The sequence below is a fragment of the Symphalangus syndactylus genome, chromosome 2 (genome assembly GCF_028878055.3).
Source record: "Symphalangus syndactylus isolate Jambi chromosome 2, NHGRI_mSymSyn1-v2.1_pri, whole genome shotgun sequence".
NCBI lineage: Eukaryota > Metazoa > Chordata > Mammalia > Primates > Hylobatidae > Symphalangus > Symphalangus syndactylus.
Window position 1 is genome coordinate 131,122,373 of NC_072424.2, and position 72,089 is coordinate 131,194,461.

The window sequence follows — 72,089 nt, forward strand, 5'->3', positions numbered from 1 at the left end:
TTCTGCTGTTGCTGGCTGGACTGTTCTGTAAATCTCAGCATATTAGTCAGGGTTCTCCAGAGAAACAGAACCAATAGGAGATATTTATATACATAGTTGGATCACATAATTGTGGGGCTGACATGTCTGAAATTCACAGGGCAGGCTGCAGGCTGGAAGTTCTGGCAAAAGCTGATATTGTAGTTTGGGAAGCACAATTCCTACCAGTTCCAGGGGCTTTCAACTAATTGGATAGGGCCCATCTACATTACGGAAGATAATTTGCTTTACCCAAAGTCTACTGGTTTAAATGTTAATCAATCTAAGATCTACCTTCATAGCAATATCTACACTGGTATTTGACCAACATCTGGGTATCGTCACCTAGCCGAATAGACACATAAAATTAACCATCACTGTTAGCGGTGGAAGAGATCCAAGTTATCCAAAGTTACCTGTGGTGCATCTGTGTGAGTTGGAAGCAACTCCAGTCCTTGCCTCCTCAGAAGAAAGAATTTGACTGAGGGGCATAAAGCAGAAGAAGAGACTGCCGCAAGTTTCACGGCAGGAATGAAAATGTATTAAACGGCTTTAGAAAAGTAAGGAAAGAAAAGAAGGAAAGTACAACTTGAAAGTACAAGAGGTCAAGCTGTGCACTTGGTTTCTCAAGGGCCAGGCAGGCAACTTGAGAAGTCAAGTGCATAGCCTGACCTCTTGACTTGGGGTTCTATAGGTTTGCAGAACTCCGGGATCTTATTGGGAAGCTGCTGATCAGTTTCGGGTGTTTTCTATCTATTAGGAGACTGCCTTTCTCTGGTGCCAGCCATGACCAATGATTACTTTAGAGAAACGGTTAACAACCGCCTGACCATCACCTGATGATCGCCCAACACTCCTGGTGTGTGTGTTGTGGGGAGCCCTCTCCTGCCTTGCTCCAGACTACCTACTGTAACATTGCAGTCAGGTCCAATTGGCCTATGATGTTCGTGACTGCTAAATGCTTGCTAATTTTGTCTTTTTGTCCTACCAATTACTGATAGAGAAGAGTCTCCAAATGTAATTGTGCTTTGAATATTTCTTCTTCAGCTTTATTAATTAATTTTACCTCATTTTTTTGAACTTCTGTTTTAGGGACGTACACTGAGGACATTTATGGTTTTTGGTGAACTTATTCTTTCATCATTTTATAATGCTCCTCCCTCGTAATTTTCCTTATTCTGAAATTTACTTTGATCTTAAAATTACGGTAACAGTTTTCTTATAATTTGTGTTTGTATCATGTATCTTTTTACATCCTTTTATTTTTAACCTATTTAAATCATTGTATTTAAAGTGATTGTATTGGAGATAGCATATAATTGATTTTTGCTCCAATCTGATAATTCCTGTATTTTAATAAGTGTTATTTTTGATGTAGTTAGATTTATGCCTACCATTTTATTGTTGGTTTTATGTTTGTCTGCTCTTTTTTTGTTTTGTTTTGACTTTCTGTTGAATTATTGAATATATTCATTATGACATTATAATTTATATATTGTTTTTGCCTCTTTCTCTTCATACTATTTTTAATGGTGTCTTTGTGATGATCATCCCCTTTCACAGTAGAATAAAAGCTAATATTTTACCTCTTTTAAGAAAAGCCGTAGGACCTCCCAATTGGAGTCTCCAGCTACCCCTGCTGGTATTCTCCCTGATGGAGGCTTCAAACCTCCCTGGGACAGAGCTCCCACAGGGAGGGGCAGACCACTGTCTTTGTTGTTCCAGAAACTTAGCCATTCTGTTTGGAGTGTTCAAGGTGACCTATGGGCTGAAGGGGACACTCAGCACAGGCAGTTGTTCTATAAAAACATGGCCAGACTGCTTTTTAAAATGGGTCCCTGATCCCATTCCTCCTCACTGGGTGGGACCTCCCAACCAGAGTCTCTAGGTACCTCCTACAGGTGCATTTAGGCTGGCAACATGTCCGTACTTCCCTGGGACAGAGCTTCCAGAGGGAGGGGCAGGCTGCCATCTTTGTTGTTTCACAGTCTTCACCATTGATACTTTCAGGTACTAGAAAAATTGAGGTGATTAGGAACTGGAGTGGGGCCCCAGCATACCACAGCAGCCCTACAGAAAAGTGAACTGACTGTTAAACGGATGTCCACTCCTCTATCATCTCCTTACTGGGCAGGTTCTGCAGCCCTGGGCCTGTAGTCACCCCCCTCCCAGAGCTATTGAGCCAGCAGCAGCTTGGCAACTCTCTAGACAGAGCCCCCAGGGTCAGCTGAAAGCTTGTCTATCATTGCCTCTGTAGTGGCATTGCCCTTGCCACCCTCGGACTAATGAAGAAGCAAAGACCCTAAGGGTCTTATCCACACTGCCAACAAGCTGCAGTCTACCCAAGGAGAGGCCAGTCCGTCTCCCACGGGACCCCCACATAACTCACTGCTTGTCATTAGACAGGAAACCCTTGGTTTGGGCCCATAGTAAAGGCCCTCTATTCTGGGCTGATTGCACTGAGCAATTGTGGACCTGCATCTCTCTGGGGTGGAGCCCCCAGGAGGCAGACGAAAGACCCTTGGCCACAACTACTAATAAGGTACCTTCCTCTGTGCCTGCTTCTGTTCCTTGGGGGAGAAATATAAACACTGAGATTGCTCCAGAGCTGCAGTGGGCAGCCCAGGAGTGCCAAGCCACGATCTAAAGCCAGCACTCAAGGGGGAGAGGAACCCACATTTTCAGAACATTGAGAGGGAACATGGCTGCAACTGTGAGGAAACAGGGGAGCCACATGATTAAGCAAGAGTCTACCAACTAACCAATACACGTAAGTATCACCAGTGGATCACACCCTAAAGCTCAACACCAAAAATACCTGGCTAAGATGCCCCCTCTGAAACCAAAGACAAAAAGCTCCAAATAAAGACCCTGCACAAAGCCTGGGCCCTGTAAAAATATCAAGAAAAGAAGTCTATTAACTGTAATCAATCTACATAGCAGTTAAAGGAACACCCACATGCAGAAATGAGAAAGAACCAACACAAAAACTCCAGCAACTCAAATGGCCAGAGTGCCACATGTCTTCCAAACAACTGCACTAGTTCTCCAACAAGTGTTCTTAACCAGCCTGACTGGGCTGAAATGAAAGAAATAGAATTCAGAATTTGGATAGGAAGGATCATCGAGATTCAGGAGAATAACAAAACCCAATGCAAGGAAACTACAATCACAGTAACACAATACAGGAGCTGAAGGATGAAATAGCCAGTATAAAAAAGAACCCAACAGATCTGACAGAACTAAATAACACAAGAGTTTTACAATGCAATAACAAGCATTAACAGCAGAATAAACCAAGCTGAGGAAAGAATCTCAGAACTTGAAGACTGGCTCTCTCTAATAAGACGGAAAAAAATAGAATAAAAAGGAATGAACAAAATCTCCAAGAAGTATGGGATTATGAAAAGAGGCCAAATCTTTCCATTATTGGTATCCCTGCAAGGGATGGGAAGAAAGCAAAGAATTTGGAAAACATATTTCAGGATATCTTCGTGAAAACTTTCCCAACCTTTCTAGAGAGGCCCACAGTCAAATTCAGGGAGTACAGAGAACCCCTGCAAATTATCCCCAGGACAAATAATCATCAGATTTTCCAAGGTCAAAATGAAAGAAAGAATGTTAAAGGCAGCTAGAGAGAAAGGGTAGGTCACCTGTAAAGGGAACCCAATCAGGCTAACAGAGGACCTCTCAGCTGAAACCCTACAAGCCAGAAGATATTAGGGGCCTATATTCAACATTCCTAAAGAAAAATATCTTCAACCAAAAATTTCTTATCTAGTGGGCCAGGCATGGTGGCTCACACCTGTAATCCCAGCGCTTGGGAATTGTAGTGGACCACTTGAGATCAGGAGTTTGAGACCAGCCTGGCCAACCTAGTGAAACCTTGTCTCTACTAAAACTACAAAAAATAGCCAGGCGTGGTGGGTGCCTGTAATCTCAACAACTCAAGAGGCTGAGGCAGGATAATCCCTTGAACCCAGGAGACAGAGGTTGAAGTGAGCTGAGATCATGCCACTGCACTCCAGGCTGGGTTACAGAGGGACACTCCCTCTCAAAAAGAAAAAAAATCATATCCAGCCAAACTAAGCTTTCTAAGTGAAGGAGAAGTAAGATTCATTTCAGATAAGCATTTGTTGAAGGAGTTTATTACCACCAGACCTACCTTACAAGAGATCTTGAAAGGAGCACTAAATATAGAAAGGAAAGATTGCTACCAGCTAATACAAAAACACACTTAAACACACAGTGCCACTATAAAGCAACCACACAAACAAGCTAATATAATAACCAGCTAACAACAAAATGACAGGATCAAATCTGCACATATCAATACTAACCTTGAATATAAATGGCGTAAATGTCCCACTTAAAAGTCACAGAGTAGCAAGCTGGATAAAAAAAAACAAGACCCAGGCCGGGCAGTGGCTCACGCCTGTAATCCCGGCACTTTGGGAGGCCGAGGTGAGTGGATCACCTGAGGTCAGGAGTTCAAGACCAGCCTGGCCAACAAGGCAAAACCCCGTCTCTACTAAAAACACAAAAATTAGCTGGGTGTGGTGGCGGACACCTGTAATCCCAATTACTTGGGAGGCTGATGCAAGAGAATTGCTTGAACTGGGGAGGCAGAGGTTGCAGTGAGCTGAGGTTGCACCACTGCACTCCAGCCTGGGCAACAGAGTGAGACTCTGTCTCAAAAAAGAAGAGAAAGAAAAGAAAAGAAAAGAATTATCTAGAAGCATCAATTGTAAGAAGAAACTAGAGGTCAGTGGAGCAACAAGACTCCTGTAATAGTGAAAATGGAAATTATGACAATTAAAGAGTAGTTAAAGCATCACTGCAAACAGGAGGGAAAGACCCACTTGATAATTTAGGAGGAATTTAGGAGGAATCACAGACACCTGCAAAATAGTGAATCTGGGTGACTTACAGAATGAAGAAGCCATTAATCGCTTTGAAAGATGAGGGAGACATGAGAGGTTCACTTTGAATATATTGCTTGACAGTTGGCAGGTTATGTCACTCCATGTGTTCCACAGACATTAGAGAAAGCATACCTTATCTGGAGATGAGATTTGACTGGATAAATATGAAGGGTCCATCTGTGTAATAGAACTATTTTAGAATGTAGGAATAGACAAAGTATCAAAGGAATATATGGAGATAAAAAAATGGCTCCTGGAATCAGTAATGTGCTGGTTTTCAGGAGTTAAAAAATTATTGACTGGGGTAAAGTGACAAAGATATATTGTTTTAAATATATAAAAGCTATTAAGAAACTATATTCTTAATGCCAAAAGCAGTAATGCAGATACTAATTAGCATTGTATTAGGAAAACCACTCATGCATATGAGACTAAAATTCTAATCTGTTACATCAACATACATGACTTTCTAAAGCTCTCCTGGTTTTTTTTCTCCCCAGGAGAATCTTTCTGCCTAGGCCATATTCAATCCTCGGTTGTATCCAAGATTCCTGTGTCAGAAAAAAACAACAGCTCACCATCTTCAGCTCACTTAGGAAGGGTCTGCCCTTCTCAGCTATGTTATTTTCTCTAGTTATTGATTCCAAAATTTCCTGATTTCTTAAATATATGTTTTATATATATATATATATATATACACACACACTATATGTATATATGTTTTATATATATATATATACACACACTATATGTATATATGTGTGTATATATATATACTATGTGTATATATATATACTATATGTACGTGTGTATATATATACTATATGTACATATGTGTGTATATATATATGTACATATGTGTGTGTATACGTATACTATATGTATATATGTGTGTGTGTGTATATATATATATATATATATATATACACATCCCACCCAGTTGTCTTAAAAGGAACTAGATCATCTATACTCCACCTGGAAGGTGCCTTTAATTTTGAAAACTATATTCCATAGATCCAGGTGACTGATGAAATGCTTTTCAGCCACAGGTTAGGCTTCAATTTATATCATACACAAAAATAAAGCAAAAAAAATAAATGAAGTAACAGTTTTGAGGCACATTGTGACCTTTCAGATAAGGGAAACACACAGCCAGCTGCATAATCACCCCAGGTCTTGACTGGGAACCTTTTTCAGAGAACAGCATAGGAAGAAAGTCACTGAACTGGACAAAACAATTTCATTGAGCCAATGAAGGAAAGATCAGAATTCCTGGCTGCTTACTTGACTGGAATTTTCCAGAAACAAGGCCCTGTACAGACGTGGCATCCAGAAGTCTGCATATGGATCCCTCATGATTCATCTGCCGCAGGTTCTGAGACTGCACACGTGCAGTGTGTGACTCTGTGAGGCCTACGATAGAGTGCTGTGGAGATGAAAGTTCTGCAGAGGCAGCAGAGGTCTTCAGAGCCAGGGAACAAGGAGGTTCTGGCTTACCCCAAGCGAAGAGACCTCATTGATTACCTTGGACATGCCACTAAGATGGCAGAATACTCCCATATTAGGAGTCAAGACCATGACCTAGAGTAAAAGACAGACCTTAGGACAAAAGACTAAACTTAAGTAAACCAGACCTAAAAGAAGTAACTCCAAACCTGATAGAATTGAGTAGATCAATACATAATTTAAATTCCAGGAAAAAAAATTAACAAATCTTTTCAAAGAAGTAAACATCATCCAGAACTGATACAACATATCATTCACAGTATCTAGAAAGCAATCATACAACTGCCAGACTTGTGAGAAAGAGTGAAAATATGACTCATCATCAAGAAATACAGTAGTCAATAGCAGCCACAAGATAACTTACATAGTAAAATTGTCAGTGACAGAATTTACATATATACGTAAATTCTCTATCTATATATATTCTCTCTATATATAAATTCTATATGTATATATTCTATATATGTAAATCCTATTCTGTATATGTAAATATATACATATTTTATATATGTATATCTGAAATGAAAAGTTCATAATAGACTTAAGCAGAATTTGAAGGCTGCTTAATAAAGGGTGAATTATTTCTATGATAGGTAAACATAAATCAATCAATCTGAAGAAAGAAAAATGTTGAAAAAACACACATTTCTACATTAGCTTTTGGAACAGTGTCAAGCATTCCATACACAAGTAATTGGAGTCCTTATAGGAGAGTAGAGAAAAAGTACTGAAGCATGAGCCACCGTGCCCAGCCTATTATTTTTAATTAGCAAACTATCATTTGCTATTTAAAATAGATAAAACAAAACACTAATTGTCTGCCCTAAACTAAACCACACATGTAAAACACTACTTTGTCTGTGATTTATCATAGACTCCCACTCATACTTCATAAATGGTAAATTTTTCCTATTTATCTAAATCACTTGGAGTGGTGGCTTGGCCTTCACCAAAGGAAACAGAAGGCAGAGAAAGAACAAACTTGTAGGACACAACGATTTTCACAAAAGTCACCACAAAAAGGTAATGATTTCTACTACAACCTGTCCTTAGTATGTTCCCATGCGTTGATGCCCACCCTGGGAAAATGTGGATTCAGAAGAATGTTTAGGTTATCACACCAGCTACAATCATCTAAGAGAGAGTTTGTAGCACTCATGAAATTTCAAGTTCATAGACTTAATAAAATCTCTATTCTTTACAATCCAGTTCCATTCCCTTTGGATCTCATCCCTGACCCACTATTAAAATCTATTCCAAATCTCTCTCTAGAAATTTGTCCAAGGAGGAGAAAGAGATCTTTTGCTTCCCTTCTAATTATAGATTATCTTTTGTAAATCATTGATTTTCTATTATCATTAGCATAAGGAGGAGGCCTAATAGAGGCAATTGGCAATGTGGCTTTTATGCAGTTCAGTCTCAGACCCTCTACGCTGACTCTTCAGTGCATGAAAGGCAAGCCCACTGCAGTCTCCCCACCTTATTTGCTTGTCCTAGTGTTGCCCTTGACTTGATGGGTGCAGCATACTTTATTAACTTAATCTAATATCTTTCCCTTCTTCACTATATAGAGTTTCCTTCTCATCAATACCACCAAAGAGGAACCATATTTTGTAAGTCTTTGCATCCCACACAGAGACCTAGCACATAGTAGATGGTCTTTCATAAAATCACTTTTGAACATTTACTATACTGGGTTTTTGAACAGAAATTTTCACCAAAGCTCAGAATACCTGCATACATATAAAATAAGATGACTGATGCAAACACAAAAATCCTCCACAAACAAAATCAGGAAGTCTAGCATATTTTCCAGAATCCTAAAATTGTAAAACTGTAGAATGATTTAGATGCTTAAACCATATAAAGAATGATGACTATATTTAATTGCATATTTGTTTCTTCTATGCTTTCCTTTCTGAAATCACTAAGTTCTAAAAACTGTAGAAAAGTGATTTCAGCTTTATATTTACATTGGTAACTCAAGGTTAAAAATGCATTTCCACATTTGTAATATCTACAGAACCTGACTATACAGAGCTACTGCCTCCTCTAATAATAAATAAAACAGTCATATATTGAGTAGTATCTGTCAGATTGCAATTGTAAGACAGCCTCCTTGAAATTGACTTATTCTCATGGACATCCGATTAATTTATTTACTCCTATTTCTTCTACAATACTATTCAATACTATCTTTAGTGTTTAATAATTCATTACCAGCTGCTCAGAAGCTATTGATTAAAAACTGGATTTGGGGGGGTTACACCATGAAAAGTAAAGGTATGTTCAGATATCTTAATATGTAAAATAATATATGTTCATAAATTCTAGACTCTTTAAATTGGCTATTCTGTTTCTTGAAGCAAAAGTATACTGATATAATGTTAATTATGATTATAATTATGACTAAATGTGAGAAAAAGATGAGCTAAATTGTTGTTATATCTATACAACAGACCCAAGAAAATCAATTAATGAACACATTTCAAAATAAATTGGGGAAATTATTATAACTTGTAGAAGCACATTGCAAAGTTTTACACATTCACATGTAATGTTACTCACTACATGTGTATGTGTAATTATGAGGACAGAAATCGTATGTTTTTTGTTCATCATTAAAAACCCAGCCACCCTGGACAACAAAGCTGGAAAACACTTAGAAGTATTTGTTGGATGAATGAATGAATGAGTGGCAAAGCTTTAGAGTTGTTTGAATGCTCAGCCAGGGAAGGTCTGGACACTGAGACCCTGTACCTTTATGCTTGCAGAGGGGCCCACATTTCCCTAGAAAGTGATGACACTTCAGCTGTGCTGAGAGACTGCAAAGCTCCCCAATCCTGCACCAGGCAACAGATGCTCCCATAAGAGCTGTCTCTACCTCTGCTTCTCACAGCCAGGCCAATAACAAGAGTTCAATCCCAGCATAACTGAGGAAGGTTCTGAGCCGGATAAAAAGGGTGGAGATTATACATCTCAAGGGCTGAAAGATTATCCAGCATGCACTGGCAGGAGCCAAACTCCTCTGATTGGAATTTGAGTGCGCCTGATCAGAGGTCAGACTATAAGACAGATAAGCAATAATACATTGACACAGAGATACTGTTTTCAGAGCACATGATTTAATATACTGGTAAGAAGCCCAGGAAATGAAGCACACACACTGTTAGAGTTACCTATACAAGTCTGGAATAAATGGCGGCCAATTCTCAGTGAAGTACAAATGCTTGCATTGCCCCAGCAGACAGTAGAGGATGAGTAAAGAGGCAGAGGGAAATGTACATGCCGGAATGGATATATATACAGTACACAAGGCCAGAAGGTCCACCAGAGGTTTAGGTTCTAAGGAATGGTCCAAAAGACAACCATTCACCAAGGCCATAGGGAAGGCACTGGAAACAGGGGAATCAAGTGCATTAAATTAAGAGGGAGCTCACCTGTGCAAGCTGAAGATAAGACAGATGAGGCAATCACAGAGCTGGGCTCATTAATATCCAGAGGCAGGTGAGGTCTCAAAGAAATAGAAGCCAGATGGTGATGGTATTTACCTACCGGAAGCTAAGAGTTTTCATTACCACAGTGACTGGCAAGTTCTGCAGGTGCAGCCAAAGGGCTTGGCCCACAAAGAGCTGTGGTAGTTCATAGAGAATGGTGTTCCTTGGGGAAGAATAGATCAGCAGCTAACAAGGAAGAACAGAGCAGCAAAAGGCTGAGGGTGGTCACTACATCAACTCTGCTTCTAAGACCCCTAGACGCTTCATGGATGGGCTTCAGTACCTCTCTAACCTACTCTTTAATTTTATTCAAGCATTATATGTCAGCATACACTTAGAAGGGTTAAGGCACAACGGCCCTTTATGAGGTTGTATCAAAGACATACCTAACCATAAAAATGAGCAGTAGTTGATGAATATTTCACTAACCTAATACTGAAAATAATGCTAATGCTAATAAGCTAATACTGAAAAACTGGAATTTTTCTAATTTTGTCCCTTACACCAAAAAATAACACAAGGTTATGTTTGGCTATTAATATTGATTAATGCTTTTCTGGAGGTGCTAGTCAAGAAATTGAAAATACAACTTAAAAGAGGAATAACTATGTTTTATAAATAAGAGACAAATGTAATACAGGTGACAGAAGAAGTATAATTATTATTTGAAGATGATGTAATTATCTATCTGAAATATTCAAGAGAATTAGCTGGTAGAAACAATGAGAAGGTTTAGTAAGTTAGCCAGAAAATATACACTTGCTCTTTATAGACTTTATATTTTTAACATGGCTATTTTTCTAATTCAGATCACCTCAACTCAAATAAACACATTTGTTAGAATTATTATAAGTCTTTCACCTGTTAGGACTTTCTAACTTGCTATGTTTGTTTGTTTTTTTTTTTTTTTTTTTTTTTTTGCGATGGAGATTCGCTCTTATTGCCCAGGCTGGAGTGCAATGGCACAATCTCAGCTCACTACAACCTCCACCTCCTGGGTTCAAGCGATTCTCCTGCCTCAGCCTCCCTAGCAGCTGGGAATACAGGCACCTGCCACCACGCCCAGCTAATTTTTTGTATTTTTAGTAGAGACAGGGTTTCACCATGTTGGCCAGGCTGATCTTGAACTTCTGACCTCAGATGATCTGCCCACCTCGGCCTCCCAAAGTGCTGGGATTACAGAAGTGAGCCACCATGCCCAGCCTATTTAACTTTTTATTCTGGGTAAATATTAAACATTAATAAATACCACTTTGGTATGTATTAAGTTAATCAAATGTGATAGTATATTCATTCTCCTTTGAATTTTTATTATTATAAATACCATATGATGATCAATTTGTGAATTCCTAGAATAAATTAATTGGATTAATTTGGAATAAAATTATTCAATTTATTGCTGGTTCTACTTATTTTAAGTAAGGGTGAGTTGAAATATTCTTCATCTTATTTTTCAGATTTCAGTATCATTATTACAGTGACTATATAAAACAATTTGCTATTTTTAATTTTTTCTTTTGGCCTTTTTTTTTTTTTTTTGAGATGGAGGCTTGCTCTCTCACTCAGGCTGGAGTGTAGGGGTGCGATCTCGGCTTACTGCAACCTCTGCCCCCACCGGGCTCAAGCAATTCTCTTGCCTTAGCCTCCCAAGTAGCTGGGATGATATAGGCGCCCACCACCACAACCAGCTAATTTTTGTATTTGTAGTAGAGACAGGGTTTTGTCATGTTGGCCAGGCTGGTTTCGAACTCCTGACCTCAAGTGAACTGCCCACCTTAGCCTCCCAAAGTGCTGGGATTACAGGTGTGAGCCACCATGCCCCGCCCTCTTGGCTAAATTTTAATGTGCATCAGATTCACAAAGAATGCTTGTCAAGAATGTAGATTTCAATACCCAGAAACTTTATGTTAGTAGGTCTTACCTGAGCAATAGGAATCTACACTTTTAGTCAACAAACTAGCAAATTTGATGTAGGTAAGTCAGAGACCACATTTAGGGAGACAGCAAATGGCGTGATACAGTTTAAGGAATGTTTTAAATTTAAGTTCGAGAGTTTTCTTTGAGCCTGTTTAGGTATGAGTTCTCTAAAAGGTGTCGGAACAATAACTCCATATCTCTCTTATTCATATGTGTGTCTTCACAAGGCAATTTTGGTATTTTTTTACTAATAATTCTTTAATTCATTCTGGCATTCAATTATACTAACATAGAGGTACACAGTATTCTCTCATGCTTCTACTTATGTCTATGACTAGCTTTCCCCTGATGGTCCTAAGTTTGTGCATATGTACTTTTTCTCTCTTTTACCATAGGCTAGTTAGTGGTTTAAGAATGTCAATGGTTCTTTTTATTTTTTTAAAAAAACTACTACATATATTTATCCTTTCTTCAGTTACTTCAGATAATGCTAGGATCCGATTAAAAATCATGCTATATTTTTCCTTTACCTGATGTATAATAAGAAAAGCTAAAAGAGGAACATTTTGAATTAAATTTATTGTATATCCCTATTCATCTCTAACATATGTGACTTATAACAATAAAGCATATTAAAATATTGACAAAACATTTCAATGTTAGAGTCTAAACAAATAGCTGAAAAAAAATCCAGAAACAACAATTTCTCTAATACTGGACTCCAGTTTAAACAAACAGGGTTATATTTAATTTTTCCTCCATGACAATAGAAGCATAATCTCTAAGGTGCTAAATTCTATTACCTTTATTTATATATTTCAGACTATTATTCAAAATCTCATTTTGAAATTATAAAAATGGATTTATTTTTAGCAAACTATTTTTCATCTTTGACAGTAAACAATAGTTCACATTTTTGAAATTTGCCATAATTGTGTGTAACTTCTTAGGATTTGGACTTATATGAAATGTAGTCTAATTTGATGTAGGTATTTGACAAAGAAAACTTTCTACAGAACATTAAGGTTGAAAAGTTCTCACGGGAGACAGTGATCCAGAACGTAACTGTTTACAACCTGCAGTAGAAATCACAACCTCACATTAAGTAATCAGGAGTCAGTGAACAGCTTTCAACATTTAGAGAGTGCCCGAACTGATTATCACATGTTAGGAAGAGAGGTGAATAAACAAGGAGCCTGAGGACAGAGGTTCAAGTTTCCTTCTCTTCTGTGAACTAAGCTGCAATAAGGCACTTGTATTACATTATCAATGAATTTTATAAAATTGTGCTTACTTCAATTACTGTGAAGAATTTTTAAAGGATGCATAAGAAAATAATTTAGCATATGGGTTAAACACCCCTAATTCAAATACTACATACTGGGGACCTATTATGAACAAGACACTTCTGAAATGTGAGAGGAATACACCAGTAAACAAAGCAGAAAGAAAACAAACAAACAAAAAAAACAAGGGCCGGGCACAGTGGCTCACGCCTGTAATCCCAGCACTTTGGGAGGCCAAGGCGGGCAGATCACAAGGTCAGGAGATTGAGACCATCCTGGCCAACATGGTGAAACCCCGCCTCTACTAAAAATACAAAAATTAGCTGGACGTGGTGGCGCACGCCTGTAATCCCAGCTACTTGGGAGGCCGAGGCAGGAGAATCATTTGAACTCGGGAGACGGAGGTTGCAGTGAGCTGAGATCAGGCCACTGCACTCCAGCCTGGTGACAGAGCATGACTCCATCTCAAAAAAAAAAAAAAAAAAAAAAAAAAAAATCCATCTACACTTGTGGAGAGTGTATTCTAATGGAACTGAACATTTATTATGCACACTAATATATTTGGATTTTATTTCTGCGTCATATATTGTGCTATCTATTTACTGTGGGTTTTCTTTGCTTCTTTTGGCCTTTTTTCATTCTTTCTGCTGGATTATCAGGTTTTCTTTTCTTCCTTTATCTTCTCTCTATGGATGGAAAGTTTCCTGTTCTTTTAGTGGTTCTCTGCACCTGATTAGAACACTCAGTGTGCTGTATCACTTCACTTCCTCTTTACTACAGTGATTTTGTTTTTGTTTCTTGTCATGTCATGGACAATTTCTTTTTCTTGTTTTTGAGCAAAGGTGTAGTGTGTGTGTATGTGTGTGTGTGTGTGTGTGTGTGTGAAATACTCATATTTCCACATGTATTCAATCATGCGTCTTCACCCAGAAGTCCGATAATGAGTCAGCATAAAATGGTCTTATTAAATACTGCTTAAATAATGTAACTCTCCTACTTAGAATATTTCAGTTGCTCTCTTTCTTGCATAAAATTACTTCTAAATTCCATAGTTTGGTCCCGGAGGCACTTCATATCATGACCTCTCTTTTAAACCTATCTCCCCTTTTTTCAGTCTATGATTACTTTACCTAAGCTACACAGCATCATTCTTCATCCTCCAATAACCTTCCAGCTTTTTCCCTCTACTCTTCTGCTTATGCCATTTCCTTTACTGACTATGCTCCTATACTGAAATTATTTCTTGGACTTGCTTAAATGCCATTTCTTTTCCATTTTCATGATTGCTCTGTATAGTTAAAGGAGAAGTGAGATTCTCCTCTTTCTGAAATGCTAATAGTTTTCAGATATTTTCTGGAATTAATCAATCCTTGGGCTAGTGTTGCAATTATTTGTATGTGTTGTTTATTAGGTTGTATGTACATAAGACAACTGTATGAGCTTGTTCTCGTACGTACAGCTGCATGCTCCTTCCTCATTTCTATGAAGTTTTCTTGTTTCCCCAGTTCGTTTATGTAAAGATGTTCAGTATAGTTAGAATGTAGAGTGTAAGTACCATAGTACTAGGGGAGGTCAAACAGATAAGCAGTGAAATGGTTGGCAAGAAATTTATAATTTTTGTTAAGAAAATTGCAAACTCTTTGAAAGTTTGTTAGTGCAGGGAGTCATTCTCATATTTAAAAAAAATTGCCGTGTCAAGAATTTGAGTAATGCAATATTAGAGCAGCAGAAACTAGTTAAGTTGCAGTAATTTCTTGCCCACTGGAGTTATGCAAGACTGATGTGGGAGGATCACTTGAGATTGGGAGGTTGAGGCAGCAGTAAGCCATGATCACACCACTGTACTCCCACCTGGGCAACAGAGTGAGACCCTGTCTCAAAAAAGAAAGAAAAAAGAAAAGAGAAGACAGAAAAGAAAAAAAAAGAAAAGAAAGAAAAAAGAAAGGAAAGAAAAAGAAAAAAGAAAAAAACATACAGAGAGACACCAGGACTAGTGTGCACAAAGGGACAAGCATGTGAAGAGGCAGCAGCAACAGGGCAGCCATCTGCAAGTCAAAGAGAGAGGCCTCAGGAGAAACCCACCCAGCTGGCACCTTGATCTCCGGCTTCCAGCCTCCAGAACTGTGAGAAAATAAATTTCTGTTGTTTAAGCTACCCAGTCTGTGGTATTTTATAATGGAAGCCGCCAAAACAGGAAAGAGGAATCATCCATTCCTCTGTAAACAGAAGTCAGGGAGTTTCCTTCTGATGCCTTCTTTGTTTCCAGTGAAGCAGAGTAAAACTTCTGTAATTATTTACTGGTTAAACTTTTTACATTCTGTATTCCCTACCTCCTGTAATTAATGAGGGTGGAATCTCATCTATGTTTATTTCATTTTTTTTCTCCACAGCATCTCTAGTGCTAGGAATTCTATCTGGCATATAGCAGAAACCAAATAAATCTTTTTTTTTTGAATGAATATTTGTGAGTAAATTGGGAAGTGGTGAGTCAGAAGTCTGAGAAGAGTAGAGGTGTAGTTTCTGATAAATAGAAGAATAAAGCTACCCAGAACATACAGAGCATTTCTGACTGTAGTTGAAGATTGGAGAAACATGAATTTATAGTGGGACCAGATTACAGAGTTCTGTGATTTTTTCTATACACTTTAAATTGCCTTAAGTGTAAATAATACCTTAATAGAAAAACTGATTGCTCTTCAAGGATTTCTGCTCCCATTACAATTTCCAAAATTAAAGGATACAATTACAATAAAAATTTTGGATTCAACATTATAATAAAATACTTCATTAGGTTTTGATTTATGCAGGTAAAGTTCAACACTCCTTAAAAAAACTTTTTATATAATACAATTTTATAAGACTCTCCTTGCAAAACATGAATAATGAAGATTTAAAGTAATTTTTATAGTTATTATTCATGGAGCAACCATGAATTTTCTAGTAGTGTCTATAATTCACAAGGGTTAGAATATTTAAGCTGAAATGCCTTTTAAACATGACAGAAGTGATAAAAGTTTTCCTTAACAGATATTGGGTCCTATATAAGAGCTACATTAAAAAAACTGAAGACACTGATTTGATATGTATACAACACTAATGCACTAATAGTATCACTATTTTATAGATGAGACAGGTAAGACATAAAGACGAAAGAATTTGCACAGGTTCACACTGTTAATAATATGACTGAACCCAAATGTGAATGTAGCAATCTAGCTACAGAATCTGTTCTTTAAATTACTTTGCTCTTCCATGGGCTCTGATTTTGGGTTCTATAACGTGGGTACAATCTTTAAAATTAAAGGCAATATTCTCTGGGTTCTTAAATTACTATCTCCATAGGAAAAATAAGGGAAAGTTGCTTACATTTTGAGAAAGTTAAGGTGGTAATAAAATATATCAATAATTACATTAGAATAAATACATAATTATATATCACATATATTTTCCCTATTAGGTTAATTCATGAAGAGGCAACTTCTCTTTTTTTTTTTTTGAGACACAGTCTGGCTTTGTCCCCCAGGCTGAAGTGCAGTGGTGCAAACATGGCTCACGGTAGCCTCGACCTCCCAGGTTCAAGCAATCCTCCTGCTTCTGTCTCCCAAGTGGGTGGAACTACAGGCACACACTACCACACCTGGCTAATTTTTGTACTTTTTGTAGATATGGGGTTTTGCCATGTTGCCCAGGCTTGATGGAACTCCTAAGCTCAGGTGATCTGCCCACTCTGGCCTCCCAAAGTGCTGGCAGTACAGGCTTGAGCCACTGCACCCAGCATCATATTGAAATATACTGATTCAGCTTGCAGCAAGATGGCAGAGGCAGTAGCATAGTTCGAAATCAACCTAAATATATGTTTTTAAAAACGGAGTAATTAAAACAGCAAACAAACAAATAAATACAAGCTCCACACGTATAACACAACGAAGTGATAATATGTCCTTAAAAACTCAGAAAATTAAAACATCATAACAAAAAAGAAAACATGAAGATTGTAGCTTTTAATCCAACTTTATAATCATTTTAAATGTGAATGATGCAGACACACCAATTAAAAGACAGAAATTATCAAGTCATTTATAAAAGCAAAATCCAACTTTATGCTCCTATAAGAAACTTATTTTTTCAGCAACGTGGGTGTGGCTGAAGGTAATTATCCTAAAAAAATTAACACAGGAACAGAAAACCAAATACTGCATGTTCTCATTTACAAGTGGGCACTGAGCATTGGGTACACATGGAATTGAAGATGGGAACAATCAACACTGGGGACTACTGGGACTGGAGAGAGAGGAGGCAAGGGCTGAAAAACTACGTATTGGATACTATGCTCATTACTTGGGTGATGTGATCATTCATATCCCAAACCTCAGTATCAAGCAATACACTCATGTAACAAACCTGCACATGTACTCCCAGAATCTAAAATAAAAGTCATAATTATAAAAAAGAAACCCATTTTAAAATACAGATTTAGATACATTTGAAGTAAAGAGATGGAGAAATATACACCATGTAAACATTTAGCCAAAAGAAAAATGAAGTGGATGTATTAATTTCAATAAGGTAGACTTTAAAACATTCTTGTCTCAGATACATAAGCTTCTTCCCTATATCATAATCATTCTGCCTAAAGAATTTTCTTAACCTAATAGAGGATATCTGAAAAATCTACAGCTAACCTCATACTTAATGGTGAGAGGCTTAATACTGTCCTAAGATATGAACAAAGCAAAGGTGTTATTTCTCATCTCTTCAATTTAATAATGCATTAGAAATCCTAACTGTGCAATAAGACCAAGAGAAACAAAAAGTATACAGTTTGAAAAGAATAAATTTAAACTATTTTTATTCGCAGACAATTTATTTGTGTGTGTAGAAAATCTAAAAGAATCCATTAAAAGTGAAAAATCCTAAATTAACAAGTGAGTTCCAGCATACAAAATCAATATAAAAAAGCCAATTATTTGTATTCCTATATATTAGCAATGAGCAATCAGCATCTAAAATTTAAAAATCAATGCCATCTATAATAACACAAAATGAAGTAGCTAACTATAAACTGTGCAGGATTTGTATACATAAAACTACTAAGCATTGGGGAAAGACATCAAAGAAAATATAAACAAAAGGGGCAAAATACCAGGTTATAGGTCAGAAGACTACATATTATTAAGACAATTTTTCACAAATTTTATCCATAAATTCAAAGCAATCTCCAAATCTAAGGAATCTTTATTGTAGATATTGATAAGGTGATTCTAAAATACATTGGAAAGGCAAAAGAAACAGAATAGCCCAAACAATTATAAACACAATAATTGATTTTAGAACTCATACAGAGCTCACATTACCAATTTAAACACTTATAAAGCTGCACAAATCAAAACAGTGTGGTACTGAGGAAATTGGAGTTAATAAATACCTAATCAGTAGATCAGAATAGAGACATCAGGAATAGACTCACACAAAAATAGTCAAATGAAATTAACAAATATGCAAAGGCAATTCAATGGAGACAGGATAGTTTTTTTAGCAAGTAATCATGTAACAATTAGACAGCCTTAAGCAAAAGAAATCAAAACCCTGACACATAACTAATACCATATACAAAACTTAAAACAATATAGATTATAGACCTAAATGTAAAATGTAAAACTATAAAGGTCTAAAGGAAAATACAGAAGAAAATCTTTGTGATCTTTGGGTTTCGTGTTTAGTTTCTGATACAATATGAAATGCATGATTCATTTTAAATTAGAAACAAGCTGCAAATTATAAGAAATTAAGAGAAGAGTAACGAATATGGTTGTAATTTAAATCAAGATAGAAGAATCTTTTGCCTGAGGAAGTAACACCTTCAATAGCAAGACCTGGCCATTCCCAGTGTGATATTGAAGAAACAGAGAAAAACAACCACCACTAATAATAACAGCAAAACTCCAACAACGAATAGAAAACAAGATTTTTTTTTTCTATATACTCTGTTCAAACAAGTGAAGTAGCTCAATTCGGTATGATTTTCAATAAAATATGGTTAAGATAAGGAAATCAGCACGAAAAGCCTTTAGCCTGCTAGAAATAATTACTAGTAATTAATCTTCAGCTCTATAGACAATTTTGTATAATAATGCAAGTTTCTCATTCCCTAGTAATATGCAGATCACAAAATTATACTGACAGTGGGAATTAGAATACTTTCTGAAAGCTACTTAGAGTTGACTTCCTGTTCAATTTACTCAATCTAATGCCTCCTATAGGACTTTAACTTAATAGAAAAGCAGAAGTCATTTGATGAATTTCATCTTATTGCTCAGAGAGTTTACTGTTGTCATCATGGCAAATTGAAAACTTCCTCAAAGACCCATCTGCTGTGTTTCTAAACAATACTTTTATCTCCATCTAATTCCTCATTACAATATACCTGATCTTTGGAATTTTGAGTGTAAAATGGACATGTAACTTGCATAAATATCAATAAGAGTAAAAGATGTTCATTCTTGTGACCATGAACCAAAAATAAACAGAAGAATGTTTTCTTTTTTTATTCCTAGTTATTGCCATTGATATAGTTTAGTATTCTTTTATGTTGCTGCCACTATAGCAGAATGTTTATTTTTCTTACTTTTGAGTTTAATTCAATTGATTCTAAAGTCATTGTCAGGAATTGCCTTTGATTCAGAAGGTGGGAGTATTTCTGCTTTGATTCCTATATAGTACACTGAAAAAAAATATTTTTAGAAGTTATCAAATTCAAGAAAAATGAGAAAGATCAATGATTAGTTCTGGAGAACAGCTGAAAATATATGCAAAATAGATCAGAAGGACATATTATCTGCCCAGGTTAATCCAAATTTGTGGAGAAAACCATGCTAGATCTTGGAAATAAGACTTTCAGGACATTCATAAATTTCATAAATAAGGTAGAACAATCACTTGCTTATTTAGCTCTATGCTAAAATCAAAGAAATGGATGAAAATCTAAGAATTATATGACTCAGTGATGCTTAAAAATGGGTGAAAGTGGAATTTTATGTCAAATCATTTGTATTTGAGTAGCAAAGTCTCTTTCTAGATATGTGATTTGAGGAAGTATTTAAGCTTACCAAGGTTAGTTTTATTATCTGTAAAACAGCGATAATAATTTATGGTTCATAACACTTAGTGGAGTTTTAAAAAGATAAATTATCTAAAATTTTTACAAGTAAGATAGTCATGCAAATTACTGTCCAAGCACTATGGAAAGTGAAAGGGGGTCCTATTAATTATTTCTCTAGGGAGCTGGACATAAGCCAGAAGTAACATAATTACTTTAAAGCACTGGTGTCATTTCTAGGTCTGGTTCTACATACTAGATTTGTATCTTGATAATGGATTATTTCCTTATTCTTTTTCTTGTGTGTCTCATATATTTGGATTAAGGTTAGGTCTTGTGTGTAAAAGAACAGTAGACACTGAAGTTATTAATATTCATGCCTAAAAACAGACACGCCTCTTCTGCAAGATCTTTCATGGGTGGGCTTGAGCCAATCTGGTTGGGAATTGATCCAGGTTTGGGTTTTTTTTTTTCTTTGGTGGTAACTGTTTCCAGTGCACTGTGGACTACCAACCCCTTCAGCATTGGATTGCTGTTGCCTTATGCTTGGTTTGAGACCTGATATGGTTTGGCTGTGTCCCCACCCAAATCTTATCTTGAATTGTAGCTCCAATAATTCCCATGTGTTATCAGAGGGACCTAGCGAGAAGTAATTAAATCATGCGGGTAATTTCCCCCATACTGTTCTCGTGATAGTGAATAAGTCTCATGAGATCTGATGGTTTTATTAGGTTTTATTATTTATCCCTTTCTACTTGGCTTTCATTCTCTCTTGCCTCCCTCCATGTAAGAGGTTCCTTTCACCTTCAGCCATGATTGTGAGGCCTCCCCAGCCACGTGGAACTGTGAGTCCATTAAACTTCTTTTTCTTTATAAATTACCCAGTCTCAGGTATGTCTTTTTCAGCAGTCTGAGAACATAATAATACAGGGCCTGTAATAATTTTTTTTCTTTTTCTTATTTTAGAAGCAGTTTTGCTCTTTGTCACCAAGGCTGGAATGCAATGGCACAATCTTGGCTGTCTGCAACCTCCACCTCTCGGGTTCAAGTGATTCTCCTGCCTCCCGGGTAGCTAGTATTACAGGTGCGCACCACCATGCCCAGCTAATATTTGTATTTTTTAGTAGATATGGGGTTTCACCATGTTGGCCAGGCTGGTCTTGAACTCCTGACCTCAGGTGATCTGCCCACCTCAGCATCCCATAGTGTTGGGAACACAGGCATGAGCCACCGCGCCTGGTCATATTTTTTTTTCAATGTTCCTGCTCTACTCTCAACTTTCAGCAGCCCTTACATGCCTGCCCCCACTGAGGAGATTTCTGTCCATGTCCCTTCCTCTCGACCACTCAACAGACTGCTGTCGTTACTTAGTTCAACAGTTGCAGTGGGGACAAGGGGTCCCTTCTACTCCAGTTTCTGTCTTAGGCAGTCCCTATGCATATGGACATCTGCAGTGGGGTTTTCTCAGCATCCTTCTTTCTTCTGCCAATAAAACTGAGCTTTGTATCAATGAGGGGGTCTCAGGTAGGAATATGTTTCCTGGCACCCCTCCTGTGATAGTAGATCCCTGTGTGGTATCAATGCCAGGTCATAAGCTCAAACTGTTTTCATTCTTCCTGCCTTACCTACTACCATCTGAATATTTGTGTCCCCCCAAAATTCATAGGTTGAAACATAATCACCAATATGATGATGTTAGGAGGTGGGGCCTTAGAGAGATATTAGATCATGAGGGTGGAGCCCTTTTGAATGGGATTAGTGCCTTTATAAAAGAGGCCCTAGAGAGCTGCCTTGCCCCTTCCACCACATGAGGACACAGTGAGAAGGCACCATATATGAACCAGAAAGTAGCACTCACTAGAATTTGCTAGTGGCTTCCAAGCCTCTAGAACCATGAGAAATAAATTTCTGTTTATCATAAGCCGCCCAGTTTATGGTATTTTGTTATAGCAGCCAAAATGAACTAAGACACCACCAATGGCAGATGGATTTTGGTTTTAAACCTTTTTCAGAACCACTGAATATCTGCTTTGTGCCAGTTAGTCAGGAGTGTTTTTTGCCTTTCATTAGTGGCTTACAGCTCTGTTTCAAACGAAAAACAAAGGAAGCATATGGGAACCAAGCAAGGTTTCTTCCCTGTGTGTCGCTGAGTGGGGTTTCTCAGCTCTCCTATTGCACCCCCGATTTTCCCTGTAATCACTCATGAGAGGCACATGGGAAAGAGCTGGTGAGTGAGTTTGGGTTATCTTTGAGTCACAGAACTTCAGCGACACTAACCCTTGCTAGCTCATATTTGACCTTTAAGTGTTCATTTAAGTTTCAGCTGTTTTCTTCCTGCTGACTTTGACAGTGACTCATTTTTCTTCTGTTCTCTGACAAAAGTGAAACAGTCTGTGTGCCCCATTTCTCTCCTGGATGCCTAGAATCCTTTAGAATTGAGTACACCTGTTTGTCTAATCTCAGTTTTCTAACAGGATCAAGAATATTTATGATTGGAGGTTATCCAGTTTTTCTAAGCAGCAGCAGAACCTGTCACTGGCTTATTAGCTATAGAAGTTTTGCATTATTTTTGTGTTTTCTCTAGGAATTACAATATAATTACTGATCTTTTCACAGTCTAGAGTTAACATATTTGCAGCCACAACATTTTAATGTTATTTTTATCATGTAGAGTTCAACTACATATATTGAAAACTCCAAAGACCGTGGTATAATATTCTTATTTAAACATTTATGTATTTTAAACACATTTAAACAGCAAAGTAGACATATTTTCCCAGATTCTTATCATTCCCAATGGTCTTTATTAATTCACCAAGATACCAAGTTTTTATCTGGCATCATTTCTCTCAGCCTGAAGACCATCCTTTAGAATTTCTTGCCATGTGCATTTACTGATGATGAATTCCTTTGCATTTCTTTGAAATCTGAAAATGTGTTTATTTGTGATTCTGGAAGAACATTTTTCCTGACTATAGAATTCTGTGTAATTTTTTTCTTCAGTACTACAAAGACGTTGTTCTACTATCTTCTCATTTTCATAGTTTCTGAGAAGACATCCATAATCATTTGAACCACTGTTCCCTTTATGTAATATATGATTTTTTTCCGTGCATTTCTTCAAGATTTTCTCTTCATCTGTATGAGCAATATACGGTTAAATTCGAACTTTGCTCGTTGAGACTGTAAATTTATACTTTTCTACAAATTTAAGAATGTTTCTGTCATTATTTCTTCAAATGGTTTTTCTGCCTCCTTCTCTGTTATCTCTCCAAGTCTAGAATGGCCCAAAGTTAAATTTTTTCATCTTACTCACAAGCTCTGTTCATTTGTTTTCAAACTTTTAATTTTTTCTTCTTTATATTGAATTTCTACTGATCTACTTTATATTAATTTACTCTTTCCTTTGTTATTTCTATTCCATGAATAAGCTTAGGTAAGTTTTTTTTATTTCAATGGATTTTTTTAATTCTAAAATTTACATTTGTTGTGCTTATATTTTCACTCATTATAAGAAATTTTTCCTTATCTCTTTGAACATAATTAGAACAGCTTCTTTTAAAGTCCTTGAGTGGTAAATCCAATGTCTGCCCCATATTGGGCTTGCCATTTGATGATCGTCTTTTCCTTGAGAATTGATCACATATTCTTTCTTCTGGTTATATCAAATAATTTTGGAATATAATCCTGATATTGTGAATGCCATGGTTTGGAAATTTTGAGCTCTACTATATTGACACAAAAGTGCTGATGACTTTGTTTTAATAGACAGTTAACTTAGTTAGACCCACACTGAAAGCATTTTTGTCTCTGCTTTATGGCAAGCCCGATTTTGATTCAGGAATCTTTCACTCAGCCTCGTGCATCATGATTGGGGAATTAGCCAGATAATTGGTAAGAATTTATATACAGAATTTGGAAACAGGCAAGGAAGAGAAAGGCCAGCTTTTATCAATCATCTTTAAGACTTGGTTATGTATTAAAATGAAAATTCCATGCACTGCACATAAGTCTCACATACCACTGGACAAAACTACGTCTGAACCTGGATGTAAAAGTGGAAGGATACCAAATCCATTTGGGCTAATTTGGGGAACGGAACACAATGTGCTTTCATAGTTTCTTATTTTAAAGAAAGTCACGAATTTTAGGAGCCAAGATGGCCGAATAGGAACAGCTCCGGTCTCCAGCTCCCATCCCGAGCAACAAAGAAGACGGGTGATTTCTGCATTTCTGCTTGAGGTACCGGTTTCATCTCACTAGGGAGTGCGAAACAGTGGGTGCAGGACAGTTGGTGCGGCGCACTGTGCGCGAGCCGAAGCAGGGCGAGGCATTGCCTCACTCGGTAAGCCCACGGGATCAGGGAGTTCCCTTTCCTGGTCAGAGAAAGGGGTAACAGACGGCACCTGGAATATCGGGTCAGTCCCACCCTAACACTGCGCTTTTCCAGCGGGCCTGGAAAACGGCACACTAGGAGACTGTGTCCCGCACCTGGCTTGGAGGGTCCTATGCCCACAAAGTCTCCCTGATTGCTAGCACAGCAGTCTGAGATCAAGCTGCAAGGCGGCAGCGAGGCTGGGGGAGGGACGCCCGCCATTGCCCAGGCTTGCTTAGGTAAACAAAGCAGCCTAGAAGCTCGAACTGGGTGGAGCCCACCACAGCTCAAGGAGGCCTGCCTGCCTCTGTAGGCTCCACCTCTGGGGGCAGGGCACAGACAAACAAAAACTCAGCAGGAACCTCCACAGACTTAAATGTCCCTGTCTGACTGAAAGCTTTGAAGAGAGTAGTGGTTCTCCCAGCACACAGCTGGAGATCTGAGAACGGACAGACTGCCTCCTAAAGTGGGTCCCTCACCCCTGAGCAGCCTAACTGGGAGGCACCCCCCCAGTAGGGACAGACTGACACCTCATTCAACCAGGTACTCCTCTGAGACAAAACTTCCAGAGGAACTATCAGACAGCTGAATTTGTGGTCTCACGAAAATCCGCTGTTCTGCAGCCACCTCTCCTGACACCCAGCCAAACAGGGTCTGGAGTGGACCTCTAGCAAACTCCAACAGACCTGTAGCTGAGGGTCCTGTCTGGTAGAAGGAAAACTAACAAACAGAAAGGACATCCACACCAAAAACCCATCTGTACATCACCATCATCAAAGACCAAAAGTAGATAAAACCACAAAGATGGGGAAAAAACAGAGCAGAAAAACTGGAAACTCTAAAAAGCAGAGCACCTCTCCTCCTCCAAAGGAGCGCAGTTCCTCACCAGCAACCGGAACAAAGCTGGATGGAGGATGACTTTGACGAGTTGAGAGAAGAAGACTTCAGACGATCAAACTACTCCAAGCTATGGGAGGAAATTCAAAACAATAGCAAAGAAGTTAAAAACTTTGAAAAAAAATTAGAAGAATGGATAACTAGAATAACCAATGGAGAGAAGGGCTTAAAGGAGCTGATGGAGCTGAAAGCCAAGTTTTGAGAACTACGCGAAGATTGCAGAAGCCTCCGTAGCAGACGCGATCAACTGGAAGAAAGGGTATCAGTGATGGAAGATGAAATGAATGAAATGAAGCAAGAAGGGAAGTTTAGAGAAAAAAGAATAAAAAGAAATGAACAAAGCCTCCAAGAAATTTGGGACTATGTGAAAAGACCAAACCTACGTCTGATTGGTATACCTGAAAATGACGGGGAGAATGGAACCAAGTTGGAAAACACTCTGCAAGATATTATCCAGGAGAACTTCCCCAATCTAGCAAGGCAGGCCAACATTCAGATTCAGGAAATACAGAGAATGCCACAAAGATACTCCTCGAGAAGAGCAACCCCAAGACACATAACTGTCAGATTCACCAAAGTTGAAATGAAGGAAAAAATGTTAAGGGCAGCCAGAGAGAAAGGTCGGGTTACCCACAAAGGGAAGCCCATCAGACTAACAGCTGATCTCTCAGCAGAAACTCTACAAGCCAGAAGAGAGTGGGGGCCGATATTCAACATTCTTAAAGAAAAGAATTTTCAACCCAGAATTTCATATCCAGCCAAACTAAGCTTCATAAGTGAAGGAGAAATAAAATACTTTACAGACAAGCAAACGCTGAGTGATTTTGTCACCACCAGGCCTGCCCTAAAGGAACTCCTGAAGGAAGCACTAAACATGGAAAGGAACAACCGGTACCAGCCACTGCAAAAACACACCAAATTGTAAAGACCATCGAGGCTAGGAAGAAATTACAGCAACTAACGAGCAAAATAACCAACTAACATCATAATGACAGGATCAGATTCACACATAACAATATTAACTTTAAATGTAAATGGGCTAAATGCTCCAATTAAAAGACACAGACTGGCAAACTGGATAAGGAGTCAGGACCCATCAGTGTGGTGTGGTGTATTCGGGAAACCCATCTCACGTGCAGAGACACACATAGACTCAAAATAAAGGGATGGAGGAAGATCTATCAAGCAAATGGAAAACAAAAAAAGGCAGGGGTTGCAATCCTAGTCTCTGATAAAATAGACTTTAAATCAACAAAGATCAAAAGAGACAAAGAAGGCCATTACATAATGGTAAAGGGATCAATTCAACAAGAAGAGCTAACTATCCTAAATATATATGCACCCAACACAGGAGCACCCAGATTCATAAAGCAAGTCCTGAGTGACCTACAAAGGGACTTAAACTCCCACACAATCATAATGGGAGATTTTAACACCCCAGTGTCAACATTAGACAGATCAACAAGACAGAAAGTTAACAAGGATATCCAGGAATTGAACTCAGCTCTACACAAAGTGGACCTAATAGACGTCTACAGAACTCTCCACCCCAAATCAACAGAATATACATTTTTTTCAGCACCACACCACACCTATTCCAAAATTGACCACACAGTTGGAAGTAAAGCTCTCCTCAGCAAATGTAAAAGAACAGAAATTACAACAAACTGTCTCTCAGACCACAGTGCAATCAAACTAGAACTCAGGATTAAGAAACTCACTGAAAACCCCTCAACTACATGGAAACTGAACAACCTGCTCCTGAATGACTATTGGGTACATAATGAAATGAAGGCAGAAATAAAGATGTTCTTTGAAACCAATGAGAACAAAGACACAACATACCAGAATCTCTGGGACACATTCAAAGCAGTGTGTAGAGGGAAATTTATAGCACTAAATGCCCACAAGAGAAAGCAGGAAAGATCCAAAATTGACACCCTAACATCACAATTAAAAGAACTAGAAAAGCAAGAGCAAACACATTCAAAAGCTAGCAGAAGGCTAGAAACAACTAAAATCAGAGCAGAACTGAAGGAAATAGAGACACAGAAAACCCTTCAAAAAATTAATGAATCCAGGAGCTGGTTTTTTGAAAAGATCAACAAAATTGATAGACCGCTAGCAAGACTAATAAAGAAGAAAAGAGAGAAGAATCAGATAGATGCAATAAAAAATGAAAAAGGGGATATCACCACCGATCCCACAGAAATACAATCTACCATCAGAGAATACTACAAACACCTCTATGCAAATAAACTAGAAAATCTAGAAGAAATGGATAAATTCCTCGACAAATACACCCTCCCAAGACTAAATCAGGAAGAAGTTGAATCTCTGAATAGACCAATAACAGGTTCTGAAATTGTGGCAATAATCAATAGCTTACCAACCAAAGAGAGTCCAGGACCTGATGGATTCACAGCTGAATTTTACCAGACGTACAAGGAGGAACTGGTACCATTCCTTCTGAAACTATTCCAATCAATAGAAAAAGAGGGAATCCTTCCTAACACATTTTATGAAGCCAGCATCGTCCTGATACCAAAGCCTGGCAGAGACATAACCAAAAAAGAGAATTTCAGACCAATATCCTTGATGAACATTGATGCAAAAATCCTCAATAAAATACTGGCAAACTGAATCCAGCAGCACATCAAAAAGCTTATCCACCATGATCAAGTGGGCTTCATCCCTGGGATGCAAGGCTGGTTCAACATACGCAAATCAATAAATGTAATCCAGCATATAAACAGAACCAAAGACAAAAACCACATGATTATCTCAATAGATGCAGAAAAGGCCTTTGACAAAATTCAACAACCATTCATGCTGAAAACTCTCAATAAATTAGGTATTGATGGGACGTATCTCAAAATAATAAGAGCTATCTATGACAAACCCACAGCCAATATCATACTGAATGGGCAAAAACTGGAAGCATTCCCTCTAAAAACTGGCACAAGACAGGGATGCCTTCTCTCACCACTCCTATTCAACATAGTGCTGGAAGTTCTGGCCAGAGCAATCAGGCAGGAGAAGGAAATAAAGGGTATTCAATTAGGAAAAGAGGAAGTCAAATTGTCCCTGTTTGCAGATGACATGATTGTATATCTAGAAAACCCCATTGTGTAAGCCCAAAATCTCCTTAAGATGATTAGCAACTTCAGCAAAGTCTCAGGATACAAAATCAATGTATAAAAATCACAAGCATTCTTGTACACCAATCACAGACAAACAGAGAGCCAAATCATGAGTGAACTCCCATTCACAATTGCTTCAAACAGAATAAAATACCTAGGAATCCAACTTACAAGGGATGTGAAGGACCTCTTCAAGGAGAACTACAAACCACTGCTCAATGAAATAAAAGAGGATACAAACAAATGGAAGAACATTCCATGCTCATGGGTTGGAAGAATCAATATTGTGAAAATGGCCATACTGCCCAAGGTAATTTATAGATTCAATGCCATCCCCATCAAGCTACCAATGACTTTCTTCACAGAATTGGAAAAAACTACTTTAAAGTTCATATAGAACCAAAAAAGAGCCTGCATTGCCAAGTCAATCCTAAGCCAGAAGAACAAAGCTGGAGGCATCACGATACCTGACTTCAAACTATACTACAAGGCTACAGTAACCAAAACAGCATGGTACTGGTACCAAAACAGAGACATAGATCAGTGGAACAGAACAGAGCCCTCAGAAATGATGCCGCATATCTACACTATCTGATCTTTGACAAACCTGACAAAAACAAGAAATCGGGAAAGGATTCCCTATTTAATAAATGGTGCTGGGAAAACTGGCTAGCCATATGTAGAAAGCTGAAACTGGATCCCTTCCTTACACCTTATACAAAAATTAATTCAAGATGGATTAAAGACTTAAATGTTAGACTTAAACCATTAAAATCCTACAAGAAAAGCTAGGCAATACCATTCAGGACATAGGTGTGGGCAAGGACTTCATGTCTAAAACACCAAAAGCAATGGCAACAAAAGCCAAAATTGACAAATGGGATCTAATTAAACTAAAGAGCTTCTGCACAGCAAAAGAAACTACCATCAGCATGAACAGGCAACCTACAGAATGGGAGAAAATTTTTGCAACCTACTCATCTGACAAAGGGCTAATATCGAGAATCTACAATGAACTCAAACAAATTTACAAGAAAAAAACAAACAACCCCATCAAAAAGTGGGCAAAGGACATGAACAGACACTTCTCAAAAGAAGACATTTATGCAGCCAAAAAACACATGAAGAAATGTTCATCATCCCTGGCCATCAGAGAAATGCAAATCAAAACCACAGTGAGATACCATCTCACACCAGTTAGAATGGCCATCATTAAAAAATCAGGAAACAACAGGTGCTGGAGAGGATGTGGAGAAATAGGGACACTTTTACACTGTTGGTGGGACTGTAAACTAGTTCAACCATTGTGGAAGTCAGTGTGGCGATTCCTCAGGGATCTAGAACTAGAAATAGCATTTGACCCGGCCATCCCATTACTGGGTATATACCCAAAGGACTATAAATCATGCTGCTATAAAGACACATGCACACGTATGTTTATTGCGGCACTATTCACAATAGCAAAGAGTTGGAACCAACCCAAATGTCCAACAACGATAGACTGGATTAAGAAAATGTGGCACGTATACACCATGGAATACTATGCAGCCATAAAAAATGATGAGTTTGTGTCCTTTGTAGGGACATGGATGAAACTGGAAAACATCATTCTCAGTAAACTATCGCAAGGACAAAAAACCAAACACCGCATGTTCTCACTCATAGGTGTGAACTGAACAATAAGAACTCATGGACACAGGAAGGGGAACATCACACTCCGGGGACTGTTGTGGGGTGGGGGGAGGGGGGAGGGACAGCATTAGGAGATATACCTAATGCTAAATGACAAGTTAATGGGTACAGGAAATCAACATGGCACATGGATACATATGTAACAAACCTGCACATTGTGCACATGTACCCTAAAACCTAAGTTAAAAAAAAAAAAAACAAGAAAGTCACACAACTGTCACAATAAAAACCCCTATACCTTTTACCTATATTCTATCATAGTTAATATTTTTAATTTTATCCTCTTTCCCTAAATAATATCATCAATATCATCAATAATAAATATCATCAATAATAAACATCATCAATATTCATCAATTTTGCTGAAATATTTGAGAATAAGCTGCTGACATCATAATTTAAATACTTCAACACATATCTTCTAAAAAGAAAATATTCTTTTGCATAGCTATCATGCAAATATAAAATTTGGTAAATTTTATATAAATATTGCATTTTAATTTGCAGTCTATATTCAGAGCTTATCAGTCCTCACAATTGTATCATTTATGGCTGTCTCCTGTGTCTTGATTCCCTGCTTACTTGAGTGCAACCGTCAATAATAGTACTTTGCTAAGAAATAAAAATAAATTCTGGACAAATACGAAACTAGATTCAACCCCAAGAACCAGGATTATGCTCTAATAAAATCAAAATAGCTCTTTTCTTGATTCATTCACCCCTCAGTTATTCTGCCATCCCCCACTGCATCCTGCTTACTTCAAGTAATTTGCTTTATTTAATCTTCAGACCTTGATTTAACAATTCATTTCATGGTCACTGCTTATGCTCTTCTTCCTAGATCACCGAGATTAGACTTTCAAATCAGTACTTCACTCTACTGGTTTAGATCCCCAAGTCTTCTAAGAAGGTTTGGCTCTGAATTTTAGTTTCTCAGGAAGTTCAGAGATCTATTTCTTAGTAAGAATTATTTCACTGTTACGAAATGCTCTTTTATTTCTTCAAAGGGACACATCCATCAATATCTTATTTAATTTCATGTTTTAATTTTTATTTTAATTGACAATTACTTGTCAACTTCATGTTTTAAATTTTATTTAAAAAAACTTAAAATTAAAACAAAATTAAATAAAATTAAAATTAAAATACTTCTACGTATTCATGGGCACATAGTGATGTTTCAGTACATATAATGGATGGGGATCTAATCTGGAGAGTTTTGTATCCTCTTAAGAGGTTGTTGATCATAAACAGGAGTTAGTTTCTCACACAGTAAATTTATAATGTAGTATTCATTAACATCTTTTTCTCATTTCCAAGTTTGTAGTCCAAGGATGAGTTCTTCATTGTAACAAATGTAACTTGTGTTAAAAATTATTATCTATTCTACCTATGTATAGATATTATATCCTCACACAGTCTAGCAAACCAAAGCTACCAGAATGCTATGGACCCGAAAAGTATTCTCTAATGTTATTTAGGAAAGTTGATTTAACCTATGTCTTTATTCAGGCAAATCAATTTTTCAAGAGGCAAAATTAGTTCTTCTGAAACCTCACTAAACATGGGGGCCTTCAGGTGATCAAGGTATAATTTTACATAAAAGAATTTTCAGGAAAATCCTCCAACGTTCCTTGGTATTATCTATTATGCTACTATACATTCTTATGATGTTAGTATGTATTACATTGTTACTAATATTTCTTACATGATGTGCCTTAGTTTAGCATTTAAGAACATAAGCAGTTCTACCGTACATTACCTGAAATATGAATAAGGCCCATATTTAATGATATATCTAGGGGACATAGTTTTTCTGTTGGGATCACAAATATTAGAATCCAGATTCCCTGATTTCCAGTCTGTTTTAATCTCCTATCAGCTTAAACATCACAAGGGTGACTGTATAGTATCTCTGACTGAAAATGATGAAGATGTTTCATTTCATTATTTCATTTGTTGGGTTTTTTCCATGACTTTTTCTGACACTTGTCTCTTGCAGAACTCCCTCCCTTCCTTCCTTCCCTCCCTCCTTCCCTGTCTCTTTCTCTCTCCCTTTCTTTTTCTCTGTCCCTCTGTCTTTCCTTCTTTCTTTTTCTACTTTTCTTTTTCCATCGGCCTGTCTTGCTTTGATGTAATTACCAGAAACAAAGTTCTTTTAAAAGAATTATTCCAGATGAGGAGCAAGAGTACAATGTGTATCTTCCAGGATACTTGCCCATTGGTTTATATATGTTCTTATGTTTGTGGAGAATATCTTTCTTGTGAGTTCTTTATAAGATGATCAATAGGTAGAATAAACTGTGACTAAGAAATTTGTTTTGGCCAGGAGTGGTGGCTCAAGCCTGTAATCGTAATCCCAGCACTTTGGGAGGCCACAGCAAGTGGATCGCTTGAGTTTAGAAGTTCGAGACTGGCCTGGGCAACATGATGGAACCCCATCTCTACAAAAAATTAGCTGATTGTGGTGGTTTGCATTTGTAGTCCTGGCTACTTTGAAGGCTGAGGTGGGAGGATGGTTTGAGCCTGGGAGGTGGAGGTTGCAGTGAGCTGAGATCATGCCACTGCATTCCAGCCTGCGCAACACAGCCAGACTCTATCTCAAAATAAATAAATAAATAATAAAATGAAATTATTCTAATAACATAAATTAGGATCTATATCTATAAAATTGGGATCACAGCGTTATGCTGTTACAGAGTCCACACAATGCAGATCCCCCAAATAAAAAACAAAAGGCTTTAGCAACGTTTCTTAGCCTCATCCATACATCCTTTATCCCAGAAATTTGCCTCATGCTCATTTCCATTTTAGCCCAGTGTCTTCATTCGTTCCCTCATTCATTTAGTGAGTTAATCAGCCAAGAGTCAAACACTGAAATAAAATAACATTACAGATGCTGATAGATCTTCTACTGTACGTCAGAATCCATGTTAGATACTAGGGATAGGAAGAGAAATCAAACAGGATCCCATCCCCAGAAAGGAGACAGACAAAGAAACTGATGGTTGAAACAGCAAATGTGGAGAGTTGTTCAGGGTGCCATAGGAGCACATACAGGTAAACTTAACCTAGGGATATTGCAGGCAGGATTGGAAGTGAGATGTAACACTTGAGTGGTCTTGATAGATGAGTAAGAAATTAGTTTGGTGAGGAAAACTAGATCTCTCATGGGAAAACAGCTTGTTTTTCAGGAAGATGAAAACCCCAGAGAACAGGGTGTACTTCAGGAATACAAAGTAGTCCCATGGAGGGGTGTGGGTGTTGCCAAAAAATATAATGAATGTAATGAACCAGGTCAAACATGAATGATATTCAAAGAAACTGGACTTCATCTTAAGCAACAGAATGTCAAAATAATCTATAAGTAGATTATTCTTTATGATCAGCCAGTCATTAAGTTTTAGGTAGAAAAGAGCCAGCACTGACTCACAGGTTTCTGATGTAGACAACAGATATGGTTTGGAAGTCAAGATGTTGGATTCAAGGTTGTTTATATTAACCTGAGGTGAAAAGTTGTTTGTTCTGAGCCTTTTTCTGGATGGAACATAAAGTTTTCTTAAATATTTTTTATTTTGTTGTAGTGGTGACCTCATGATTGTCTTCTCATATCTTCCCCAACTCATTGGAGTTTTAGGTTGTGCTGTATCATTCTTTAATAGAATAAAGGTTGTTTGAAGGATTTGAGTCAAAACACGAACTACGTGAATTTTCAATGGAGGGGGAATGAAAACCAAGTGAAAGATTTTCAGGATGGGAAGCACTGTTTTGATAGTGATATCTAGGACTGTTTTATTAATGAAAATATGTATCAAGTTTTGTGTGTGTGTGTGTGTGTTTGTGTGTGTGTGTCTATGTGTGTCATTCAGGTGCTGGGAACACAGTGGTGGGAAATGATTCTTGCTTTCATGGAGCTTACAGTAGAGTGGAGAAATAGACCTTAACCATATGTTTATGTACATACAGTCCATCCTCATTATTTGCAGATTCTGTATTTGCAGATTTGTCTGAGTGCTAACATTTATTTATAATCCCAAGATCGATACTCACTGAACTTTTACAATTATTCACGGGCATGTACAGAGGGGCAAAAAATTTTGGTGGCTGCTGTGCACGCTCCAGGCTGATGTCAAACAAGGTGACACTCTGAGTAAGCATTTTGTTTCAGCTCTGTGTAAACCAATGTTCTTTTTGTGGCCTATTTTGTGTTACATTTGTTTTGCATTTTGTGCTTTTTTTTGGTGATTTTGTTGTTTAAAACAGTGCCCCACCCTAAGGCTGAAGTGCTGCCTAGTGTTTCTAAGCACAAGAAAGCCACGTTGTACCTTAGGGAGAAAATGGATGTGTTAGGTAAGCTTTGTTCAGGCATGAGTTATAAGTACCAATGTGAGCTCAACGTCAGTGAATCACCAGTACATATTAAATAAGGTGGTAACAAGCAGAGCAAGCGTAGATGTTGTCCAGAAACACATACAAAAAAAGGTTATGTATTGATCAATTGACAAAAATGTTACCAGAGGCTCCCAGGAACCTAACCCTGTATTTCTCCTAGGAACAATTATTCAGTATTCACTAACTCAGTGTTGCTGGCAACTTCATAGACCATAGCTACCATGGATAATGAGAACTGACTATATATATAAAATTACAATTAAGTTAAGTGCTTTTCAGAATAAGCGGTTGGTATTAGGTAAGTATATGTTTTTGTTTATGGAGAAGGCAGATATAGCATTGAGTTAGGTTGTCCAGGAACATATTCCTGAGGACACGGTGTGGTGTTAAAGTATAAAAGTAGAATTGGGTTTAATAAGATTAAAACAGAGTGGATGTGTCATCCCAGACCTATGGAACCGACTCCTTGGTGAGAAAGCATGGTTTTTATCAGGGACCTGAAAGAAGCCAGTGTCACTAGAGCTTAGCATTGAGCCATAATCATCAAGAGAGGTCTAGATTATACAAAACTTTGTAAATCCTCAGTCTAAATACTAAAAAGGCATTGAGAGGGGCAACTGGTGGCAATGATAAAAATAAAAATTAGTTTTTATTTTTGAAAAACATTTACCTAGCAAAGAATAACTCAGAGATGACAGCTTAGACAACTGCAAAGGCAGAAGACAGAAAGAGAGGAGATTATACCTATATTTAAGGCCATCTAAGGAAACTGAAACGTGTTTCTGTGACTGGACAGACAGTAGCTAAAGATAAAATAAGGCCAGTAACTAAATTTAACAGTTTGACTCAAGGTGACAAAGTGGGAGCCTATTCTAACACGAATGAGAAGAAAAAAGATAAATCACTTTTCATATTTTAATCTCATTTGGTGAAAAATCCACTTTATATTCAAAAAGTAGGAACCTATTTTTCTTTTTTCAGGAGTGAAATGAGGGTTAATCCACAGGAGAATAAACAATTGTGGCCTCATAGCATACGAGATTACTCTTCTTTCATGGATAGAATATAATTAAATGCAAGCAGTTTTTAATGGAAAGAGTGGAAAATTTTTATTTGCCTAATCTGTGGAGGTAGCAATTATTGTTGGTTTAATCCTATTTTAGGATATTATATGCATATTATCTCTTCTTTTTTTTTTCAGAAAGACAAATACCTTCTTCAATACCTTATTTTTATTTTTGCTTTCTGAGATTGTTGGTTATATGTTATGGCTTTTAAATAAATATTTGCATGATTCAGAACAGGTCACTTTTTTGACTCAGAGAATAATCATCTGAGAATGGTTTTTGAAAATCATGGATTTATATAGTCGGAAAGTTCTTTAAAGATTACCAAAGGCGTATCTTCAATTTTAGAGAGGAGTAAAGCCCAAAGCGATGAAGTGACTTTGAATCATTGATTTGTAGCATTCCTTTAACCAGACCATACCTCCATATTGCACAACTCCTGCAGGGTACAGCCTCTGAGCTCCTGCAAAGCTGCCCTGTGGGACTTCAGGTTCCTGCTTCTGAGACCAGGGCACTTCTACAATAGGTGGTTTTCAAGAGCCACCTTATTAAGTTAAAGCACCCAACTGAGTCATCATCCTCACAAAAATCCATAATGTAATCTTTGCTTTACTCTTCGTGGGATCAGCACTTAGATATATACACACTGATGATTCTCAGTATGTACACAAAGTCAGTTTTCTGAGAACTACTACATTTCTGAGCCATAAAATAAACAAGCAGAGTAAGTGTCAGTGGCCATTAATTATCTGAAGTCCTGCAAAACTTCGACATGTTTTAAATCTCTGCTTTTAGAAATTTCTGAGTTTTAAATTCATGCTTCAGCCATGCCAGTGATGAGAAAAGGAGGCTCTGCTTTCTGTCATGGTGTGATGGATGCTGACTTCCTAGAGTGCAGAAGGTGATTTTTTTTCAGAAGAGGCAATTATTTGCATAATAGTCCTTGCCAAGCACTCTGCCTTCCTTTGAGATGAAGAACATTTCAAATATTGTACAATTAACTGTTATCAGCTACTGCGTTGTGATTCACTCTCTCTGAAAGAATATATAACAAGGACATGGAAATAATTCCTGAAACAATTCACAGGTTTGAGATGCAATAAGGAATTCAAGTATCAGTCCCAAAGTAGGAAGCAGAAGTTTAGGCTTTGTTAACTGAAAAAGTAAGTGATTCATAGAGTTGGGGGAAAGTTATTTTAGAAAAAATTTAAGCAAGAGAAGGGAGGCAAGTATACTATTTTCTTCATCTTTACAGATGACACAGTTGGATATCAGTTATACCAGTTTTGTTTTTGCTTTGCCTCAGAAATCTCCAATATCAACATTTTAAAAAAGCCTTAAAGTCAACTTGGGAGGAGCTATTGAAATAGAGCTACTAACTCCAGAGGCAAGTCAGATTTCATGTGAAGTTTATAGTTTTTCTTGGCTGGTTGGATTTTCCAATCACATGCTATGTTTATAATAGCCTTTAAACTGCTGTATTTCAGGTTCCTTCAGCTCTGCTACTTCAGATCTTCTACGCTTGTCCCTGAAACTTAGTTCTTATGTTCTGGTTGCAGTATTTGGCCACCTCTGTGGTATTATTTGAAAAAATTGGAAAAATACATGAAATTTTGATATATCCCAATTAGGCCTGGAGTTTATATGCCTTAAGATTCACTCTTAGAGAATGTATTTAAATTAAAAGCATTTTCTACATATCCCATAGAAGTACGCCCAAGAGGGAAGTACCTTAACCATGGATAATCAATAATGCCTAAATATGCACTAATTTATCAACTACGCTTTACAGGGACATTCAGTGAAAAAAGAAACTAAATTATCCATAAATTACCTCTTTACCTCTAATTTATCCATCTTAATGGCAATAATGCTGCCATGTCTTTTAGTCTCTGTGCCTCCCACAGTATAATTGTAGGTTTTTCTCCAAACTAATGTATCATAATGTGTTTTCAAATAACATAAATCTTGTCTTTAGCAGTGAATATAATTAAGTAGAATTACTTTCCATAAGCTGATTCACTGAATGTAAAGACAATGACAAAATACTTTCTATGTTGAACTAACCATGTGTGGATCTTACAACAAACTTCTCTGGATATCTGTGGTGTCTTTTGGCCTAAGTTAGTTAAAAAGGGACTTTTGATCTTCTCCTTTAGCCTATAAACTTTCCACAGGTGGAGACTCTGCAGATTACTGAATTAACTCATTTACACTTTAATATTTAAAATTTTAATAAAGTATTGGATGAACATGGCTAAAAGATCAAATAGTAGAGAAAGGCATATCTGTTAGTAATGTTTACAAATATGAGTAACACAAAAACAACTAACTACAAGAGGTTTAAACCATGGAGATGTTCTTTTATTTTCTTCTTATATTGAGGACTCAAGATAGATAAGTGGGAGGTTGGACTGGTGACTGTACACAGCCATCAGGCCCAGATTCTCTTTCTGCTATGACATACCCATCATGTCATCATTTGTCATCATGTCCTTCACTTATTGTAAAAAGTGACCTTTAGGCTGGGCACAGTGGCTCATGCCTGTAATCCCAACACTTTGGGAGGCTGAGGCAGGCAGATCACAAGGTCAGGAGATCGAGACCGCCTTGGCCAACATGGTGAAACCCCGTCTCTACTAAAAATACAAAAAATTAGCTGGGCATGGTGGCATGTGCCTATAATCCCAGGTACTTGGGAGGCTGAGGCAGGGGAATTGCTTGAACTTGGGAGGCGGAGGTTACAGTGAGCTGAGATTGTGCCACTGCACTCCGGCCTGGCGACAGAGCAAGACTCCGTCTCAAAAAAAAAAAAAAAAGTGACCTTTAATGCCTACAGCTAAAATTCCTAGGTCATTTACGGTCAGCTATTCTTTCTATGGATTCTGTATTGCAGAATTCCAAAAATCTATGTCTTTATCCAACCAAGAAAGGCAATGAAATAATATTGGAATATAAGAAGGGTTTGAGAAAGGAAGAAGCATAATGCACTAAATTTCTCTCAAATATCTGTTGTCAAAACTCTGTGAAATATTTGAAAAGATTTATTCTGAGCCAGATGTAAGTGACCATGGCCCATGATACATCCTCAGGCGGTCTGGACAACTTGTGCCCAAGGTGGTTAGGCTACCACTTGGTTTTACACGTTTTAGGGAGATATGAGACATCAATCAAATACACTTAAGCTATACATTGCTTTGATCCAGAAAAGTGGGACATCTTGAAGTAGGCATTGCAGGTTATAGTTAAATTTAAAAATTTTCTGACTGGCAATTGGTTGAAAGAGTTATTAGAAATAGAAAAGAATATCTGGGTTATGATAAGATGTTGGGGAGACCAAAGTTTTATCCTGCAGATGAAGCCTCCAGGTAGCTAGCTTCAGAGAGAATAGAATGTAAATATTTCTTATCAGACTTAAAGGCTGTGTTGATGTCAAATTGCTGGTCTGCTATTCCTGAATTACAAAAGGGAAGACAGCATAATGAGGAATGTCCAGCTCCCCGCTTCCTGTCATGGCCTGAACCCCTCTTTCACGTTAAATTTGGAGGGCCCTGGTCCATTATGGGTCCATTTAGATGGTTGCAGGGCAAGTGGAAGGGCTTTGAATTCTATTTTTGGTTTACAACCCCCAGACCAACAATTTCCCCTTCTCATTATAAAATAAGATCCATCCACAATCTGATTCATCCATAAATTATTTTGATTTTGCCTTCTTCTCTATTAACAAAAATGACATTTTTATAACAAATAATGTAACCACCCACGGGGTTCTTCTTGCCCACTGTATGTAAAATAAAGACCATGGCACTGCAGTAGGAAAGAGTTTAATAGACATAAGGCTGGCCAAGCCATGTTGGAGATGGAGCTAGTACTCAAATCATCTCTTCCAAAGCTCTTGGGTTAGTGTCTTTCAAACTCAATTTGGGGAAAGGGGTGGGGGTGGCTAGGCTTGCTACTGATTGATTAGGGCAGAGATGAAATCATAGTGGGTCAAAGCTGTCCTTCTGTGGGCTGAATAGCTTCTAGGTGGGGCCACGAGAGCACAGTTGGTGGTCCAGGTGGAGCCATGAGTGTGAGACATGCAAAAAACCTGAAAGACATCTCAAAAGGCCAATCTACAATAGTGTGTTGTCTGCAGGAATAACTGGGTAAGTTGCGTTTCTTATAGCCTCTGGAATAATGGCTGACAATCTTTCCTGCCTGTGCCTTAGCAGGACTCAGGTTCCTCTCCTGCCCCCAGCCTGATGGCCTCCTATTCTAACAAGCTGGTGAGTTTTGGGTAAAGCCTATTTATCATTTAAACTACAGCCTAAATGTCTTCCAAGGTTGGCTCAGCCCAGTAGCCTAGGATTAATTAAGGGAAAGGCAAGATGTGGGGTGGGTTAGCTCAAATCTCATTCACAGTCATAATTTTCTCAGTGATACCATTTTTGCAATGGCAGTTTTTAATAAGGACATGCCTGAAGCACAGTAAGATCCACATTCCTTGCAAAGTTTAGCTCACCCTGGTGTGTCTTATAATAGGACTGCTGTTAATATTACACTGACTGCTTTCTCTCGGCTCCACCTTGCTCAGCCTCAGGCTTCCTCACTTGGGCACTGGGGACATGCCCAGGGTCTTTGGTTTGCTTTTTCTTCAGACTATCTTGTTCTTCCCCATTGACATTTCAATTGCTATTCTCTCACTTCCTTCAGGCCATTATTCAAATGTTGTTTCTCAGGCTTTGCCTGGCTGCCCTTTCTACAATTGCCACACCCCCAAACTCAGCGCTTTCTATGGCTCTTCTTCCCTCTATTTATTAGGCAATATACTGAATTCTTCGTATTTACATTTTTTGTCACCTAATTTTTTTTTTTTTTTTGAGGGATGGGATATTTGTCTCTGCATTCAGTGTGGTAACTCTGGTACAAAAACAGTTTCTGGAACTTGGGAAATATTTCTTCAATTTCTTCAATGAATAAATGTAGCCTGAGGGATGGAGGGGTTGGGAAACTGAGCTTTGTTTCAGGATCTCAGATGGAGAGCTAGGTGAAGGTGGCAGAGCAACCAAGATCTGTTGCTGTTTGTCCCATATGTGGTTTCCCTTTTTCTCTTTTTCTATCTGGGATTGACTATTGATGTTTCATATTTTTTTTCTTTCCACTGTTGAGTATTATGTGTGCTTAGGGGAGGCTTAGATTTATTTTGGATAAAAAAATAGCCAGGATTATTTGCTATGGAGTCACTGTCTCACAAGCTGAATTATGTGGGCCAGAGGGAAAGGGGAGCTGGCTTTGCTGTCCTTATCTTTCCTGTTTCCCTACCCAGCTTCTGCCACTGTCTACTCAAAATAGAAACTAATATGAGCAATGTCAGAGCTTCCTCCATGTAACTCAATGAAATGATTTTAATAATGAGATCAACGGCAAGCTTTAGAAGAGAAGCTGCATATATTCTTGATACTGTTATACCAAGTTTAGCCTAAAGCTGCCTGGTATGGTTAGGCTTTGTGTCCTCACCCAAATCTCATCCCAAATTGTAATCCCCATAATCCCCACGTGTCAAGGGTGGGACCAGGTGGACGTAATTGAATCATGGGGGCGGTTTACCCCTGGTGTTCTCATGGTAGTGAGTGAGTTCTCATGAGATCTGATTAAGCATCTGGCATTTTCCCTGCTATGTGTTTCCTTAAAGTGTTTGATTATGTCACATTTAGCATAAGTGACTCCATTTTGTTTTGGTCTGGTCTGTTGGGGCCTAGTGTGTGAGCTCAGACCAAAACAATGGCCTCCCATAATTTGTTTAAAAACTGCCCCGTTTTGATCAGGTTCTTACTTAGGTGAAAGTGTGACCAAAACTTAGGACTTTAGCACCACACTCTCTGTTACCATAATTTTGAGTTTCTGGTCTCAGCATGTAATTCATAGGTTATATGCCCTTATGGTCACACATTTCTTTCAGCTCTTGTTATTCCAGTTGAAGAGAGACCATTTGACATTCTAGAGATGGCTGCATGTAAACATTTAAAATTTTTGAGAGAATACAGTGCACCAGGGAGACTACTATTATGACTATCAAGAGAATCATACCAAGAGTTTGCAGTATGTTCCTTAGCCAGGGTCACCTTAAACCAAACCAACTGAAATCAAATAGATCAAAGAATGAACTAGACAAAGAATCAACTCACTTTAAGTAGTCTCTTTGTTAATCCCCTATAACTGATTCTTTGTACTATCCCATGTGATGAATTTCTCCGTGGAGAACAAGAAGTGCCAGATACTTCTGTTTAGCCAGTAAGTAGCTTAGAGCAATTCCATTATTTAGCATAACTTTCACAAGATAATTTCAAGTCTGTTGTGTAGTCACAGCCTTTATACTAGGATCTGCTACAGAGCCTATCATGAGGGATAAATTGCCTTATTTACTCCAATACATGGAAAAAAGGACCTAACAAATAAAGCCATTCTAGAAGAGTGAAGATCCTCTGGCAATATTCTCTTTAACCCATGATGTAAGTTAAGAGGAGTGGACCAATGTTCTGTTTCTGACTGACTATGAAGCTATGTACCATTAAAATTTCTCACATACATTGGGTCTTCATCTTCCATCTATCAAGGTGTAAGGTTATCCACGTGTAAGACTAGCTGCAAAATCCTTCACAAATAAAAATATAACCCTATGAGTGCATACAACCAATCACCTTTTCACTTCTATTGTTCATAGAGGCATAAACAAAGGGAAAAAAATGAAAGATAAGGGTTGTATGATAGGAGAGAAGTCTTGCTCCATGTTCATCAGAAAAAGTTGTTCACATCATGGATGCCGTCTTCTTTTGGGGAGAAACTTCCCTGATTAGCTTTACCTTAAGGTTTCCAATAGCTGTACAGTTCCAACAGTGTGGAGGGACCCTTCTGAGCTGTGAGATTATGAATCCAAGGTTAAAGGTCCCAAAGTATTGCTTCAATGTGGACAGCCAGGGCAATCTTTCTGTGATGTTCTCAGAAGGGCCAGTCTTTGGGTTCTAGATTGAGAAGTGGTTGATCGTTCTCAGTCAGTGAACCGTGAAAAACTTTCTTTACCTGGTGAAAATACACTGTGGCATAATGAGCTACTATTATAACTTCAGCCCTCTTTCACGAGAAAGCTTTTTTTTTTTTTTTTTTTTTACAGAGTCTTGCCCTGTCGCCCAGGCTGGGGTGCAGTGGCGTGATCTCGGCTCACTGCAAGCTCCACCTCCCAGGTTCATGTCATTCTCCTGTCTCAGCCTCCCAAGTAGCTGGGATGACAGTTGCCGGCCACCATGCCCGGCTAATTTTTTTTTGCATTTTTAGTAGAGAAGGGGTTTCACCGTGTTAGCCAGGATGATCTCAATCTCCTGACCTCGTGATCCGCCTGCCTTGGCCTCCCAAAGTGCTGGGATTACAGGTGTGAGCCACCATGCCCAGCCAAGAAAGCTTTTATACAACCAGAAAACATGCATTGAAAATGACAATTGAACAAAATCCCTCTATAAATGATTAAATGGCCCATCAGCTAGCAGAATTCACCTGAAGTTTTGATTTTCCTCTCAGGAATATGGGTTTGACAAGCCAAACTTTGGTCATAAACTATTTTAGCAATTTAAAAGTCTGAACTCCAAATATCTGAGATAGATCTCAGTCAATTTAGGAAGTTTATTTGGTCATAGTTAAGGTTTTGAACGTGTCCAGAGGAGGTCCTGATGATATGTGCCCAAGGTGGTCGGGTCACAGCTTGGTTTTACACATTTTAGGGAGACATGAGACATCCATCAATATATGTAAGATGTACATTGATTCCGTCCAGAAAGGTGGGGACAACTCGAAGCAGAGAGGCTGCTTCCAGGTCATAGGTAGATAAGAGACAAATTGTTGCATACGTTTGAGTTTCTGATGAGCCTTTCCAAAGGAGGCAATCAGATATGCATTTATCTCAGTGAGCAGAGGGGTGAGTGAGTGCTGCCTCTCTTTTGTCAACAAGGAAATTCCTTGTGAGGGAGGTATGTAGCTTTTTCATCTTAGCTTTTTTTTGTTTTTTGTTTTGGAACAGAATGGGAGGCAGGTTTGCCCTAAACAGTTCCCAGCTTGACTTTTCCCTTTGGTTTAGCGATTTTGGGGTCCCAAGATTTATTTTCTTTTTACAGAAGTCACCACACCAATATATATATTTAATCTGGATTATTTTATGTTTCTATGACAAGCCATAAAATGCAGAACTTTTAATAACAAAAGCTTTAAGGACTCAGGAAAGACAAGGCAGCCATCCTGATTTTCCATGAGTCCATGCTTAACATTGGACTTACATTCTCTTGAATACCAGCTGTTTCTCCAATTTAGGTGGAGAACACTGTTAACTGATGGTTTAGCACAGGTAATTTGACTTAAACCATGGAGTTTATTCTAACTGTATATATTTAGCATGGAAATCTGTCAAAGGATTTTCTTGCTATTCAGTTAAATTTGTCCTGCTTGGTTTACCACCTTTATAAACCAATCAGTCTCTTCATTAAAGTTCCAGGAATTCTTACCCAGTCCAAACGATATGATTCTAAAGTTATTAGAAACGTTTACTGAAGAGTGCTTCTCAGGGTACTTTCATCCTTTCATTAATCTCCTTAAAGATACTATATTCTAGGATTTTGCATGCTTGTGAAGTTTTCAGAAACTGAATCAGAATTATAAGTTATGAACTGTGGAAATGACTATAAATAATCAGTTAAAGACATAGTTGACAAGGAAATGTGGTTATTTTTGTGGTCTCCAATAACTTAACAGAGTAACCATAATTACGATTGTTAGCACATAGTGAGACATAGTAGAAGTTTAGAAATCCCATTCAATTTTGGAACGTGTATTAATAACAATCATCAATATATAACCTGACATATTTGTCAAATATGTCAAAGGTCTAAAACATTTGACAAAGTAGGATCACAGGTTACTGTAAAACAATAGCCATTCATTTAGTCAAAGTGATAATTGATTTTTTTAAACAAAAACCTGTATTCTTTGATAAAGGAGACTCAGTTTTCCAAACGATCAAAAGACCTTTTGATTTTTCCTTTTTATCTTTTTTCTTTTTGCAATTTACACAAAAGGTTAATAAAAATATTTTACTCTTTTTAACACTACACATAATTTTTGTTCAAAAGAGAAAATCAAATTTTACCTTTGTATTAGTATATTATTAATACTAAAACTAATTTTAATACAACCTCATTAATTAATTTAACAAAGCTGCCGTCTTTCAACCACACAATATTTCCATAAAACTTTTGTTTTACAGTTTTATCCAACTTTTTATATTCACCTTGCTTTATCTATTTCTTCACTCCTTCAGTTTGAAAACTTTAAGTTACTTCAAACCAGACAAAATTTTTAACACACATTTTTATGCCTTCATAACTTTCCTCTTCAAACTCATATCTTGCTTTTCTTTATACACTCTGTATATACAAAAGTGTTTCTCTCATATCTGGTAGTGTTACAGGAAAGGGGTCTTGATCTAGACCCCAAGAGAGGGTTCTTGGATCATGTGCAAGAAATAATTCGGGCTAAGTTCATACAGTAAAGTGAAAGCAAATTTATTAGGAAAGTAAAGGAATAAAAGAATGACTACTCCACAGACAGAGCAGCCCTGAGGGCTGCTGGTTGCCCATTTTTTATGGTTATTTCTTGATGATATGCTAAACAAGGGATGGATTATTCATGCTTCCTCCTTTAAGACCATATAGGGTAACTTCCTGATGTTGCTATGGCATTTGTAAGCTATCATGGCACTGATGGGACTGTAGCAATGAGGGCAAGCAGAGGTTACTCTCATTGCCATCTTGGTTTTGGTGAGTTTTAGCCAGCTTCTTTACTGCAACCTGTTTTATCGGCAAGGTCTTTATAACCTGTATCTTGTGCCAACCTCCTATCTCATCACGTGACTTAGAGGCCAGTTCCCCAAGGGGCTTTCATTGGCTCTGCAAGTCAAATTTGATTCCTTAAAGAAAAGCATGCCATTCCAGTTAAAGTCTCCATAAAATAACCAGTTTCTCCAGTTTGTGTCCTGATGCAAAATAGAACAGATTTGTATTGCACTTAAGCAAATAACTATATTGCCATAAATTAGGAATACTCACAAATAGTTTCCAAATTTTGGAGAAAGTAGGCAGAGAGAAACAAATATCCTTCAAATTTTGTTCACAGGAGTATACTAAATTGTTAAAAGCTGTAAATAGCTTCTATTACTTTGGTCCATACAGTTAACTCGTGTTCTGTTTGACTCATGAACATTCAGCTATGAGAGTTCTGAAAGGTTTTTTTCTCTATCCTAATGTCACAATTTCCAAAGTTATCAGAAAAACCTCCATTTAAATGCACCTGTTAAAGTCCTATAGTTGATTATAAAACCACCTTTTAAAGAGGACCAAAACAAGACAACAATTGTGTGTGGATTATAAAAAGTCTTAGGACAGCCACTATTAAAGCCAAAAATGATAAGGAAATTTGGTTATTTGTGTGGCATACAGAAGTTTATGTAATAATTATAATTATTAATAACATACACTAAGTCATATCAGAATTATAGGAGTTTCCCATTATTTTGGATCACATACCAATAACATATTTATGCAAATATAGCCCAAAGAAAGCCAAACACCATTTCATATTTGGCAGTGCTTCCTGTAAGATTTTTATACCCAATAAGGCAAATTTTATCTTTACACTAATGTACTATTTGTGTTAAACCCAAATCTTAATAAAACCTTATAGACAAATGTATTTAATCTTAATCAGTTTGACCATGAGGTAAGATTTTAATAAATCTTTTATAACCCTTTAAAAATTTTTGTTAAACAGCAGATTATAAGCAGGTTTTTGCTCTAAGAAAAACCTGTTGTGCTTTTATTCCAATGTTCAGTTTATCAAAAAACTGAATAATAGCCCTTTAATTTTAGCCAATATGGTCACACAGATAATTTCTTCTACGAGATTAATATTTCACAGACCTTTAACAACTTGCTTAAACCTTCAGCTTTATCCTAACTTCAAACAATCCTTTAACTCTCTAAACTTAGGCAAGAAATCCATATTCCCAAGCTTTCTTATAATCTTTTTACCAAAAGCACATTCTACTTTTCTTACACACCTTGAACATAAAACTGTTTCTTCAGTAGTCTCAAATATATGTTACAATGTCCTCTTTTTTTTTTTTCCTTTGAGATGGAATCTCACTCTGTCGCCAGGCTGGAGTGCACACAATGTTAACTCTTAGCAACTTTTATTTTTAGTGAAAAACCTGGTTAGTAAGTGATTTTAATTATGTACCAGGTGTGGAGCCTAAGACCCAGACAGAAGTAAAGATAAGGTTTGATTCTTTCCAGCATAGCTAGTGAGTGTGGCTAGTTCCACATGTTTCCAGGCATTATCTAGAATATAAAGCTCCAAAGTAGGTAAAATGAACAGTTTTCAAAAGTCAAAGAAGCAGTTTATGACCTTAAAGCACTTGGAAAACCTAGTATCTGACCCACATAATTTAGACCAAATGTTTACATTTTAAAGATATTTTTATTTTACCAATAATCTTTAAAACTGTCTTTATTTCCCAAAGATTAGTTAAGTCATGTGAACTAAATAAAAAGTATTCATGGCTGGGCACGGTAGCTCACACTTGTAATCCCAGCACTTTGGGAGGCCGAGGCGGGCGGATCACGAGGTCAGGAGATCGAGACCACGGTGAAACCCCGTCTCTACTAAAAATACAAAAAAAATTAGCCAGGCGTGGTGGCGGGCACCTGTAGTCCCAGCTACTCGGAGAGGCTGAGGTAGGAGAATGGTGTGAACCCGGGAGGCGGAGCTTGCAGTGAGCCGAGACTGCACCACTGCACTCCAGCCTGGGCGACAGAGCAAGACTCCGTCTTAAAAAAAAAAAAAAAAAAAAGTATTCATGTTTTACTTTTCTGATCTAATATTTGATGTAAGCTCTTATTATTAAACCATTTAATTAAAGCTCTTTTATAATACACCCACAACATATATAAATACATAGATAAAATAAGACAAAGGATTCATTCCTTAAGCCAGGAATTGAACCCTGATCCTGGGCCACCACTGTGAAAAGAGAAAGTATCACCACATGGTAACAAGTTCAGGCTCCCCAAGACATAGAAGACAAGAGGGATATCTCATCCAGTTTTGTGTTTAGGGACCTGCAGCAAAATTTATACCTGACCAGTTTGCTGGGCCATCTTGAACAGCGGGCTTACAGGTGTCCTAAGCCCATGTTCCATCCTACAATACCCCTCTTTATGGGAGAACAATACAGAAAGACACACAAAGCACACCAGATTCACTATAGCTTACGACTAGCCTCACAAGTCCTTTTTTCCATTAATCTAAACTTTACAGAGGAGATAAACAATGGTTTTTACCATTCATTCAGCCAGTTTGCACACACACAAAAAGAGAGAGAGAGACAGAGACAGAGAGAGGGGAAGCATTGCTTGAGGCAGGGTGGGGAAGGTGAGGTACTCAGGGAGGCCAGAGAAAGACCCACCCATTGCAGTGACACTAAAAAGTTCAGGCCGCTGCTTGTCAGTAGCAAAGGGATATTTTCCAGCAGTCTCATCAGCTCTTGAGTTTCTCCTTTAGGGAGGAAAAAACTCCCCATGTCCCACGATCCTATATGTGCCTAATCCTGTCACCCCCAGCCCTCAGCAAAGAGTTCAAGGCAGATTAATCCAAAGAGAATAGCACTTAACATTTCATAGTAGTAAACCCATTCTTAGCCAATAGGTACTTTACTGAAAGGGGCTTCTAACCCCCTAAATCTTAAAAGGGACTCTAACCCTCCTAAGTTGGGCCTTTAACCCAAGGTGGGTCAAGTGTCCTTGACTTTTATCAAGAGCAGCCTCTAACCCACTCTGTCTAAGGAGAGACTGTAAATATCAATCAATAGATAAATAAATAATCTACCCCTTGTTAAAATATCAATAAATACATAAGTAAAAATGGGCAACCAGCAGCCCTCAGGACTGCTCTGTCTGTGGAGTAGCCATTTTTTATTCCTTTACTTTCCTAATAAACTTGCTTTCACTTTCTTCCACAGACTCAGCCTGAATTATTTCTTGCACAAGATCCAAGAAACTTCTCTTGGGGTCTGAATTGGGACTCCTTTCCTGTAGCATCTTTCTGGTGATCACTGAAGGGACTATAGTGCAGAAAACCCCCACCCAAAGGCTAACTTTCAGTAAGTGGTGGGGGCCAGTAACATCTTTCTGGTCAACTTTGAAGGGACGATACTGAAGAAACCCTCCGACTCAAAGGAAATAGACTACAGCATTGATTTGCTAACTTTGGGTAAGTGGTAGGGTACCTAGGTAAAGGTTATTTATTGATATTTTAACAAGGGGTAGATTATTCTTGCCTCCCCTTTTTAGACCGTATAGGGTAACTTCCTGACGTTGCCATGGCATTTGTAAAGTGTCATGGTGCTAATGGGAGTGTAGCAGTGAGGATGACCAGAGATCACTCTCATCACCATCTTGGTTTTCGTGGGTCTTAGCCAGCTTCTTTACTGCAATCTGTTTGATCAGCAAGGTCTTTAAGACCTGTATCTTGTGCCAACCTCCTCTTTCATCCTGTGACTGAGAATGCCTTAACTTTCTGGAAATGCAGCCCAGTAGGTCTTAGCCTCATTTTACCAAGTCCTTATTCAAGATGGAGTTGCTCAGGTTCAAACACCTCTGACAGTAGTTTTTAACTCTTAGTAACCCTTATTTCTAGTGAAAACTCTAGAAAGTAATTTTGAACTGTTTTATATCAGTTATTTGTAGATAAAAGCCATTTTATAATTTTTTAGAAAGATAGCTCTTCAAATTATTCTTTATTATCAGATCTAAATATATTTACTTTTCTATACTATATTGAAATAATATGCCAAGGTATATAGACTTAAATGCATGTTTAATAATGAATATTTCAGTATCTTGAACATGACTCATTTTATGATTTTTTTATTACTTAATTAAACATAACATGACTCTAGGATTTTAAATTACTGAAAAGAATTTTTGAAGCTATGACACAGGCAGCCTCCCTAATGTCTCCTCCCAGTCATTCTAGGTCCCAAGAAGCCATGTGTCCCCCATGAGGACTATGAAGGTCAGGGCCTGAGTCCATCAGGACAGAAGCCAGAGCTGTGAAGACTATACTTGGAGGATCCAACTACTCCCACAATAGACAGGAGGCAAAACATGGAAAGCAGAGGAAGAAGGGGCCATATTGGGCTTGAAGCTGGTGGTCTAGACACTACGAATGTGTCTCTAGATATCATCATGGCCACCTATCCAGATGCCTCAATCCAGAGACTCTAAACCGAAGACATAAGCTCACAGTCAAATGAAGCGAGTATCTAACTATATTTAACTGATAATTATCAAGCCACTTCTATTTTACCAACAAATTAAAAACTAGCTTTATCAAATATCACATACACATAACACATATACATACAAACAAACAAGCAGATCTTACAGCTTTTTCCAGGTTTTAAATAGTTTTTTTCTCTATTTGGTATATCAGTCTTTCAATTACCTGTTTCATTTCCCTAAGCAATTGTTAACTAGGCAACAAATTTGCATTTCTAAAGGGACAACTCTTAGGTGAAACAAAAAACATGTATATTTCATAAGCACAGAGCTAAGATTCTCGGCCTAGGTATTGATTCATCATTTGCTCAAACCAAGGGAAAAAAAAACTGCAAGTAAAAATTCACTTAAGATAGCCAGAAAAGTTCGTTAAACAAAGGCATTACTTATTATTTAAATTTAAAAGAATGGTTAGAATTTCTATTAGTAGGCAGACATCCTTAAAAATTGAGATTTCTTTTATAGATGTAAATTTCTTTTACCAAAGAGTTTCAAAGTAGCCAATTAAATTCCAGAAAGGTGCATTTTATTTCAATACGGTGTTCTTTTCAACATAGCCACTGTTTCTTAGTTAAAATTACTGAGTTCAGCATGGAACCCATTAGGGAACAGAGTCAAGAAAGCATCCTCTATGCCTTGCCTCCCCCATGGATAGGTCTGAACCAGAAGCAAGCCTATTTTACCTGAGGGCCTAACTTTTATAAATACCTTATCTAGGATAGCTTTCTTTCCACCATAAGGGTGAAAAGTGACTAAGCAAAGGTTAGCAGTTTTAATTTTTCTTCTCTATTAGTTTCTTAAGCTTTTTATTTGCCTTTTGTAAAATCTTTAAATAAAAATATTGAAATCTTTTTAGAAGCTTCTGCATATCAATAGGTATCCCTGGATGAGACTAATTCATTCGGGAGCCCTCACTTTCAAATGCATTTCTTCAGTGAAGTGTTATTTGGAACCTTCCATAGTAACTTATCTTTAGTAAGATTTCACCAGTTCTATAAGACTTTGCTGCTTCTGAGGTCTAATACTTCTGCATTGTGAAAGGAAAATAAATATTGGGCCCCCAAGTCACTAGGCTAAAGGGAAGAGTCAAGCTGGGAACTGCTTAGGGCAAACCTGCCTCCCATTCTATTCAAAGTCACTCCAAAGCTCACTGAGATAAATGCATATCTGATTGCCTCCTTTGGAGAGGCTAATCAGAAACTCAAAAGAATGCAACCATTTGTTTTTTATCTACCTATGACCTGGAAGCTCCCTCCCGGCTTTGAGTTGTCCTGTCATTCCAGAGCTAACCAATATTCATCTTACATATGTCGATTGATGTCTCATGTCTTCCTAAAATGTATAAAACAAACTGCTCTGACCACCTTGAGCTTGAGCAACTGTCGTCAGGACCTCCTGAGGTTGTGTCATGGGTGTGCATCCTCAACCTTGGCAAAATTAACTTTTTCGAAATCAACTGAGACCTGTCTCAGATATTGTGGGTTCACAGCATGTATAAGCCAGAAGGTACTCAGTTCTTCCAAAACTAAGCGTTCTATCTTTACCTGAAATATTGGCTTTGGATATCAGTTTCCCTTAATCAACTTGGCTAATGATTTTTTTCCTATCTAAGCATGCAAGAAAAATGAAACAAAGAGGAGAACAGAAAAATCCCCATGAATTTTCAAAAGTCATATTTTACACCCCCTGCAATATTGCCACTTACTACCAGTTTCTTTCTGACCGAGTCATACGTAAGAGGCCTATAACTGGATCCAAGCCAGTTAATTATCAGATTCAATCTAATCCTGGACCTAGTCAGTTTCTATTGTGACTTCCAAACCCAGTTTGGCTCAGAAATTTGCTCAAAGACATTGGAGACCCCAAAACACAAATCCGTGGAGCTTCAGAATCTAAAAGAGAACTTGCCACGATCCCCAGTTGCTATGAGAGAAAAATGGCCACAATGGTGTGGACAAAAAGAGTCAAACTCTGTAAAATATTCTAAGAGATTTATTCTGAGCCAAATGTGAGTGACCATGGCCCATGACACAGCCCTCAGGAGGTCCTGAGAACATGTGCTCAAGGTGGTCAGGGTACAGCTTGGTTTTATATACTTTAGGGAGGCACAAGGCATCAAATACATTTAAGAAATACATTGGTTTAGTTCAGAAAGGTGGGACAACTCAAAGCAGGGAGCTTCCAGGCTACAGGTAAATTTAAACATTTTCTGGTTGACAATTGGTTGAGTTTATTTGAAGACCTGGGATCAATAGAAAGGAAATGTTTAGGTTAAGTTAACGAGTGGCCAGGTGCAGTGGCTCATGTCTGTAATCTCAGCACTTTGGAAGGCTGAGGTGGGTGGATCACCTGAGATCAGGAGTTTGAGACCAGCCTGACCAACATGGTGAAACCCCATCTCTACTAAAAATACAAAATTAGCTGTGCCTGGTGGCACATGCCTGTAATCCCAGCTACTCGGGAGGCTGAGGAAGGAGAGTTGCTTGAACCTGGGAGGTGGAGGTTGCAGTGAGCTGAGATCGCACCATTGCACTTCAGCCTGGACAAAAAGAGTGAAACTATCTCAAAAAAAAAAAAAAAAAAAAAAAGAAAGAAAGAAAGGTAAAGGATTGTGGAGACCAAGTTTTATTGTGCAGTGGGAGTTCTCGGATAGCTGACTTCAGAGAGAGAGCAGGTTGTAAAATGTTTCTTATCGGACCTAAAAGGATGCCTGTCTCTTAGTTGATTATTCCCTGGATCTGCAAAGGAAGAGAAAAAAAGGGGAAGGGAAAAAAAAGGCGAGGGGGCAGAGAAGGGGATTCTCTGTAGAATGTGGATTTTTCCTACAAGGGATAGGTTTGCAGGGCCATTTCAAGATTTGTCAGAGAAACATGTTTTGGAGTAAAGTATTTTGATTTTCTTCCTTGTTATGCCAGAGTCAGATTGGAAAGTAAGTCATCATATACAGAGTTAAAGAAACCCCATCTGATGAGAATTTATGGTTTGTAGGGCATGACTCCCCAGACCCCTTAGATAGGAATTTGAGCAAATAAAAAAAATCAGAGCTTAGTCCTTGTTGGTGAGTACCTCGCTTAGTCCTTGTTGGTGAGTACCTCACTTAGTCCTTGTTGGTGAGTACCTCGCTTAGTCCTTGTTGGTGAGTACCTCGCTTAGTCACTCAGCCCTCTTGGGGGTCATTAGATGCTCTACTTTGGAGCCCACTTCTGATGCCATCTATTAAATGAAAAAACTTCAGATGAATTAAATTTAAGAGTTTTATTTAGCAAGGAATGATCTGTGAATCAGGCAGCCTCCTGAGTCAGTGTAGGCTCAGAGACTCCAGCACAGCCACGTGGTGGAAGATTTATGGATAGAAAAAGGAAAGTGATGTTCAGAAAATGGATGTGAGGTACAGAAACAACCAAATTGGTTGCAGCTTGGTGGGCGTTTGCCTTATTTGAACATGGTTTGAACAGTTAGCCCTTGATTGACCAAAACTTGGTGGTTGGCACAAAAGTAGGCTTCAGTCTGTTTACATCTTCATATAGGTTACAGTTCACTATGTACAAAGAAACCTTTAGGCTGAACATAAAATATGTAAAATGGCAGCTTTAGGCTAAACTTGATTTAATAATATAAAGACTTGAGGCAAAGAGAGTCCCACAACTTGCTCAAGATCACAGAAATATGAGAAACTCAGAATAACCCTCAAGTACTCGGGCTCCAGACTGGATGCTGTTAACTTCCCCCAGACTCTCATGTCTATATTGCTTTTGGCCTATGACTTTTTTATGTGTGTGCATGAAATTGTGAGCTTCTTTTCAGTGATAGTCTTGTACTCTTATTTTATTACACTTTTTAGTTCCTTAGGAACAGCTCTTGAGTATGGCCATACCACCCTGAACGTGGCTGATCTTGTCTGATCTCGGAAGCTAAGCAAGTGGCTCAAGCCTGTAATCTCAGCACTTTGGGAGGCCGAGACGGGCGGATCACGAGGTCAGGAGATCGAGACCATCCTGGCTAACACGGTGAAACCCTGTCTCTACTAAAAATACAAAAAAATTAGCCGGGTGTGGTGGCGGGCGCCTGTAGTCCCAGCTACTTTAGAGGCTGAGGCAGGAGAATGGTGTGAACCCGGGAGGCAGAGCTTGCAGTGAGCCGAGATCTCACCACTGCACTCCCGCCTGGGCAACAGAGTGAGACTCCATCTCAAAAAAATAAAAAAATAAAAAATAAACACAAGTATCTTTTTAAGTTTGTCTTATCTGTGAAGCAGAACCTCGGAAAAGAAATTGAATGCAAATAGTTTATATGGGAGGTTATTGCAGGTGCAGGTGATAGGGTAGTGGGGACATGAGGCTATGGATGGAAAAAAAGACAATTTAGTGTGCATTAATTAGGTTACTACTCTATACTTCTATACTTTATAACGAATATTTAAAAGCCATATACAGAAATAAACACATGCACATGTAATCATACTTAGAAAGACTTGACAACACACATGTTCACCAGCAGGTTCCTTAAGAAAAATGCCACCTTGGATAAATGTCAATGCATTTATATATGAGGTAACATTGTAAGCAACTCCCTGACTTTCTGAGAAATAGCGCACTTCTTAAAATACCTCATACATGCCTTCATATTCGTTTATTCAAAAATTGTCAAAGATATATTGCAAAAAAACTATTTTTTGAAGTAGATATTATGGGGAATTACTGCTTTGTGAAATACAGTTTGGGAAATATTCATCCAATATAAAGCCTGTTGGCTGGTAATAAAAAATGTAGACCCTATTTGCTTTTTGTTTGTATTTTTTCATACATAAGAGAGTTATTTAACTTTGTTTCCTTAACAGGAGTTGGGAATAATTGCATCAAATCTCTTTACTCAGTTTTTTTTTCACATGGTAAAATAATAGCAAGGAAAGAAAATTGAATAAAATCTAAATACTCCCAACAGACTATTGTATTTAACAAAGAGAATTTTTATTGATTTTTTTGTATTTTTATTCCCCAAAATCTATCACTGGCTTAAAACAATTATTTAGTTATGCTGAAAAATATATTTAAATTGATTATGTATACAGATTTGCTTATAGGTTCTGCTGTTATTTTTTGTGAACTTAGAAATGTTAAAAATAAAAACCATGGGATTTCTGACCATCTTCATTAAGTTATAATTTACATAAAATAAAACACACTGATTTAGAGTTCGATGACTGTGACATCTGTGTAAACCCTTCCGTCAATCAAGAATACTTTTTCCCCATGACTTTCATTACCCGCCCACCCCACAGCACTCCCTCCTACCTAGGAAGGCACTGTTATCAATTTTATCATGTTGAAACATGTATATGTGTTTGTATCTCGTTTCTTTCACTCCATATAATGTCAATAAGATTCCTCCATATAGTTATACTTATCCGCAACACACTCAATTTTCTTGTTGAGTAATGTTCCATTGTAATAATATAACCAAATTTTGTACCCATTCACTGTTGATGGACATATGGATTTCAGTTTTTGGCCATGATTTCCACTTTTTGATTTTGTTATTAATAATGCCATCATAAATATTTGCTACTGAAGTCCCCTGTGGACGTTAATTTCATGTTATAAGAAACTGAAAAAAACAATTGTTCAAAGTGGAAGTACTATTCTACACTCTTACTCTCAAGATATCAGGGTGTCAAGTGTTCTACATCCTTGTAAATAGTGTTTTGTCAGTATTTTTAAGTTTAGCTATTCTGCAGGGTGTAATTGGCACCTGATATGGTCTGGATGTTTGTCCCCTCCAAATCTCACGTTGAAATGTGATTCCCCAGTGTCGGAGGTGGGGCCTGGTAGAAAGTGTTTGTATAATAATGAATCCCTCATGAATGGTTTAGTGCCCTCTTCGCAGTAATGAATGAGCTCCTGCTCTGAATTTAAGAGCAGTTAACTCTGGTTGTTTAAGAGTGTGGTTTTCCCCCCACCCCCCACTCTCTTGCTTCCTCTCCTTTGCTCCCTCCCTTGCCATGTGATGTCCTGCTCACACTTGGCCTTCTGCCATGAGTAAAAGCTCCCTGAGGCCTCACCAGAAGTGAAATAGATGCTGGTGCTGTACTTTCAGTATAGCCTGCAGAACTGTGAACAAATTAAGGCCCTTTTCTTTATAAATTACCCAGCTTCAGGTATTCCTTTAGAGCAATGCAAAAGGGACTAACAACAGCATCTCTCTATGGTTTTAGTTTGCCTGAGGGTATTATCATCCTTAGAAGATTTTTGGCCCAGGGAGTGTTATTCTAAATACGTGTGTGTGTGTGTTTGTGTGTGTGTGTGTGTGTGTGTGTTTTCATGAACAAAACTTTAAGATTAAAAAATATAAATTGGAATCAGGGACTTTGAAGTAAATATGTTTTAAAAAAACAACCAGCAGCAAGGAACATTTAAATAATGATGAGATGTTTGTTTATCCAAAGTAATATATTTATAATAAAAGAAGAAAGTAAACAAGAATATTTATAATAAAACAAGAAAGTAAACAAAAGTTATAGAAAGAAAAAAGGGAAATGAGTAAAAAGTTACCAAACCAAACTACAAAGAATTTGGTAATATATAAGCTGACTATATAATTTATTGTCCAATTAGGGTACTCTAGAGAGTGAAAGGGGTTTTAAAGAATGGTTAAAATTATATAATTTAACAACTTTTTTGATCAAAATAATTAGTTTTGTTATATTGGCAAGCCTATAAAATATTTTTATGAAAACCAAATTTTAAAACGTTTTAAAATTTTAAAAACATTTTTTCAAAAAATTAACAAATCTGTATACATTAAGCAACATTTTAGAAAATATGTAATATTGAGTATCTAAAAATAACGATGTACAAATTTCAATATTGAAATTCATCCTTGTGTTGTGGAATATCTTAACGTGTGAGAATAATCATTTGATAGGGTTCCTACATTTAATTAAATCGGCTTATATCCTATCTCAAATTTGAAGGAATATAAGAAATCTTTGAATTTTGTCACACCTATATTTGGCAAAATAATCAGAATATAAATTATTATTTGGTGAGTTGTCTGATACTCGTTTGCTAAAGACAGAGTCTGTGAAACAAGACCAAAAGACAGATACTCTGGAAAAATTTAAGCTATAATATTTATATATTTACACGACAAGTTTATAACTGACAATATTCTCTAATAGTAGTTGTTCTTCACATTGCAATTCTAACATATATAGTGACAATATTTTTATAAAGCATATTTGGGTCCAAAGAAATGAACTGATTAAAGTTGATAATTCCAACGTTTATAACCATAAAATGTGACTTTGAAGAAAGGGATATACACTTTTGTGAGCAACTAATAATAAGCGCATGGTAAAAAAAAAAAAAAACTTCAGAAATAACCAGGGATATATTAAAAGCAGATATGAATAACAAATATTGACATATGTATGTACATTCTATTATAATCAATTTCTTTACATAATATGTAATTCTCAAATTTTCAATATAAAATAGTTATTAAATATTTTGAACTAAACTAATTGTTATTATGTTTTAAAAAGAATTTTCTTTTTCAAAATTGTTTTGGAATAGTATTTTAAAACATCCACATTTAAATTGTCAGGAAATAATAATTTTTTTTTGAGATGAGTTCTTGCTATATTACCCAGGCTGGACTCGAATTCTTAGGTTCAAATAATTCTACTACCTCAGCCTCCTGAGTTGCTGGGAATACAGGATCAAGCCACTGTGTCTGGCTAAATAACACAATTTTGTGCAATTCTCCAGTATATCCTTTGGTATGGTTTGGACCTTTGTTGCCACCAAAATCTCATGTTGAATGGTAATCCCCAGTGTTGGAGGTGGTGCCTCCTAACAATAAGTCTATTGTTAGGCAATAGACCTATGGCTGTTAAATGATGTCAGTTCTTCTGAAATAAATACAATTCAATACAATTCTGATCAGAATTCCTATAGTAACTTTTGTGAAACTTAAACTGCTTTTAAAATTTATATATAATGCTAAAAAATGCATTACTATATATTATTGTAGGTCTAACATGATTTAAGACTAGGTGACATTGGTTCATGGATAGAAGAATAGATGAATGGAACAGAATCAAGAGCTTAGCAATAGAAATATGAATGACTCCATGGAAATATGGTGTATGATGTCCCTGGCATTGCACCCCAATGGGACAAATGTATCAGACAATAAATATTTCTGAAACACGGGAAACAAATATTATCCTTATTTCACACCCTACAGAAAAATTCCATGTGAATCAGAGGCTTCAATTTGGTGAGGTTAGCACTATGATTTCAGAATAGGAAGATAATTCCTAAGCTATATATTTCTATTCACAGACCATAAAGGAAAAGATTAATGCATTTTTCCTGAAGGAAAATATTAATAAAAGTTTCCATTTTTCAAAGAACAGCATAAAAGATTAAAAAGAACAAAGAGTGGGAGAAAGTACTTACAGCACAGCTTCTGAATATTAAAAGTAGAGAATCATCCTACTCTTCAATTAGAAAACTTCATTGTTATGAATAAGTAATTTCCAGACAGGGGAAATGCAGGGCATACTAAAAGCACATGACAAAGAATCTGACAAATCTGAAAATTCTCAGAAAGCTGGAGAATGGACAATTGTCCTGCACTGCTGAGAAAGTGTGAACTGATAGAGTGATTCTGAAGAGAAATCTGTCATTATTTAGTGAGATTGATTGTATATATACCAGATGATGCAGCTATCCTATTTTATGACGTGTAACTCAGAAAAACTATCACAAATCCCCAGAGGGACAGACATGAGTATATATTTATCAGATCATTAGTTACTGGGCTCATCAGACAATCTAAATGGCTACCTGTATCCATTTGCTAGGGCAGCAGTAACAGAGGGTCATAAACTACATGGGTTCAATGACAGAAGTTTATTGTCTCCTCGTTCTAGAAGCTAGAGGTCTGAAATCAAAGTGTTAGTGGGTTTATTCTTTCTGAGGGCTGTGAAGGAGAATCTGTTCCATGTGTCTCTTCCAGCTTTGGTGATTTGCCAGCAATCTTTGGCATTTGGCTTATAGATGTATCACCCCAATCTCTGCCTTTATCTTCCTGTGTTGTTCTCTTTGTGCCCAAATTTCCCCCTTTTATAAAAGATATCAAACATATTGGATTAGGGCCTACCTTAATGATCTTGCCTTAATTTAATTAAGTCTGTAAAAACCCTACTTCCAAATAAAGTCACTTTCAAAAGTTCTAGAGGGTGAAATTTCAACACATATTTTTGGGAGGACATAAGTTGGTCCATGACAGTACCAGTAGAAATGTAAGTAGTTAAAACATACAGGACTCTTCAGCCGGGCGCGGTGGCTCACGTCTGTAATCCTAGCACTTTGGGAGGCTGAGGTGGGTGGATTTCCTGAGCTCAGGAGTTTGAGACCAGCCTGGGCAACATGGTGAAACCCCATCTCTGCTAAAATACAAAAAAATCAGCCAGGTGTCGTGGCATGTGCCTGTAGTCTCAGCTACTCGGGAGGCTGAGGCAGGAGAATTGCTTGAACCTGGGAGGCAGAGGCTGCAGTGAGCAGAGATGGCGCCACTGCACTCCAGCCTGGGCAACAGAGTGAGACTCCGTCTCCACAAAACAAACAAACAAAACAAAACATATAGGACTCTTCAAAGGAGTACTAAAGTAGATTAAAAATATAATGTCGACTTTGCTAAAGATTAACAGCTCATTACCATTTAAAGTAAATTTGAAAAAATACACAAAGTACATTGCTTATTTTGTAAATATTAATGTATTTTATAACAATAAACACAGCTGTAGATCCAAAACATTACAGAGGTACATAAGGAATAGAAAGGTATATGTACCCAGAAGATGATGAAGGGAAAAATGAAATAAATCATTTTAAAATGAAATCTAATAAAATATGAATATGAAATTTATAAATAAGAACTGGTCTTACAGAATTGATTAGAACTGTTCATCCTATACTGAGTAATATTACTATATTGAGTTTTTGTTCCTGAATTCCCAGGTAAAACCAAAGATATTAAAAAATTAGGAGACTCAAAGCCAACATTTTTTCTTCTATATTTTCTTGAAAAACTCAAAACTTAGCCCACTGTGTCTTTACTCCTTTATGGCAACAAAAACACTGTCCTGAGTAGCAGCTTTATCTTTGAAATGGGACTTATGTTCTTGTAATAGCATCCAGTTTGGTTTCACTCATCTGTAATCAGCTTGGCACATGTAAAAATGTGTTTGTGACTATTTCAAAGTATCTAGCAGAACAGGTGAGGCAGTATAGATCAATGAGAATTTTGATCCTCACTAGAATGTATCATGTTTAAAGTACGTTTGTACAGTCAAGGTCAGTAAATTATCTTGATTTACTGTCTAAGCCCTGTTGCCTACAATCTTATTTTCCACCTTAATACTGTTTCCAATTCAGAGTCTATAGGAGAATCTCTTTCTTGGCTTCCAATATTATTTATTTTACTTGCATACACTTATTCCTACTATAGTGTTATGTATATAAAGAATGTCTATTGTAACTGGAGCTATTGGGAATAATATTCTTATTTTGGAATATAATAATTTTGCTCATTTGATATAATGCATTTTAATGTGGCCAGTAAAATCCAACCCTCTTTAAACTGCATGTATTTTAAAATTTTTAAACTCCTTATTCAGGTGAAAACAATTCATACTAATGTTCACTAAGCATTGCCATATTTTTCCCCGGAATGTTTGCACTCATTGAAATGTCTACCAACAGTACAGGAAAGTGTCTATTTTCCTTCATCTCCTCTTCTGACTTGTACTTTCTGTAACATTATTATTTTTTAAAAGATGTCAAACTGTCTATCAAACTTCAATAATTATCTATGCAAATACAGTACACACCAATGCACATGCACACATGCCATCTGGAATTCCCAACATCCTTTCTTGTGCTAGCACTTTTCGTTTTGTAATGCCATTGAATTTCATTTATTGCCAACACTCATAAGAGACCTGGGGATTGTTACACAAATGGCATTTCATTAGCAGGTCAGCTCTCTCTAGGCTTCCTGAAAGCCAGAAAAGAAGACTTTAGGCTTATTACTTTGGGAGTGATTTAACCGAAATTGTGTATCTTCTGCTAGAGATGAGTGGTGAGTCACAGAGGTGATATAATTCTAAATCTTACTGAAGTAAAACTCCATACTTTTATATTTAGAGATAAATGTGGAGGAAAAGGAGAGATAATGCATCGGGAAAAGAAAGAACAGAACTAAGATTTGCCTCTTTGTTCAGTGAGGACAAAATTCAAACTATCTCCTTTGCAAATAACTTTATGCATTGCATTTGAGGTGGAGATAGGATTATTGAAACCATAAATATCAACTTGATAGAGTTGTTAAATGCATGTATGAATACATGAATTTTTTTTTTTTTATGGTAGAGACATAGGCATTCCCTTCGTTACAAATAAGACTCAATTTTTTTTTTTAAACTAGAGTTCCTATGAGAAATGGCAGCTCTCGTTGACTTCACTGGGTAGTGCTGATACGTATATAAAATGTCCTTGAAGGAGCTCACCCATGTGGGTAGAATGTTAAGAAGTGGGGTGTAAGCAGGGACTCATATACTTGCTTGTTTTGACCTGTCTTTGTGTTTTCCCTATTGCTATGAGAAGGGCTATTCCAGGAGGCTGCTGCCCTTCAGCCTGGGTCTCAGAATGAGATGTGGAGCACACCTGAGAAGGCTAGGCCTGTGGAGTGAAGCAGAGCCACCCCGCTAAGCCCAGACATGTGAGTGAACCCAGCAGCGATCACAGAGCTTTACTGGTGGATGTGTAGATCTGTGAGAAAAAAAAAATTCATACTGTCAAAAACACCGCTGGTATTTGGGGACTGTATATTTTGAAGCAATAGCTATCAAGTACATCCTGCAACAGAAGTTTTGAATATTTTTGTTTTCCATTTGTACAGTATAGTCCTTTATTATGTAAAGACTTGATTTAAAAGACTGTTTTATGTGAATGTACCATTATGTTTATCTCCTGTTTTTTCTTCACCGCAGAAAAACACTCTTCTATTATTTCTTTGACTATTGCTTCTAAACCATTGCTTCTACTATCTTGTTAAGGAAACTCGAATGTATTTATGTGGACTTTTTATTCTTTCTTTTTTTTCTTTGTTATCTCAGCATTGGTCACATTTTAACCTGCATTCTGAGTAGTGGACTTACTATTACTTCCACATCATTGATTCAATTTTCTATAGCCCAGTTTTTTTTTGTTGTTGTTCACAACAGAGCTTTAAGCCCTCAAATGTAGCTTTGTTTTTTAATCATACATTTATGCTTTCCTTTTCTTAATATATTCTTTTAACTTTTGAATTTATTTCTCATTATTATGTTCCTGTAATTTGGACTGAGAACACAAACGATTTTGTTTCTAAAACATTCTTCTGTTTTTCAAAACAAATTCCTGTTGGTGTGCCCTCCTGTTCTAATGATTGCTCTGGAATTCTTTGTTTTCAGAGTTTAAGCTAAGAGTGAGTTTCTAGTCAGCCCTCTCCTGGCTAAATGTGTGATGTTTAGTCCTCCGTGTGTATCTGCTACCCTAAGAAGGAAACTCCTAGTTTGTATTGTTATTGTTTCTCATGATTTTTGTGTCCCAAATATAGAAAAGACAGTTAAAGGCGTAAGGGTTGGGGTTAAATTTCAGTACCAGAGTTCTCAATAGCCTATTAATAAAGCATTTAATTAGTTTTTCCCTAAAATGCACTTGTCTGTTATAGATATTCTATATTCCTGAAATATAGTGGTTATTTAACAAAATACGGCTTTTAAATAAACAAATAATAAATATATCAGAGTGTTTCCCATCTGACTGATGGAATAAAAAGCAATTTTTATTTTTTAAAGTTTCTTTGACTTTTAGCCGTCAGTTTTCTAGAAAACCTGTGGTATTTACCCTGAACCCACTACTGCAAATTGTCTGCGAACAGTCTATCAGTATCTCCACACGGTACTTAAGTGGCTTTCTTAGTATTTATTATCTTTAAGCTGGAAAAAAATGTGTTCAACAGAATGGAGCAAATCACTCATGAAACTTTTCTATTAAAGCTCTACTCCAGATGAAGGAAGACTTCGAATCTCTAATCAAGATTCTGTTTTAATTGTGTTACATATTCCCATCTAAAATGAGGTATAACAAAAAGGTATTAAACTGAAAGTCCTAGCCTGGAGAAAAACGTAAATGTCTTCAGTGTTCACCTCAATATCTGTTCTTAATTCTTCCCCATCCTGCCTACTGTTCTAGGAGACAGACCAGAAACAAGAAGGAAGGGAAGACTGGGGAAAATTGAGTCTGAGGGAGCTATAAGTGAATGGACCTTTAAGAATGGCCAGAGCCTGTAATTCTAGCACTTTGGGAGGCCAAGGCGGGCAAATCACGAGGTCAGGAGTTTCAGGCCAGCCTGGCCAACATGGTGAAACCCCGTCTCCACTAAAAATACAAAAAATTAGCTGGTCATGGTGGCAGGCACCTGTAATCCCAGCTACTTGGGAGGCTGAGGCAAGAGAATCGCTTGAACCCGAGAGGGGGAGGTTGCAGTGAGCCGAGATCACGCCACTACACTCCAGCTTGGGCCACAAGAGCGAAACTCCATCTCAAAAAAAAAAAAAAAAGAAAGAAAAAATGGCCAGAGTATGAAGATATTTATGTTTCCTTAAACAACTGGCAATGAGAAAACCAGAGGAAGAAATTTAATTAATTTTCTCAAATCCACAGGATGGAATGCATTATACATTTGTACATGTAGAAGAAACACCTTTAATGTTTAACTCAATATTGAAATAACTGTAAACCCCTTCAGGATGGAACAAATTACAGACAGTTGGAAATACATATTGAGACTGTACAAAAGAGAGAACCTATGACAAGAGATCTAGGTCTAGGAGTCATTTAAGATGAATCTTTAAGTCACCCAATGAGATTGGCCAGAAAGACATAGGGACATTAGTATCAACAGCATGCAAGTAAATAGAACAGCACAGACACTAAAAAAGAATAACCAAATATGGGAATTCACATTCCAGAGTGAAAATTATGAGCAGGAGCCACATTCTGAACAATCAGGGGATAAAGTGGCCACAGGACACATGAGGCAGAAATGACGGAGGTGTGAATAATCTGGTTTAATTCTGGAAAACTAAGTCTTACTGTTACAGCGTTCTTTTTCATGAGAGAATTTTAAAGAGAGAAAAATTTTAATCAGTGCTACTTATCTTAAATGCTAAACCTTATTGTTACTACCTGTCAAGTGCTATAGTAAACCCACAAAGGTAGAAGACTAAGAAGATACCACCATATTATAATTGTAAAATATTTGAGATCAGTACATGAGCTCACATGCAGTGGGTGGAGTGAAAGTCAAGTATCAGTGGATTGAGGAGTGAGGGATCTAATGACCACTCCGATAACCTCTTTAGCAATTTATTGTTATCATTTAATGATAATCCTGTATTCCTACAGTGTAGTCATTGAAGAATTTTGGTTTTCTAAATGTCGAATAAGAGTGGAAGTAAAGAGTATAAAAATCTACTTTTCATGCATCTTTCATGAAAGAAAGGGTTAGAGTTAGGGCCAACTCTGAGGAAGGGGTAGGATCTTTGTCCTTAAATTCTTAAAAATCAAAATTAAAAAATAAAAAAGATGTTTTCTTGTGAAAAAGACATCCTACATCAGATTTTTTTTTCTGCCCATCAGAAATAGAGAATTTCCAAATGAAGTTTAAAAAGCTTTAAAAATATAGTATTAACAATAACTGAAATAAAACTTTTTCCTGATTCACCTTTGAAATGTACACATTAGAATAAAAATTGTTCTGTTACATAAACTCTTGCCTTTCAGGAATCAATCAATTCTGTAAGTTACTGTGGGAATCCAAAAGACAAAATAATATTACAATAAAAACTATGCCAAGAGTGGTGTGTAATCATTTTATTTATGCAACTACTAACAAATTACTGCTTTGAACACAGGTGAATTAACTATCATTGTGATGTTTTGTGAAGTAATACAAGAGCTTTGATTCCACAGAGTTTGATTTTTTAGGGCTTTTAAGAAGTATTTAATCATTTCAAGGAAGTATTGTGCCATTTCCTGGACTGTGAATAATATGAATATAAGATGATAAATCACATTTCCTTCAAAATCCTCCCATTAACATTTTTACATTAAAAACAAGGATAGAACAGAAAATAATACATCAATAGATTAAGTTTTAGAAAATTTAAAAGGAATTATAAGTAAAGGTACTCCTCTTCCCCTCTGCCCCAAAATATGTGTGGCCCTCAGGGATCAGCAGACAGCCTCCTGTGGCTCACACAACTATATGGCTTTTTATCCCATGATTTTCCACACTAGATGTTTTCTTTTTTTGGGAATACTGTTTTGTTTTGTTTTCTTTTCTTTTCTTGACCCAGGTCTCTCATATCTCTCATAATGTCTTCCTCATTAGGCCCCAAATGTTTGGAAAGCTTCCACATGGAATTGTTTTCTCCCTGTTTTCCATGTGCCTGGAACATTTTGGATTATAAGAAGTTGGGAAAACGCAGCCAGAAATGACTGCTGACAAGTGAGAGGTCTTCTGTCCTGACTGAAATACAATATAACTGGAACTTCCTGACACTGGTCCACCTGAGCTTAACCCCTTCGCCATACCTTGCCACTGAGAACCTTGGGGAAGGTTCTGGCTTTCCTTCTACTTAGTGAGCACTCTGCTCATGTGTCTTCACCCTCCTAGTAAACCTCTTTTAACATCAATTTGTGGTTTAAAATTGTCAGGAAACCAAAAGGCAAGAAAAGGGATATGGGAGAAGTGAATAAAGTTATATGGCTTTATATTTTAGAAAATATGGTCCATAAATAACAAATTACTTGCTGAAGTGAGGCAGAGCAAAGAAAAGCCTTGAAAACACATGTGGAAATTACTGTTTGTCATAGACTCCAAGGGTTCAGATACAGACTCATGATTAAAGGCAGAAGCAATTTATTTCAGTAGAATCACAATAGAGAGATCTATTAGATGCCAGAAGGTAACTATCTCTCTCAAGTTCAAAGACTGCAGACATGGATAATACATAACTTTGTCTCCTGAAAGACTGCATGTTTAGATAGAGTTCTCGTTATCTGAGGGACCTGTCCCCTCAGTCCCAACCCCAAGCGTCGCTGAGTCTTTCCAGTCTTCCTTTTCTACAGACCCACCTGACCTTTCCCCTCCTCCTCAGGCTGCTCGTCACCAGGCCAATCTAAGACCCAATTCTTCCTCAGCCTCTGCTCCTTCACCCTATAATCTTTTTATCACCTCCCCTCCTCACACCCAGTCCGGTTTACAGTTTCATTCTGTGAGTAGCCGTCCCCCACCTGCCCAGCAATTTCCTCTTAAAAAGGTGGCTGAAGCTAAAGGCATAGTCAAGGTTAACGCTCCTTTTTCTTTATCTGACCTCTCCCAAATCAGTTAGCGTTTAGACTCTTTTTCATCATATATAAAAAACTCAACCCAGTTCATGACTCGTTCGGCAGCAACCCTGAGACGCTTTATAGCCCTAGACCCTAAAAGGTCAGAAGGCCGTCTTATTCTCAATATACATTTTATTACCCAATCTGCTCCCGACATTAAATAAAACTCCAAAAATTAAATTCCGGCCCTCAAACCCCACAACAGGACTTAATTAACCTCACCTTCAAGGTGTACAATAATAGAAAAAAGTTACAATTCCTTGCCTCCGCTTTGAGACAAACCCCAGCCACATCTCCAGCACACAAGAACTTCCAAACGCCTGAACTGCAGCGGCCAGGCGTTCCTCCAGAACCTCCTCCCCCAGGAGCTTGCTACAAGTGCCAGAAATCTAGCCACCAGGCCAAGGAATGCCTGCAGCCCGGGATTCCTCCTAAGCCACGTCCCATCTGTGCGGGACCCCACTGGAAATCGGACTGTCCAACTCACCTGGCAGCCACTCCCAGAGCCCCTGGAACTCTGGCCCAAGGCTCTCTGACTCCTTCCCAGATCTTCTTGGCTTAGCGGCTGAAGACTGATGCTGCCCAATCGCCTCGGAAGCCCCCTAGATCATCACAGACGCCGAGCGCCGAGCTTCACGTAACTCTCACAGTGGAGGGTAAGCCCATCCCCTTCTTAATCAATACGGAGGCTACTCACTCCATATCACCTTCTTTTCAAGGGCCTGTTTCTGTTGCCTCCATAACTGTTGTGGGTATTGACAGCCAGGCTTCTAAACCTCTTATAACTCCCCAACTCTGGTGCCAACTTAGACAATACTCTTTTAAGCACTCCTTTTAATTATCCCCACCTGCCCAGTTCCTTATTAGGCCGAGACACTTTAACTAAATTATCTGCTTCCCTGACTATTCCTGGGCTACAGCCACACCTCATTGCCACCTTTTCCCCCAGTTCAAAGCCTCCTTCACATCCTCCTCTTGTATCCCCCCACCTTAACCCACAAGTATAAGATACTTCTACTCTCTCCTTGGCGACCGATCATGCACCCCTTACCGTCTCATTAAAACCTAATCACCCTTACCCCACTCAACGCCAATATCCCATCCCGCAGCACGCTTTAAAAAGATTAAAGCCTGTTATCACCCACCTGCTACAGCATGGCCTTTTAAAGCCTATAAACTCTCCTTACAATTCCATTTTACCTGTCCAAACCCGGACAAGCCTTACAGATTAGTTCAGGATCTGCGCCTTATCAACCAAATTGTTTTGCCTATCCATCCTGTGGTGCCCAACCCATACACTCTTTTGTCCTCAATACCTTCCTCCACAACTCACTATTCCGTTCTCGATCTTAAAGATGCTTTTTTCACTATTCCCCTGCACCGCTCGTCCCAGCCTCTCTTTGCTTTCACTTAGACTGACCCTGACACCCATTAGGCTCAGCAAATTACCTGGGCTGTACTGCTGCAAGGCTTCACAGACAGCCCCCATTACTTCAGTCAAGCCCAAATTTCATCCTCATCTGTTACCTATCTCGGCATAATTCTCATAAAAACACACGTGCTTTCCCTGCTGATTGTGTACGATTAATCTCCCAAACCTCAATCCCTTACAAAACAACAACTCCTTTCCTTCCTAGGCATGGTTAGTGCACTCAGAATTCTTACACAAGAGCCAGGACTGCACCCTGTAGCTTTTCTGTGCAAACAACTTGACCTTACTGTTTTAGCCTAGCCCTCATATCTGCGTGCAGTGGCTGCCGCTGCTTTAATACTTATAGAGGCCCTAAAAATCACAAACTATGCTCAACTCACTCCCTCCATTTCTCATAACTTCCAAAATCTGTTTTCTTCCTCATACCTGATGCATATACTTTCTGCTTCCCGGCTCCTTCAGCTGTACTCACTTTGTTAAGTCTCACGATTACCATTGCTCCTGGCCCAGACTTCAATACGGCCTCCTGTCAGGCCTCTCAGCCCAAGCCAAGCCATCTCATCCCCTGTGACTTGCACGTATATGCCCATCTAGGCCTGAAGTAACTGAAGAATCACAAAAGAAGTGAATATGCCCTGCCCCGCCTTAACTGAAGACATTCCACCACAGAAGAAGTGTAAATGGCTTGTCCTTGCCTTAAGTGATGACATTACCTTGTGAAAGTCTTTTTCCTGGCTCAAAAAGCTCCCTGAGCACCTTGGGACCCCCACTCCTGCCCACCAGAGAACGAAGCCCCTTTGACTGTAATTTTCCTTTACCTGCCCAAATCTTATAAAATGGCCCCACCCCTATCTCCCTTCGCTGACTCTCTTTTCGGACTCAGCCCACCTGCACCCAGGTGAAATAAACAGCCATGTTGCTCACACAAAGCCTGTTTGGTGGTCTCTTCACATGGACGCGCATGAAATTTGGTGCCGTGACTCAGATCGGGGGACCTCCCTTGGGAGATCAATCCCCTGTCCTCCTGTTCTTTGCTCCATGAAAAAGATCCACCTACGACCTCAGGTCCTCAGACCCACCAGCCCAAGGAACAACTCACCAATTTTAAATCGGGTAAGCAGCCTCTTCTTACTCTCTTCTCCAATCTCTCTCACTATCCCTCAACCACTTTCTCCTTCCACTCTTCAATCTCTCCCTTCTCTTAATTTCAATTCGTTTCATTTTCTGGTAGAGACAAAGGAGACACGTTTTATCTGTGGACCCAAAACTCCGGCGCTGGTCACGGACTGGGAAGGCAGCCTTCCCTTGGTGTTTAATCATTGCAGGGACGCCTCTCTGATTATTCTCCCATGTTTCAGAGGTGTCAGACCACGCAGGGACACCTGCCTTGGTCCTTCACCCTTAGCGGCAAGTCCCGCTTTTCTGGGGGAGGGGGAAGTACCCCACCCTCATATCTCTGTGCCCCGATCCCTTTATTTCCATGCCCCATCCCTTATTTCCACACCCCAACCTCTTATATCTCTGCACCCCGGTCCCTTATTTCCACGCCCTGACCTCGTATCTCTGTGCCCCGACCCCTTTCCTGCTTTTCTGGAGGGTAAGAACCCCCGAACCACTTCCCTCCACGTCTCTACTCTCCCTTTTCTTTAAACTTGCCTCCTTCACTATAGGCAAACTTCCACCCTCCATTCCTCCTTCTCCCTTAGCCTGTGTTCTCAAAAACTTAAAACCTCTTCAACTCACACCGACCTAAAACCTAAATGCCTTATTTTCTTCTGCAATGCCGCTTGACCCCAATACAAACTCAACAGTAGTTCCAAATAGCCAGAAAACTGCACTTTCAATTTCTCCATCCTGCAAGATCTAAATAATTCTTGTCGCAGAATAGGCAAACGGTCTGAGGTGCCTGACATCCACGCATTCTTTTACACATCGGTGCCTTCCTAGTCTCTGTGCCCAATGCAACTTGTCCCAAATCTTCCTCCTTTCCCTCCCGCCTGTCCCCTCAATCCCAACCCCAAGCGTCACTGAGTCTTTATAATCTTCCTTTTCTACAGACCCATCTGACCTCTCCCCTCCTCCCCAGGCCAAGCTAGGTCCCAATTCTTCCTCAGCCTCTGCTCCTCCACCCTATAATCCTTTTATCACCTCCCCTCCTCACACCCAGTCCAGCTTACAGTTTTATTCCCTGACTAGCTCTCCCCCACCTGCCCAGCAATTTCCTCTTAAAAAGGTGGCTGGAGCTAAAGGCATAGTCAAGGTTAATACTCCTTTTTCTTCATCTGACCTCTCCCAAATCAGTTAGTGTCTAGACTCTTTTTCATCAAATATAAAAAATCCAGCCCAGTTCACAACTCCTTTGGCAGCAACCCTGAGATGCTTTACAGCCCTAGACCCTAAAAGGTCAAAAGGCCGTCTTATTCTCAATATACATTTTATTACCCAATCTGCTCCCGACATTAAATAAAACTCCAAAAATTAGAATCTGGCCCTCAAACCCCACAACAGGACTTAATTAACCTCACCTTCAAGGTGTACAATAATAGAAAAAAGTTACAATTCCTTGCCTCCACTGTGAGACAAACCCCAGCCATATCTCCAGCACACAAGAACTTCCAAACGCCTGAACTGCAGCGGCCAGGCGTTCCTCCAGGCCTGCCTCCCCCAGGAGCTTGCTACAAGTGCCAGAAATCTGGCCACCAGGCCCAGGAATGCCCGCAGCCCGGGATTCCTCCTAAGCCACGTCCCATCTGTGTGGGACCCCACTGAAAATCAGACTGTTCAACTCACCTGGCAGCCACTCCCAGAGCCCCTGGAACTCTGGCCCAAGGCTCTCTGACTCCTTCCCAGATCTTCTCGGCTTAGCAGCTGAAGACTGACACCGCCCAATCGCCTCGGAAGCCTACAGGACCATCACAGACGCTCTGGGTAACTCACAGTGGAAGCTAAGTCCGTCCCCTTCTTAATCAATACGGAGGCTACCCACTCCACATCACCTTTTCAAGGGCCTGTTTCCCTTGCCTCCATAACTGTTGTAGGTATTGACGGCCAGGCTTCTAAACCTCTTAAAACTCCCCAACTCTGGTGCCAACTTCGACAATACTCTTTTAAGCACTCCTTTTAATTATCCCCACCTGCCCAGTTCCTTATTAGGCCGAGACACTTTAACTAAATTATCTGCTTCCCTGACTATTCCTGGGCTACAGCCACACCTCATTGCCACCTTTTCCCCCAGTTCAAAGCCTCCTTCACATCCTCCTCTTGTATCCCCCCACCTTAACCCACAAGTATAAGATACCTCTACTCCCTCCTTGGCGACCGATCATGCACCCCTTACCATCTCATTAAAATCTACTCACCCTTACCCCACTCAACGCCAATATCCCATCCCGCAGCACGCTTTAAAAAGATTAAAGCCTGTTATCACTCGCCTGCTACAGCATGGCCTTTTAAAGCCTATAAACTCTCCTTACAATTCCCCCATTTTACCTGTCCTAAAGCCAGACAAGCCTTACAAGTTAGTTCAGGATCTGCGCCTTATCAACCAAATTGTCTTGCCTATCCACCCTGTGGTGCCAAACCCTTATACTCTCCTATCCTCAATACCTCCCTCTACAACCCATTTTTCTGTTCTAGATCTCAAACATGTTTTCTTTACTATTCCTTTGCACCCATCATCCCAGCCTCTCTTTGCTTTCACGTGGACTGACCCTGACACCCATCAAGCTCAGCAAATTACCTAGGCTGTACTGCCGCAAAGCTTCACAGACAGCCCCCATTACTTCAGTCAAGCCCAAATTTCTTCCTCATCTGTTACCTATCTCAGCCTAATTCTCATAAAAACACACGTGCTCTCCCTGCCAATCGTGTCTGACCTCTCAAACCCCAGCACGTTCTACAAAACAACAACTCCTTTCC